At 44.5% G+C, this 61,763-nt stretch overlaps 1 protein-coding gene across 1 annotated transcript; it reads right to left on the reverse strand.

Annotated features, from left to right (window-relative positions):
* Positions 1 to 8,410: 8,410 nt before the first annotated feature.
* On the reverse strand, positions 8,411 to 52,563 carry BMP7 (bone morphogenetic protein 7). Its single transcript, XM_032198621.1, has 7 exons — positions 52,047 to 52,563; positions 27,901 to 28,093; positions 17,095 to 17,243; positions 12,461 to 12,658; positions 11,138 to 11,214; positions 10,525 to 10,635; positions 8,411 to 9,267 (listed from the first exon to the last, which is right to left on the reverse strand). The coding sequence occupies exons 1-7, from the start codon at positions 52,561 to 52,563 to the stop codon at positions 9,118 to 9,120; spliced, it is 1,395 nt and encodes a 464-aa protein (XP_032054512.1). The 3' UTR covers positions 8,411 to 9,117.
* Between the last annotated feature and the right edge of the window lie 9,200 nt (positions 52,564 to 61,763).

A 61,763-nucleotide genomic window follows, 5' to 3' on the forward strand; every position in this document is an offset into this window, starting at 1 on the left:
GTCAGCCTGTATGCTTTTGAGTAGGGGCTGACAAAACTGGGGGATCCTGAGCCTAGAAATAACTCTTGAGGTAACAACTGTCATACCAACAATACATCTTCCCAAATCACTTTTTTTAAAGTTTTAAGCAGTAAGTGCAGTCTTTGATACTCTGTGACTGGATAATGTATTGAAATTGCAGGAAAGAACTGCTCAATACTCAGCACTTCATGTCCAGGATGTTTGAGTCTCTAGTGTACATGGGAAATAGCATATTTCTGGTAATGCAATAACTTCTTACTGAAATCTAGCTGAATTCAGAATTGGTGTGTGAACAGGTACTAACATGTTTTGGTGACAGCCTTATCTGTAGGTTTTCTGCTACTTCACAGAGATTTGAAAGCCAAAGCTGAATCAAACTAAATATTGTTGTCACCTGGCTTCAGAAGCAGGAAGCATCAAACAGGATTGTCAAAGCCCAGGTGGCAGCAGGACGGGTGAGGGCCAAATTGCTTGTGTCTGTGACACCTGTAGATAATGTATGCATGGAAGCATTGTGGAAGGTATTTTGGAGGCACAGCAGAGATGTTGTTATGTTCCACCTTTGCATGTACTTGTAATACAGGGCAGTTGCATCTCCAGTTTGATTCACAGAAATATGTTATCTGGCAATAGGAGAGTATGCTTTTTTCTTTTTTTCCCTCCAATTTTCTGGTTTTGGGCTTTGCTTTATGCTATTGTAGGTGGTGAAGCCCTTTCCCAAACCTAGTGTGGAGTTCAACTCTCCAGTTCTTCGGATAAGATTCTTAGCTTGACTACTAAGTCAAGCTACCCTACTTTTCTTAATTATATGTATGCACTTATTAAAAACAAACAAAACAAGTAAACATGTATATGACTGCAAAGGTATTCAAAGCACAGCAGCGGTGAGGTCTTGGCAAAGCAGGCCAAGAGCTGGAAAATTTGTCAGTTCAGGAAGATGACTCGATGTTAGTGCTGGAGAAACAAACATCAGAAGGGTTGAAGCTTGCTTATTTGCAAGTGCTGGAAAGTGGCTGCCTCCCCAGAGTCTGGTCCTCTGCTCTGCAGCCACACAGTACAATACACTTCCCAATATTCACAGAAGAGGGGTGTCTTGGGGGATTAGTTGTGGCTTGCAAGGAGCCACAGAATATCAGTCCTGTGCTTGGCAGATCAGCCAGGGACTGACCTCAATGGCAACAATTCTCCTGGCCTGCTCAGCTCTCCATCTACTCTGAGGGTATTTCAAGAGGAGGTAGGTAAACCACCATGTTGATATTTCCCTGGTCTTCTACTCCTTTTCAGAAAGGGAAGGAGGATGCATGTGAGAAGACACCAGAGTATGTCTGGCACATGGTCTGGAAATGAAGCGAAAGCAGCTCCAGTATCCTGCAGTGTTGGTGGGGATGTTTTCCGTTTCCTTACAGCCTGAGAGGTGCTGCAGCAGAAAAGCAGATCTGCTTCCTCAAAGACTGTCACTCCCATCTGGAGAACAGAAGCATTGACCTATGTGTTTAACTTGCTGTTAGCCTCCTGCATCTCCCAGGAAGAAGTCTCCATCTCTTCTAACTTGAGGCTCTTTGCCCAAACAACAGGTTTCTCAAGGCTTGTTCTTGAGCCATGTGAGAAACATGGAATAGGTTAATGCAAAACACAGTCGTCCTCCTTTTTAACTATACCGATGAAACGGCTTTGAAGATGGTGTTTTGCAAGTGCTAATTAATAGGACTGTCACTGTGACTCCACACTGCTACTGCAGAGGAACCAGGCTGTCGAGTGCCGTGTGTCTCTGAAGATGCACAGCTTGCCCTGGTTGCAATGTTTTTTTTATTGAGCATCTTGCTCTCAGCTGCTACTAGAAGCAGGAAACATCACAAAGCTGGGAAGAGCTGATACAGTTTGTGCCTTGGATTGGTTCTGCTTTCCACCTATTCCTGCGGTGCTGCAGGTATTGCAGCAGCTCTTGGAGGGGAGCTGGCTGCCGTACCTGACTAAGGACTGAAATGATTGTGACTCAGCAACAAGAACCACCAAGCAAAGCAGAGGAGGTTTGGGCCGGGGTACTTCAGTCTAGAGCCTAGTCTTCATCCCCAAGCACACTGACCTCAGGAAAGTCCATTACTGCTTCTCTCACCTGTGGACCCAGTAGGAATTGTTGGATGTTGGGACCACACTGTACTGGCTCTATTGAGTGTGGTCTGAGCACATCCCCACTGGTATGGGCTATGAAGAGCTTTGTTTTTCTGCAACCCCAAAATGCAAAGTTTTAAAAAAATATCTGGAAATAAACAGTTATATGATCCACTGAAATTCATAACAAAGGACAAATTGAATCCTTCATGCTGTGTAGCAGCCATAAATAAAGGTTTTATGGCTGAGAAGTTGTAGGCAATGTTCCAGCAAAATTGGATTTATTCCCTCCCCACCCCCTGCAATATAAATCTCTGGAAATGGGGGTTCCAGGGGCTGTTCTGACACAACGTTAACTGCAGCTTCTTAAACCAGACTCCCTGCCAGTATTTATAGTCCACGTTCTGCGCATGGTATGTGTGTATATTGCTGCACCAGCTTTTTACAGTTGATTTCTCAGTAGTCATGTGAAACCAAAACAACTGATGGGCTGAACTTGAAATTGCTTGTGTATTACTTCAATTTAAAAAAAAAAAAAAAAAAAAAAAAGAAAAAGGGGAGGGGGATTTCTGTCCTTCTGTTAGGAAGAAGATTGCTTGATTCAAATTCCTCCAAGTCAACAGTGGCCCAACCTCCATGAGTGTTGTGGCTTTTTCTCCCCAAGACCACTGGCCAGGTTTGCAGTAGGACCCTGTGAGACTTTACTGGCTGTTTGTACACTCACAACGTGAGCAGCTGTGCGCTTCTCACAAAAGTCTGGTCCCACCTCTGCTTGCTGTCTGCTCAGAGATCTAGCCCTGAGGTTTCATAAAACAAGATCTTGGAGTAACAAAGTCCTGAAACTGAAGTCCAGCCAGGTGGTTCCCTGCTAAGGAAGAACAAACTGTGCAATTCACTGCATTTAAGAGCTAGATTTTTAGCTTCAGGATCTAAGTACTGGTCAGTGATGCCAGCAGATCACTGAGAAATGAATAAAGAAATGGGGAAGAGAACTCTTCATTTGTCTGTTTTGGGGTAGTGGAGTATGTTCATTTGTGCTGCCTTCTTGTATGCACAGTATAATCAAAAATGGAAGCTGTGATGAGGAATTTGTTCTCATTAAGCAATTGTCCAAATATCTTCTTTGAGAGGCTGACTAGTGCTTCTGCACAAGTGAGACAGATGTAGAGCCAGCGACCTCTCTGCTCTTGTCTACAGCTTGTTACAAACACTGAACAAAATGGCTTAAATTGTTGGGACTTGAGAAAAGATATCTTTGAGCTCTGACCCTTCATAACAGAATCCAGACACTGAACCTTGCTTCCATGTATTTCATATGAGGCACCTGACACAGCAGCGACAAATAACGCTGGAGTAAATCCAGCAGCCCGGAGCAGTTTGCCTTCATTAGCCAAGGCAAAGGTCACACTGCTGGTGTCACTGCTGGTGTCTGGCCACTACCGGGGCTGTCGCCTGCCCCAGGCCTTCATGGAGAGCTTGTGCAATGGAGGTGAGGGGCAGGAACAGGGACAAAAGGCTCTTGATGCTTCTAATGGGGCTTTTTGTACCCTGCAACTGCAGTAACTTCCCAAACCTCAATGTGCTGACTTGGGAATTTAGCATCAGCCTCAAGTTCTGGGCGTGAGCTACAGGTGCTGACACACTGAAGCATGACAGGTCTGAGGTCCAGGCACCCCTTCCTTTTTCTCTTAAGAGCCACCTAAAATAAGACCATTAGGCCCAAGTTATCAGTAGCCCAGAGCTGTTAACTCTGGAGTCCCTTCAGCTCCCAGTTCAGAAAGGCTAAGTGCATGTTTCTAATTATGTGGATGTTGCTGCGAATACAACCACTCACCCCCCAGCCCCAGACACAAATGCTCCATTCCCCAAATTACTGCTGACTGCCTGGGATTGGGTTTTATTGCAGACAAGCAAAGCCAATTTTGGGGGGGTGAGGTTAATTCAAGCAGCCCTCTGTAGGGCTTTATCCTGCAAATGGTTAAATGCTTAACTAGGCAAAATGCTCTAAAGTTAAAGTGTAAAGCTATGTTTCTAAGGGTTTGTGGGACTGAGACTGAAGTTCCTTTTTCTCCCCTAATTTCCACTGTACTTTTCTCTGGAAGAGAAGCTGATAAATGTAAGCCCAAACTTCAGCTGTCTAAAGACTACACTTTCTTCATTGATGGAATGAATCCAGCCATCAGGTGGCAAACATCACAGTGTCACAATAAATCTCAAAATGTTAAAATTCAGTCCTCTCCTACTGCCTGGTCAGCGAACAGACCCTGGGGAAACAATAGTGTGCATGTTGGGAAACAAACCAGCACATTAAATGTGTTATCATGAACTTCTGCTCTTACTGCTGACTTAGGAATATGAATTCTGCATTAATCAGAAGGGAATAGATATTTTTATTTAAAACAGAGTAACTCAAAGAGGCCGTAATAACCCATGTTGCTTTTGTGCTGGGGTAATGAATGACTGTAGTATAAAGTGGTCCTAGTTTTTGCCTCAAGCTCTTGTCAATCATTACCTGATAAATAAAAACTTCAAACAGGCTCCTTTTACTTTAATTGGGTAGAATTTCTCTGCAAAGGAAGGCTGAATACAGTGAGTAATGTGTTTGCGGCAGCAGTGGAAGTCAGCAAGCAGGGTATTTGGACAGAAACCTACAGAGGATGCGAATTCTGAACTCAAAAGATGAGTCCCTTTGGTTTTACTTCATGCAGAAGTTTCTGTTCCCATCGTTGGCAGGGCTGAATGGATTGAACGGAGCTGTAGAGGAAATCCCGTGGTCCTTGGCACCACCACTGAGCTCTGCTTGTGCTAGCCCTGCTCTCTCTGTATTTAGGCTTTACAGCTGACACTTCCATAAAAAATCAGGAATCTTAAGATTACACTAAAGCTCACTTAAATCATTATCTTTTATTATATGAACCTTGGCAGCAGCAGAGGCAGTTTCCCGTGTAAGGACCAAGGGTCCTATTGTCAGCACTGGAACAGAATTAAAACAGCTCAATTAAGCAAACATAACATCCTCAAAGTTTGGCCCGAAAGAAGTTAAAATAACTGATCTATGAAATGTTATAAATGTGCTTTAAAATGTCATTACTCAGATAAATCTAGCAGTTCTGAAGCTGGCTCACTCCAGTTTTATGGCCCTGCCCGTTTATGGCTGCGTACGTATTCATGTCAAGAATTCCTCTTCCAAAACAGTAGATGAAGACAAAGCCACAGTAGCGCTGCGGACTGACGGGAGGCTGCGAGGAACTTGGGAACAGAGTCTTGGCTCCCGGACTGGGAAAGCTGCTACGGAGCCTATCCAGCAAATTGTGTGTGTTTGTGGCAGAGCTGGAAACCAACTGGTATTTCACGATGTAAGGCTGGATGTGTTGAAGTCGGTGGTAAAGCTGCTCTTGGCTGCTCTATAGTAACTAAGACCGGTGCTGTAAGGCGCAATTTCTTATTTTTTCTTCCCCTTGCTGGAACCACCTCTGACTTAAAATGGGCTTAAATGTGGAGGATTTGGTCCATACTGAGAAATACCAGAAGGCCCTCCTCCTAAAACTAGTCTAGACATAGAGTCTGGACAGACTTCAGTTAGGTCAATAAGGCCTTTCCACTGACACTTTGCTGGACTTTGGATCAGCGCATCAAACATTTCCTTACGATCTGTAATCACTTGTGAAAGATGGCAGTGCAGCTTCAGAAAGCTGATGATTTAAGTCGCTGGATCAGCAAATACATCTATGTAAATTGGCACTACTCTGCTCACAGTTCAAAGTAAACAAGAACCCAAAAATTGCTGTTATGCCCCGAAGATGTAATGTTTAGTTAATACAGGGATTTAGACCATTATTTTTTTCAGCTGCCTCCATAGCAATGCAGTGTGGTATCCACAGTAGGAAACCTCATGCCAGCAGCATCTCTAAAATATGCTAAAACAATCTAAATTAGAAAATGTCAGCTTCTTGGCTGATGTTCCTTTGGAGTTTCTTCTTTCCTTTCTTGTGCCTCTAAATTTTATTGGGATGACTAAATCTCTGAACTATGTTAGCAGTAAACAGAACTAATTTACCCCCTGCTTCTTTGAAACAGCTGCTGACAGCTGCACTATAATTCAATCACGGATCTTTGCAGTGCAGGCTGCAAAACATATTCATATTTTCTCATATTCTTTCCTCTGTTGTGTTTGGACTGGAGGCGCCGCACCAAACAGCGACGGGCTGATTTTGCCAGTACGGAGGGGTTGATCCACGTGAAAACAGAGGATCCAGGTGAAATGTTGCCCGGCCAAAAAGGTTCTTTGAGTAAAGGGAGAATAACCACACAGATACACAGTGTTGTTGGGATATCTTTTGTAAAATTGCAATGATTTATTTTACTAGTTTGTACAAAAGGCTTCTGACAACTGCTCTATGAAAAGAACCAGAAATGTGTATGCATTTTTGCCAACTGTTAATAAATATCTTCTTAAATAAGGAAACAAATGTTCTTAGGAACTGAGAATCATTTTTCCTGGATGTGATTGAAAAGGAATTCAGAGATGGAAATAAATAATTCTTCTTCCGCTTTTGTGACAACTATTTACATAAAAATGTACAAACAGTGAAGCTGATGTTGAGCCTAGCATCAGAAATCCTATTATGTAAAAAAAAAAAAAAAAAAAAAAAAAGGCAAAACCAAAACAAACAATCCCCACATAATATTTAATATATGAATCCTATACAGCAAGATACCGTGGTCCAAGTTAAAAATGCAATACACCGACGCAGTGACCACCAACACTGAAACACCCGCAAGAAAAACTAACCCTTGTCTACTAAATAGTGGAAGTTGAGGCCCGATTAGCTTCGCACTTCGCAGGCAGCACCTTGACTTCCTTTAGGAGCCTTACAGAAGCACTGCTGTGTATGCGTATGGCAAAAGGCACTTCTGATCTGTGCGATGCCAATGCCTCGCTCTACATAAGAGATGCCCTGGGGGCGGTTTTGATGTGGCAGTTTGCTGGAGAGGTCTTGTCTGCAGGCTGCTGGGAGAGATGCTCTTTGGCATCAGCTCTTGTCCTGCGTTTGCTGTAACTATTTGGCCAAATCTCACCTTGTGCCAGGTAGGGAGCTTGCTGGAGTTGGGCTTGCAGAGTGTGTGCTGCGGGTCCTGCAGGTGTTTGAGTTGCCTGGTTTGGAAGCAGGGCACGCCTGGCAGTCCAAAAGCTACCAATACCATGGGGAGACGTCCACTTTCCCATAAGCCTAATCCTGCTGCCAGGAAAACTGCTGGGAAAACACCAATTGACTTGAATGCGATTAGAATTAGACAACCAGAAACAAGTTTCCAATTTATTTCATAGCGAATAATCTTTTTGCTCTACAGAGCGATCCGGGGCCAAGTTCACACTGTGGCTGCATCGCCCTGTCCCCTTGGTGTGCAGAGAAACCCAAATCCAAGCATTTATTATGTTCTGGACCCAACTGTTGGAGGTTCAGCTTTGCATTTATTATGTTCTGGACCCAACTGTTGGAGGTTCAGCTTTGCATTTATTATGTTCTGGACCTATCTGTTGGAGGTTCAGCTTTTTGAAGTTTGGGATTTAGAGCTGAGTATGCTGAGGACCTGGCCTTTAGTAGGACGGAATTTTCTTTTTTTTTTTTTTTTTTTTATCTCCCTGGTGAAGTTTGTGCCAGTCCTGCTTTTGTTATCTCAATGTATGATAAAGCTTTGGATCGGTTTGCGACTGGTTACTGCTCCTCTCTGGTCTTATCGCAACAACTTTAATGGAGTTGTAATTACATAGGTGTGATGTTTGTGTAACCCATGACTTTAAAGAAAGAAAAAGAAGAGCCTTGAGGGGATGTTTTCTTACCCCTGGTTTCATCTTGTAGATGTGGCTAGTGAAAGTGATTTTTAATTTTTATTTTTTTAGAGTTGAAACCAATAATAGAGCAGTGTCTCAGTATCATAATCAGTGGCCTTGGGAAGTAAGGTGTCCTGTCAGGTTTCTATCTGGGTTGGCGTGGTGCTGGGTGTATGTCCCAGCTTACAGCACCTTCTGTACGCCAGCCTCCGCATTTTTGTAAAAGTGTTGGAAATTGTTCTGTCGTTGAAGTCAATGGATATTTTCCAAACAGGAGCAGGATCTTTATCTCTCTTTCACAACTCTGTAACTGCTTAGGATACCCCAGCTAGCACTAGGTTTAATCCCAAAATGTTTCTTAACATTGTGCTGCTTTCCTGTTTCAAGTTCATAGCAAATTCAAATTCTTTCTGGTTGCTAGAGGAAATTTTCCCGTGTTGACAAAAAAAAAAAAAAAAGTATACCCCAAAAGTCTTGCTCTTGGGAGTTATTTTCTTCATTTCTTTTGCTTGCCAGTTAGAAAATTCTTTATTTTCTCTTAGACTGATTTGGCCTTTGAACTTGAATCAATCCAGATATAGCTTTTGCTACTGCAGTTTAAAACTGGAACTTGCATCTAATTAATCTTTGCTTCTGCTGATGAAATTGAAGCAGAGGAATGGAAGTAACAATTCTCTAACAAAATACCTGTTCCATCCAGGTATCTTTTGCTCACTTATTTTATTGCAAACTGTGTGTTACAGGAACTACAGATGTTTAATAGTCACAGCACGTTCTCACCTTGGATAGATTATTAGCTTTTAATTCATAATCAACACTCGTGTGTTTGCAATTTCTGAAAGAGTCGTTTGCAGAAGTATGTACTGTAGGAGCCAATTTTGTAGGCAGATTTGGTTTTAAATGGTTTGTCTGGCTTGTTTCAGTTTACAAGCTCATTGTCTGTAATAAACTAAAACAAAATGTGTTCAAATGCCACTTAGATGCAGAAACTGTTCCATTGTCTGAACTTTCAGAAGCCCAGTCCTAAAAACTGTTTGGGATTTTTTTAAGCCCGCTGCTGCAGTGCTAACCTTTTCCCCTCCCCCAGCGATCCGTACAAAACCCACTCTTTACAAATCACTTTTTTCTTCCATTTTTTTCTTTCTTTTACAAACCTAATGACAGCCACATGCTCGTACCACCATGTTCCTGTACTTTTTTAAGATAACGTTGGAGCTGTCATCAAAGTAGAGCACTGAGATGGCATTGAGTTGGGTAGGAGCACAGCAGGGTTTCGGCACAGTCTCTGGGTTTATAAAGTGAACCTGGGGAATTAAAGCAGAAGCACGTTAAGATGTATTTTCCTTTCTCCTCCCCCAAAGTTTCTCTTTCCCAGGCAGCCCGCTCACTCAGACATGTTTTGAACACCTGGCTTTGTGTACAAATGTCTTGAGATGTCCCCTGCATGTATGGAGGCTGACGCACGCACCCAAGTCAGATCTAGTTGGAAATCTTTCAGTGAAGCAGGTTTTCATTAGAAGATTCCCATTTGTCAGAGCAGTCAGAGTTCTGCAGAAGCATACCAGTTACGATAAACTCTGCGGGACATGTGGACGAGATTTTGTGAGCAACCCCATGGGTGCTGGGCATGGGGCCCAGTCCCTGGAGCTGGCAGCACCGAGACCCGGTCCGCACCAAGGGCTCTTGGGTCCCCGGCTGCAGGACCTCTGAGGAGAGGGGGGAAAGTGACTAAAAACCAATCCTCCAGGAGAAAATACTATGAATTTTCTTCCCTTGGATATGTAGATGCTTCTAGCTTCCCTAATGCTTTCTGCAGTGCTATCCTTAGATGTGTATAGGGCACGGGATGTGGGTGAAAAAGCAGAGTGAGCCTCCTTGTGCCCTACGGACCTGGGCAGGGGACCGGGGCTGTGCCAGGAGGGTGCCCGAGCAGGACAGCTGCAGCTGCTGCCCCGCCAGGGTGCTGGGGACTGGCGTGTCCCCTGGCCCTGCCAGCTACTGCAGTGCCTTGGCTTCGCCAAGGCAGCTGGGGCCACCAAGGGTCTCCCAAAGCGCCGGCGCTGTCATGTGGACGCGCTGGCTCGGGGCTCCCATCTGGACGTCTTTGCACAACTTCATAAAACAAATACACCCACAGAGCAGCTGGGCTGTGGAATTTCGGGATTCACTGACCCCTTCCTCAGCCTGCCCCCAAATCCACTTCTGGCGGCAGCACATGGTGCGGGTCCTTACGGAGTTTTTCCAGGAGATGTTGATAATGGGTCTCACATCCTGCGCTTCCCTCCCGTGCAGTGGGACTGTACCACCATTAAGATGCCTATCACAGGGCCCCTTTAAACTAGAGAGAGCATGTCAATGCTTGCAGCAAAGAGAGGGTAATTCCTAGCCAACTATTAATTCAGGCCACTTGGCTAGACATGTTTAGCCAGATGCTGCAGGCATCTTAAAGAGCTAATGCAGACCTTCCTTCTCGTGTTAGCTCAGGGATCCTTTTTGGTATAAACTTATTGCTGAGTAGCACCTAGCAGAAATAACTGTACCACAAGCTCCGTGACACCTACCAGTGTCTGCACAATGGCATGATTTGTAGCATTCATGTACGAATTCAAGGGGAAAGCACATTCTCCTTCACAGTAATACGCAGCATAGCCCTCTGGAGCGATGATCCAGTCCTTGATTAATTGAAGACATTAGATTGTGGAGAAAGACAGAAATATTGTGCAGTGAAACACAGAGTAGAATGACACATAAATCTATCAGTTCATATGTCTGCATACAATTACAGGAGCTTGCAAAATAAAAATCTGGCACACTGGCCTCTCTAGCGCTGTCCTACACACCTCTAAAGGAGCTGCTCTTCATCGGGTGGCATCGCCTCCCTGGGGTTGTTCAGGGAAAGGTTGGACACGGTGCTTAGGGACAGGGTTCAGTGGGTGACACTGGTGGTAGGGGGATGGTTGGACCAGATAATCTTGGAGGTCTTTTCCAACCTTAATGATTCTGTGATTCTAAAGTACTCGTACACCCCGACTTTGCAGAAGCACTTCTTAAGCATGCTAAAGGCAATACGCATTTTTTTCCTGCAGGGGAGGGAAATCCACTTACTGGCTTGATCTCTAGCAGCCTGCCAAGGGACTTGCAGCCCAGCTGGCACCAGTGACGCAGAGCCCTTACCTGCCACCCCAGGTCCCTGAAGCTGACGTAGAGCTCGTGCTTCTTGCAGGCCTGCCGCTGGTCACTGCTGCTGTTCTCTGCGGGGAGCGGGGCTGTCAGCACGGGCTGCCCCCAGCCCTCAGCAGCACCCAACAGGGAGCAGGCGGCACTGCTCAGCTGTTGTGCTTGCTGCTTTCTTTTAGTCATTTTCAGTTTCTCATGCTTTAGTCATAAAATATAAAGTGCAAAAATCCAAAGACACCCTGGGAACACCCCCTCCCTCCCTGCTTCCTTTGACCTCATGTTGGCAAAACCCAGGTATCTCAGAGGATTGCCTGCTGTATTAAGGAGAACTTGTGCGAGGAGCAATGGGGAACAGCAACCTTTAACTCTTTTCTGCATTCTGAACTGTGCATGACAATTGCACCTTCAGGCCTACAAAGGCAATGTGGTGACACGAAACTAATACTAAACCTCTTTGTGCAGCTGTAACCGGAGTACAGCCGGTGACAGCGCTTTGTGGTGAGGCCAAAGAACAAAGCACGGGTCTGAATTGTGGATCTGAGCACCCACAGCTGTCAGTGTAGTTCTAACGTTGTGTTCATCCTGGCCATATAGCCTGATGTCACACCTTGTGCCTGGGGTCCATCTCCTTTCCTCTCTTGCAAGCTCTTTCCATCCAGCAAAATGCTGGAGGAGCGGAGCTGGAATTTGCCACTGCCCTCAAAGGAGCTCGTCCCATGCTGCGGCTCCTTTTGGGGAGGTCACTGAGGGCCTGCTACTCTGAGGTGTCTCATAATTAAGCCACGTTTCTATTTTAAATGCCTGGAGCTTTTCTTCCATACTAGGACATGCAGCTTCCCCCAGAATGGCTGCAGCTATCCTGAGCAAGGAATGGGCTTTTCCTCTTCCAGGCAAAACTTCTGGAATTACTAAACTTTTGGGGCTCAATTTAAAATTACATCCTCTTGAAAATGTACAGCATTTTGATTCAGATCCGCTGAAATACCTTATTGTAATGATCGCTTATTTGTTTTAAAGTAATTATCTTAAATTTCATGATAAGAATTTATATGGGAGATTGTTTAGATGGCTTTTTTTTTTTTTTAATTGGATTAGGATATCCTTCAGTTGAACGCTGTTTCAAAGAAAAAATATTTTTCTAATTTTTTTTGGAATAATCCCTAATATCAAGTAGTTTCAGACCAGCAACAGAAAACAAGTGGTAGACCAAAGAGACAACAAACAGCGTTGAGAATGGGCAAAACTGTTCCCATCTAGTGTCAAGTCCAGCGGAGCGTTATCCCACACCTACAAACACCGACCCAACGAACCTCCCTGTACCTGCGATGTTGGACACCCGGAAAGCTTCCTGGTTCTTTGGTGTTTTGGATCGATTCTGGCTCCTTTGCTTCCCTCCCGTGGAGCGAATGCTGCGGAGATGAACCTCGGTGGCTTTGAAGAAGGCTACTGTGAATGGCTGCTTGTTCTGCGGGCCGTGCCTCCCAATGAGACCTGCCAGTTTGGGGTTGATGCTTTGCCCTTAAAAATAAAACAGAGTTAAGCAGGATTGTGGTAAGTTCCCATTTTCAGCAGGCCCGGTGAATAGTCCAAGGAGAAGAGCTGCTGTCTGGTCCATAACGATGATTCCTAGGCACGTCCGTAGCCACCAAGGGCCTGGACTTAATCGGTAAAGCTGCTTCTGACAAGAGCAGCTTAGCACAGCTAACTTCATTTTATATCTGCATGTAAAAGTTAAATAAAATGCTCCTACATATAATTATTTTACCCTAAATCCGCTTAGCATTAACTTTTCCTGCATTCTTTAGAGGGGTTTCCTTAAGTTCACCAGCCTATAATTTGAAGTGAGCCTGTAAAAGGAACCATAAAACTGAGCCCATAGGAACACTAAATTCCCACTGGAAGGTTATTAACTTAAAATAAAAATGCCTTATATGAAATGTTGTCAGAGTTCCAGATACACTGCAGCTGAGAGGAACAAAATAGTTCAGATATCAGAAGATGTCACACTTATTGCTGTGTCTCACCACTACTGTATCCCATAACCTCATTTCAAAGCCATTGATGGCCATGTGTGCTTCCTTCATCCCGGACTTCTAAATTAATTTTATTTTTGCTGAAAGTTCATTAGGTGGTTTTGCTGTAGAATGAAATCGTTGTTCACAAAAGACGCGAGGAGCAGGTGGCAACACAATATTGAACATTTCTCCCTGTTCTCTCCAAGAGTGTCTGGGTGCTGCTGTGAAATGGAAGGGGGATATCCAGATCTCCAGTTCTACTGAGGACTGAAGTTAAGTTACGTCAGTAGTTCTTGTGATCCTTTTTGCTAAGGACAGAGCTGGGCCTTGTCAGTCACGAATCAAATAAGCCAAAGGATGGCCGGCAGTTTCTGAGAGAAGCCCTGAAAGGCACCTGACCATGAAGAGCAGCTGAGGGACTTGAGAGTTCCTAAAAAAATCTCCTTACCTTGCTGGCTTCGGACTACTGTGTAAAAAGAACCTGGTAACCTGAAATATTTAATGTAATAAATAATGTAGGTAATTTTCTACAACTCCTGTTTTTAAAATGAACAAAGTAAATGCCAAGGGAGTGGCCTGTGACAGATTTAAAAAATACTGTATTTAGGGAAATGTTTGCATCTTAGCTCTTGAATATGGCCAAAGGTTGGTAAATGTGACGGGCCCCAGAAAAAGGGGCTGTGGTCAAAGGTCTAGGCCAAGAAGTGGAGCAGCCTCAGCTGCAGTCCATTCCCCAGTTTTCTAAAAGCCCGCAGCCCCATGAGCAAGTGCCAAGCTGCAATATTTGGGATTTGTGGAAAGAACAGCCTCAGGAGAGGGTTTTATGGGACTGCCTGGTGTGACCAGGTCCCACAGCGTGCCATGGGCAGGGGAGCGGGGCCAGGCCGTGCAAACCAGATAAAGCAAAACAAATATTGGGAAGGGGCACCAGGAAAGCTCAAGCTAAATGAGCAAGTGCAGAAATTTGTGTATGTAGGTTTCTATGTGGACATACAGCAACTTCTTCAGCTGAAGCTCCTTGCTGGAAACTTGTCCAAACAGTTTTCATTTGAAACATTTGAGGCTGAGCCCACAAAGTGCTTAAGCAAGTAGCTAATGCTGAATATGTAAGTAGTTCCACTTGTGCTCGGGCTTTGCCAGATCGAAGCCTTATTTCCTGAAAACAAGCTCAGCTGAAGGAGCTCACTGAGTACGGTTCCTATGGCTTTTCTTGCCCCCTCAAAGAAGCCTTTTGCTTCTCTGAGTTGTTTACCCTTCCAAGTACATCTCTGGCTGTGGTTTTTCCAGAGAAAGTTATTTCACCTTTGCTGTGTCTCTGGAGATTTGGTCAGCGGTATGCAGCAAGGGGACCCAACTTCACACGGGTTTGTTTAGTGGATTTTCATTAGCATGGCAGTAAGTTCATCTGACCGATGAATTCCTCATTTAACACCACTGTGTTCAGGATCAGTATGATGCTTCCTTAGGGGAAAATAGGCATGCAGTACTCTGTATAAAGGTGGGAAAAATGCACTCCTTGGTTCTAACCTTCCTACACATCCAGAAAGTGAGGCTTAACACAAGGACATGTATATAATCCCCATTAGACAATAATAAGCTTGTCCCAAAAGAACTACAGCTGTGCTCTTGAACCAGAGGGCGCAGCCTTATCTGCTTTTATGAAGCTGCTTTTTTGAAACTGTCATATATGGGATCTCAGGCAATAAACTAAGTAAACCCAAGAGGGTGCTTGCTGTTCCCATGTGCGGCTGCTGAGCAAGGCGTACTGGGTTGAGAGCTCGCTGCAGGCTACTGACTCACCCAGATGTTTTTTTGCTTGCAGCTTGAGCTGATCCCCATTTTCTATGAGCAAAAACCTCCCCTGTGATTCCACCCTAGTTATACATGTTGATAGACTTATTTGGCAAGACTGTAAAGGAAGACCAGTTAATTTCTTTTGTATAATTTCATCTGGACAGTACCCGTGATGGCTTTTTTTTTTTTTTTTTTTTTAAGACTGTACTGGCTTCATGGTTGGAGATCTTTGTATGTAGGACAGCTACAAAGGAAAGATCTTTTTTACAATTCACTTAAAGCACTGGGGGTTGTCCAAGCATATAGTGTTGCATCAAAGTCCTGCTGTGTTTGCAGCATATGATTTTCATATGAAGTCCAGGTGTAAAAGCAGTTTTCTCGTTAGCATGCAGTTGGTCTAAATCCAAAAAGAAACTTGGGGAGCAAGGAAGGACATGTCCTTGCCATTCAAAATAGAAAGAAATATTCACGTGTATGGTAGAGAAATGCGAGAGCAAAGGTGTGCTGCCAGGGGACTCAGTCACAGAAGCCAGGCAGACAATCAGGCCCTGTATGTCTGTATTTACTTTTTAAATGCTGGAGTTGGCTTTCCTAACTTCAGCGACAGGCTGATTTAAGCATTTTGTTAATCTCTTTTGAGAAAGCAGCAAGTTACTTTTTACGTTGTTTTGAACGTGTTTACAAATACAGCTGGATTTTTCAGGAACATAAACTACAGTCCCAATTTTCACCGAGTCCTATACAAATGAGAATGCCATTATTACTGAAACCGAGAATTTCCAGCTTTGAAGGCTCTCCCCATGATAGATCGGGCTGTATGCTTTTAAAAGAGCCCACTTGTGGTTGCTCCGGCAGAGCAGCTCCTGGGGCTGTGTGGTTGCAGCATTTCCCCGTGTGCAGGACCCTGACAAGCCTTGGCTGAAATCCGTAGCATATAAATGAATAGCTGGCTTCCTCAATGCTGAAAAAAGGGATTGACCTTTGCTGTAAAATCACTAGCTGAGGACTGGGGAGGAGGGAGTGATAAGGTTTTATGAGTAGAAGAGTGTGAGAGTGATGCTGTATTATCTGTAGTGTTTAAGAGATATTAAGCCTACTTCCAGCTAGTGCTTTCCTGTGGACTCCAGCCTGGGTCTTGGTTTTCCTCTGTGTGAACCAGAATTGGATGTGCCATGACTACGGACACAGTGTCTGTAATCCCAACTATTTCCTTTAGGAGGCAAAGTGAAAGCTAAAAGCAAGGACAAGTGTTTGAAAACAGGTTAAGCTTGTCCTGGCTGTTCGTTTTCCTTACTACTTTAGCTTGAAGAGTTAAGATTATCTCGTAAACCAGCCTGAATCTGAATCTTTGTGCAAAGATGGCAAAAGGCATCTGTCATTAGGGTGGGGACTGGTAACTTCCATGAAGAAGCTCCTGCTTTGTGTCTCTGAATGATCTGTGAATGCAGCAGCCCTGAGAGGGCAGGTTAAAACAAACCCTGGGCACCTTGCAGTGCACAGGTCTCACAAGAGTAAAATCGCCCTTCGGTGTGATGGCTGTTAGTTTGCCTGTTTCAAAATTGCTTCACAAAGTACTACCCACTGGAAATGTTCATAAAAAGCAATAGTAAATGTTATCATAGATGTGTATCTGGAGAATGAATTTCTACTGCTAGGGAGGAAACGAAAATGGTTCCTAAATATTTTCTGAAAGTACTTCTGTGCCAGTTGATGCCGGCCTTTTACATCACTCAGCTTTGTCTTTCTACACATATCAAAGTTTCCTCCTCTCTCCTAAACTGGAATTGTCTCACTCAGAAAAATCTGAAGCGGTAGGCACAGGGAGCATGGCTGGAGAAACACAGGAGTGGTCCTGTTGTGCTCTGCCGCCAGCAGCCTATACACCCTGTGATGGGGATGTGTACGCAGCTAATGCTGACATGACTGCATAACAGATCCCCAAATAAAGCATTTGAGTACATCCTTAACCTGAAATATGTCTACAGACTTTATTTTCTAATCGTTATTTGTGCCTTAAGCAAATTCAGGAAAAACATACTCACGAAATCCTATTCAAAGAAAAGAAAACTGAATGCTTAAGGCTTCCCCTGGTTGAGATCATCTACCCGAAACGGAGACTCCTTGACGTTGCTGTCTGAAACTCACCGTCTATGCTTTCCACGGATAGCTGCAGGCCAAGATTGTGCTGTGGATTCACCACCCAGTGATTACTGGTTGCAGTAATGTCAAATACCAGCCACCCTTCTTCTGCTGCCCAGATTGTTCGAGAGTCGAGCAGGAACAAATCTGAGTCCCTGAAAAAAAAAAAAAAAAAAAAAAAGTGCAATTTCTTGTTACCTGGGCTTTCCACTGGGGTCTCTCCAACGTTGACATGCCCGCATTAAGCAACGCGCTCGGTCGGCCGTTCAGGAACAGGCACGATGCTGAAGCTGGGCTGGCGTGCTTTCCTACCTAATCACCTTCATATGAAGTGCTTTTCTTCTCTCTTTAAAAAAGGGAGGATGGGTTGAAGCAGAGTTGAGGTGGTTTTGGATTACTTTGCTGCTGCAGTTAACCTTAGAGCTGCTGATGCAACTTCAGAAGAAATGCTTGCCAGGCACAGATTTGCAAAATTATTGTTTGCATATGCAAACTTAGTAATTGGGCAGACAATGCTGCTCATTATCCTTTCCACACATAATTTCCTGACTTTTACGCATAATTGTAGCACTGGTGCAAGCCAGCTGGAACACTGTTGTGCATATATTAACATATGTAATGGTTTTTTAAATTCGTTCGTCTGAGGTTACAGATAATTGATTGAGGCAATAACCCTCTGCACAGTCACAGGTCTGCATAATGTTGGGTGGCAATTTCCTTTCAATTTGTTGCTTACATCTTTAAAAGGCCACTGCTGGATTATTCTGGTTGGAGAAATGAAAACAGAAGCTGAGAAAGATCGGGAATAGAGAGGATTTCTTGCATTTAAAAAGGGTGAAATCATTCTGGATTTACAAAATATTTCCTGGCAAATTTCTGTAAAATGAAAATTTGAGAAAACATGGGTTCTGTAAGGGAAGGAGCCTTCTCTTATCAGAAGTTAAGAAAGAGGTAAAACTTGATGGAAATAGTAACAGAATTGGATGGTGGCACACTTCTTTTATTAAAAAAAAAAAAGGCAACAACTTCAGAAGAACAAAGAAACCCGGTGGAAGTGTCCAGACAAGCCCTGTAAGAGCTGCTTCTGTACTTGTAGTGCACAAACACGATAACTTGTTTAAGTGTAATTATATCATTTTGAGTGAAGAAATATCCTTGGAATAACCCTTTCCAAATATCCTTGGAAAACCCTTTAATCGTGTCCTCAAAGCTTCAAGAAGGCCTTGCTAATTTTGTCACTATTGATTTGTCAGTGCAAATAACTATATATAACTAATATAACTATATATAACTAATTATAACTATAAAAGTAACATTTTTAACTTTGTTTATGCAGTGCCTCTTCTTTGCACAGAATATCAAGCAATCAGAATTGAATCCCAGAAGAGCTGTCAGCATAGGGCTTTTGTCTCTCAGATTTTAGTGATCATTTTCCCTGTGAGATACCAAGAAATTAGAGGCTTTTGTCCCACAGAGCTGACTCAAAACAGAAGCAGAGTTTTATTGCGATGTTTTTTGCTATCTATACTTTCAACCTTTGTGGGCCAGGGCATGTAAGAAATGATGGCTTTCCTCTCTGAGCTAGTAAGTGTCACTGCCTCTAGCTCTGTGTGGGCTTACAAGAAATTAAACTTCTGAAATTAGTTCCTTCAGAGCACGTGAGCACATCATCGAGCATGTGTAAAAGGAGGATCTGTCGTTTCCCCAGCAATTCATTTTTAAATGAAAGCATTTTGCTTTCCTCTAAATAAAGTTTTGGTCTGTGGAAGAAGCCCTACATCAGAACTGACCTTGCTGTAACACCTCCTTGCCAGCTTGAGGGGTTCTATGAGGAGTATTTTGGTGGATGTTTGGGCAGCCATGGCTCAGGAAGGGGCCGTGGTGCAGGCGATGGAGAGGCTCAGCCCAGGTGCTGGGATTTACTCAGCTCCACTGGGTGCCCCCAGGACAGCTGAAGACAAACGGTGCAGATCACCCCTCCCTCCATGTGTGCGGTCCTTACAGGAAGGTATGATGCTTGAGCACAAGCCGGGGGGGCAGATTTCCTGGGGTTTCATCCCCACCCAGGAGCGATGGCCGTGTGCCCGCAGCACATGACGCAGCCGCACAGACACCTCCCGCCCTTCCCTGTTTACAGCACGCGGAACAAAACACGTCCCAGGGGAGCTGGGGACGAGGGAGTAGTACGGATTGGCCTGTTCCAATGGCTGAGTCCAAGTTTCCAGAAGTAAAGGGCTTTTATATTCACATACTGCATCATTTAAGCATGGCCCCTGACTGGAACTCATGATTCACACAACGTTCGGTTAACAGGGACTTGGCTTGCTTGGTTTTTCTCCCTTGTAGTTTGCAGGTTGAAGATAATAGCAATAATGATAACTTATTATTTTTTTTTTTAAGCTACTGCTCAACTGCAGCGTTATTACTCAGAAAAACCAGCCTTTAAGCTTCCCATGCTGACATGATGCAATCGGGGTAACCAGACAACATGAGGCATCAAGTACCAGGGTGAGTCAGGCTGGGAAATTGTATAATGCGTTTGTTTTCCTGTAGTTACAGCAATGTGCAAACAATAGGCCTGGAGGGGAAGCCCGAAGTGAGAGAGATCAAAAGGACCCACTAAAGGGAAATGTCCTTCCCACACACACTCGGAACATTTGGACCCAAAAAGGCCTCGTGTCAGATGCTCCCTGGAGAGGTTCAAGCACTCCTGGATGTGCAGTTTCCACTCCGGCCCACCAGCAGCGGCCAGGGTTGGGATGCAAAACCTGACTGGTGTTGCAGGCAGAGCATCTGAGGCTCCTGAGGTTGCGGTGCCTGTTCCAATGAAAAGAAACCTCCCGCTCTCTCAAAAAGAGCAACCTCCCATGAAGCGAAATGCCCTGCTCCCCAAAGACTTACGGCAAAACAACATTGAATCACTAGCTAACAGACAGCAAGCCCTACAGCCATCATTGCTGGATAAGTCATAATGAGCAGAGCTAAGAGATGTTATTCTGCTTAGCCTTACACAAAATTTGTTCTGAGGGCTCCTGTCTAATGAGTTGTTACGAGAGTTAGTGCTAGTCTAGCTGATATGGCTGGTTTGGGATTTAGATTTGAGACAGATATCTAAGCACAAAGGGAAGAGGTTCCCAGCGCACATCTCAACCACGAGTACCTTACCTAGTGACTGTGTGCATATTGAGAGTGTTCTTGGAACAATGTCAGCGGTGGTTTTACAATCAGGAGGCAGGGAACCACTTTGGTTCCTTGTTCTTTCAGTCCCTTCATTTAAGAACTTCAGAGCATGTGACAAACTGTACTGAGCCTTCTACCAAACCGAGGATACGGAAAGGAACACGATCCTCATTTTACAGAAAATTAAGCTGGGACATGGAAACGTTAATGTCTAGATTAGAGTTACATAAATGATGAAGTCTGGATCCAGACCACAAGTATGTTTTGTTGAGACCACATCAAAATGGCTCAGCATTCAAAGTACTTAGATCAGTGGGAGTGTCAGAGCTTTTAGTGATGATAAAACTCAGGGCTTTCAGATCAGTTTTCTCAAGCAACAGGCTGTTGCTGCAGCAGCCTGAGCTGAGGAGGGGAGGTTGGCACTTGTCTGCTGATGGCTTCAGTGGTGTCTGGTGCCGGACACCAGAAAGGAGATGCACCTCCTGGTAGAAAGCACTGCTGGAAGTTTGCTACAGGTCATATAGTTGCTGTGTGGTCTATAAAATTTCCTTTAATAACTCAGTATTTTCTGGACTGAAGGTTGTATAACAAGGATTGCAGCGTGAGGTTGGCCGGGGACAATGCACGTGAGATCGTGTCTGGAAAGCAGCTGGAGCTGTGGATGTGGAAGGGCTGAAGCTGCTAAAGGGCTCGGTGTGAGCAGGGACAGGGAGAGCTGGTGGCATGAGGGGGCTAAGGAAGGGTGATCAGTGGAAGAGAAAAGGACTGGAAAAAGTGAGGTTTGTGGCAATGAGCGGAGAAATAAGAGGAGGCAAAATAAAGAAAAGGCAAGTGAAAGCATTCTGAAAGGGAAGAGTGAGGAAGAGAGTTGCTGTGTCGTAACCCCCGAAGTTCTAAGAGAAATGATTAACAACCAGGCAGTTTCATGAAAATAGCAAGTATGGGCTCTTTGCTTTTTGCTGGGGTATTTTTTAGCCTCTTAGATATGCTCTGGTTTGTAGCCATAAATGCTAAATAAAAAGTGCAGCATCTCTGCTAGCCACCTGACCTGGTGGGAACCTTGAGAGAGAGAGACTGAAATTGAGAGTCATCAGTTCTGCGATAGCAAGGGAGAACAGTAGATGAAACTCTGCAATTAAAACCTATAATGCTCTAAGGTCTGTAGTTCTGCAGCGTAGCCCTCTTAGCAAGCAGCACCTGCTTTTGTGTTTGTTTTCTTCCCTCGCTTTCCCCAGCCCCCTTGTCAGCTCTGTTATTTCAAGCTGCTGGTTGACAAGTGGTAGTAAACACTAGCGAGCACTTCCAAATGGGATAAAAATAAATGGGAAGAAGCACAGGCAGCAGAAGACAAGGTGACTCTTGGCAGCTCTCCTTACATTGCAAAACGAGCTGATGGCTGCGATGTGCTGGCACTCGGGGCTGTGAGCACCTCAGAGCCTTGGTGGCTCTCCTGGCCGTGTCCTGGCAGCAGCCAGCCTAGGGCACTGCCAGCAGGTCCTGCCGTCCCCTGTCTGCCTTTCAGGCATCTGCTGGCCCAAAGAGCACACTGAGGCTGTCTGGCCGCTGCGCAGCTCTAATCCCTACCTGCTAGTTTGAGGAATTACAGATCTAGCAGTGTTTTAAACAATAACCATATTGTGACACCTTGCAGCAGTAGACTTGAATTGCTTTACAAATATGGGTCAATCCTCCCACGTCCGTTTTAAAGTGGGAAATACTGGAGGCACAGATATGTTAAATGTCTTACTGACTCAGCTTGTAAACCACAGGAGCATAATCCTATCCTCTTGACTGGTATTATAACCTTAGAGGAGCTGTTTGGGCCACAGGCACGATGCAAGCTGGCAAATTAACTGCAAGGTTGCCCAAAGATAGAGGTGGCAGGGGGGCTGTGGGCAATTCGCGTCCAGGTTTGAGCAGGTGGAGGGAGGAGAAGGCAGAAAGAGCATCCTGGGAAGGGGAGAGGAGGTCTCGGGTTGGAAGACATCTGTTTGGATTAAAAAACTGCAGCATCCAGATTCCACTTTGCTTGGTGTCATTACTTAAAGTTGGCTGCAGCTGTCCAAAGACAAGCTTAGGAAAATATTTTTCAGACTTTCCTACTCCGAGAGGGCCCCAGGATCTCCCTGGGCCTCTCCCTGGCACGTTTGCAACACCCTGTGTACGCGGCCCCGATGCAGCCCTCCTCCCACACCTCCCCTTCCCTGTGCCTCGGACCCCTCTCTCCCCCCCGAGCTGCCAGCGAGCCCAGCCCGGGGGTCCTCCAGGTGAAGGCACAGACTGCTGGAGGTGGCCTGAAAACTGTGATGATGGTGTAAATTACACAGATGATGATCTGTGTAAATTCGGTTGAAGCTTGGGAGAAATTAAATTCACTTTAAAATTTCCTCTTATTCTTATTTCTGTCTCATCTGTCCCCAGTAGCTGTGCTCCCCTTGCTGTGTAGTGTTTGAGGTCATCACCTAGGATTCAAAGACTGATTAAAAGTGGCAATGGGAGAGCTTGTTGCAGAGAGATGCAGCGTGTTTCCTAAGTAGGAAGCCTTTTGTAAAAGCTGTGCTGAGAGAAATGAGGCTATGTACGTATCCCTGACACTCTGTGCAGATGTTTCTGTATTGAGTTGCTGGTCGTTAGAGCATCCCTTAGCTGAGGAGGAGCCCGCTGGGGTATGTAAAATGCTTCCTTGCAGCTACCTGAGTGCCTGTGAAGAGTCATGCCAAGCTGAGTGACTTCAAGACTTGTCAGAGGTTTTTGCAGTGGCTTTGAGGAATGGTCTGAAAGAGGTAACTGAATGCAGCGCTGCTCCTGGGGGGCTGCAGGGCTTCCATGCTCTAGTTCCCTGCTGCTGTGCCCGAGAGCATATCAGGATGAGAACAGTTACCAACCTACGTGCAGACAAGTAATAAAAATTAATAAAAACTATTGTCAGTACGTTTCTAGATGCTGTTAGAGTGCTTGTGGATATGGTTATGGTGCTGGGGCACAACATTAAAACAAACTGTATCTTTCTGCACTGTACCACCCTGGGAACAATCACACGGGTTACTTTACAAAGCTCCAAAAAGAGGACACATCTGCTTTGCCTGTTGGGTGGGCCTAAGCCTTTCTTAGTTACTAGAATTACATGTTTCAATCCGCAACATGGAAACAGACCCCAATGAACAAGGGAAGAGGGTCTGGAGAGGGGCTCAGGTTTGGTCTGGGTGCAGAAGTGGCGTAGTTTGAAACACAAACTAAAGCATTCCAGCTGCAAGTCAAACCCAGGAATGCATGGTGCAAGATCTTATTTTTCTGTAGGGCTGGTAACATGAGCATCCACATCAGTCACTGCCTTTGAAGCCTGTGAAATCCATAATGGGCACAAAGTGAACATGTAGCAACTCCATTACAATTACCAAAGGCTGGTCAAGTACCTGGCTTTATTCTGACCAGTAACAAAACTCCCATGGACTTCAAAGGGGTTGGGATTTACTCCACAGTGAGAGTGCTGGGTCCACTGAAACTGGAGCTGAAATTCTGGGATGAGGTATTTCAGCTGCAGAAGGTGCAGACATATGGGCGGGACCAAGCTCTGGTGTTGAGGAGAACGACACAGTCTGCATTTTTTCTCTAGCTTCGTGTTAATAAATTGAGGATGATGCCCCAGCTGACAGCCTGCCCAGAACTGCATGGGTACTTTGTGAAAATACACAGGTTCATATCAACTGCAATGAGTTAGGTATCCAACCTGCTGCTAGAAACCCCATTAAGCACCCATGTGTCTGTTAGGGCACCGAGGTCCCTTTGGCCATCGCTTGGAACACTGGTAGAAAAAGGTAACGGATATTTCCTTTCCAAAGTGCCTCACAAACTATTTTAATGACTTCTCTGAGGTCATGAAAATAAAAAATGACAAAGGTCATTTTTCTTAGACTCCTCTCCACAAGCCTTTTTTAAACATGTTTCCCACTTCGGTGCCTGAGACAAATGACCTTCACACCTTGCAGCAAGCCCCATGCCCCGTGGTGTGCGCTCCCTCGCTCTGGAGAGGAAGGGTGCAGCCTGGAGCAGCTTTGTGCTCCAGCAGCACCCAGGCAGGAGGAGATGGGGGCTTGGCCAGCACACAGCTCCGTGGTGGCAACCTGTACTCCCCACTGCAGGGCTCCTTACTGCAAGCAGGGACTCAATGTCCCACTGCTCAGCTCCCTTCTCAACCCAGCTGGTGGCCTTACAAAGCTTTTTCCCAAGCTTTTGGGTGAGGGAACCACAGTGACCAAAGAGAAGGTGGACATGAGTCACTGGACCTTAGGTTGTGTGTGTGAAGGCTTCGAGACGTGTTATTTTAGTCAAAACTTCAGCTGTTTTCACAGTGTTTATGATATTAGGAACATTTTTGTTCATGAATGTACTTGTTTGCTTAAAGTGAATAACTGGTGCTTTGTGCCTAAAGAATGCTGTGCATGCTTTTTTGTAACCGAGAAGTTGTCAGTTTGAAAAGCTTGCCTTGCAATGCGTTCGGAGATTTGGAAATTGCAGAAAGAGTATTTGATTGTTTAGTCTGCTTTCTTAAAAACACCTGTATTTACATCTTCAGATAATTTCTTAGTCAAAGTCCAGAGGGGTGTCCAGTGTGCTACAGAGGACGGAGCTGTGCTCTTGTTCTTGCTGCCACGGTGGTTAGACACGTGTCTGCCCACGGCTGTGCAGGCAGATGGGTGGCAGCGCCCATCCTGTGATCCAACAGCCCTGTTATTGAGGGGCACAGCTTCAGCAGTGTCTGTCTGGAAAGACTTATGCCTGTGTTTTTCACCCACGGTAAGCAGCAAGCAGAGATGTTGCTGGTTAGCTACCTGCCAGCCTGCCTGAACTCGTACCACAAGTACTGAATTGCTGAGCTGCTGCTGCTCCTGGCTTATCTGAATCGAGGGCACACCAGCACACCCTCAGAACTGGAGGGTTATCTGAGGCTTAGCTGGAAATGAAGCCTCCAGCACAGCCAGTGCTCCCTTCATCCTCAAGGAAAAGATCTCCAGTCAGCCACAGCTTTCTTTTCAGGTGGATGCTGTGCTGTTTGGGGGCCCCAGGAGCTATCCTGGCCCCTGCTGTGTGTCGCCGTGTGGTGCAGGAGGTGACCTGATCCCACTGTTGCTGTGGGGAGGCTGGTGGTGCACTTGTAGACGTTGGTGTGCTCAAGCACAAGGTGTGCTTTGTGGGCGACCACAGGGTTGGGGAATATCTGGTGTCTCAGGCCCTGGAAGGCAGTTCCAGTAACCTGCTGGGAGATGCCACTGCTGTTTTATCATCAGAGAGCAGGGGGAGAAGGAAACCCATCCGTTATTTCGTTGGCCATCGTACCTGCCGTGCTCTAGGGGAAGGCACCGACAAAGCAAAATGTGAGCAAAGGTTTCTCGCGGTGCAGGGGGAGGGCTTGGCTTTGTTTTGCTCTTGTTGCTAGCAACGTCGGATGGGTCTGACTTTCCAGCCTGCTCGGGACGAGACAAACAGCCAAGGAAGCATCAAAGTGAATGGGTGGTTTTTGATCAACACTGGAGAGAGTTTGTTTTCTTTCTCCACTTGCCCAATGACACACTAACTTGGATGACTGGTCTGTGACAGAGCTGGTTGGAAAATGTCAGTGGAAAAATGCAGAAAAAGAGCAAATATTTTTACAAATGCTAGTGACAATATTTTTACCTTTGGTCAATCCAAACCAACAGGAGTATTTTTTTTTTTCAGTACAAACTGTTCAAAACTCAACAGCGCCTGTGCCAAAATGTATGCAGAGGGTGAATATGCATGAACACTCATAAAAAAAGAAAAAAAAAAAAAGCTGTTCCTGTGGTGAATGTGATGCAGTAAAACTGCATCTAATCTTGTAGCTGGAACATCTGTATAATTAGCAGTATTCCTCACCTCTTCCACCCAGCAGTTCATGTATATGCCTGCCCTTTGCATGCATTTTTTCCTTTAGGAATAAGAGCTCATGAAGGAGACAGCTTACAGAAAGGCTGCTCCATGCAGTTGTAGACACAGGACCCACCCAGGAGGTACCTCGCAGCCCTCTCTATAGATCCTTGTAACAAATCTGTGGATGTATCACCTTAAAACTAAGGAGCTGAATCTCATCCTAACTCTGTCAGTAAATTTCCTTGCCGGCACCTCACTAATCAGACTCTGAAGGAGAACTTCCCTGGCATCCATTCGTGTGGTGAGGAAGGACATTTGCTCTAAGGATATGTTTCTCCCTACTGTCCTGGCACGCTGGGCATCTGCCAACACATATCCTTTTTCTGCTTTTCCCGTGAGTGAGAAGGTATCCCCGCAAGCTGTTATCTATATAACTTACTGATGAGATATAGCAAAAGGAGGCCTTTGTGTCCGTGAGAGCTGAAGATAGAAAGAACTTAAATGCTTGTAGAAGGCAGGATCGAACAGGTCCTATGCGTGCTTGTGGCTTGTTGCCTTCTCCTTTAAGAAACTCTAGTTAAAATGCTTGAGTTATCATTGTTTAATAAAAATAGATTAATAGTAGCGTAGTCCCTCAAACCTTGTAAATAATTGTCATTAGAAATGTTGAGAGAAACACGAGTTTTGACCCACATGCCAGTGTTTAAATACTTTTACCATACAACAAAGCTGGTAGAAAGTCTCACCATTTAGAACTGTTGATAAGGTTTCCTATCACATTTTAATGGACCAAAAATGCAAAACTATATATTTTTTTGCCTTTTTATTACCTCTTTTAAAACTATAAAGCCGGAATCCTGATTACACTATTGTTTCTTACCCTTTTGGACTTTCCCCCTTTTAAATCCCTAGTGTTTCTCTTTTCATAAACTTAAATTAGGTCTGCAGTATTATTGCCTCATATTTAGTAGTCCTAGAGAATAACTTCTGACTAGCATGTGATTGTAAATACTTTTCATGTAAATAAATGCAGTCTCGCTTTTGGTAGGCTTTGTATTTAGAAGAAATGTGCAAATGAAACTAAGTGCCTTTGATAAGCGGTTTGGGATTGCTGATTAATTGGAACCAAGAACAGATGAGAAAATTAAACATATGTTCTTATTCAAGTTCCCTGGAGGATTTGTCAGGGAGTTTGGCATACATTAATAATTCCCTGGAATGGATTTAATAGCTCATCTTGTAGTTGTGCACACACAAAACAATCAGTCAATATAAAGAGCATGGTGTCATCTGTCCTTGTTAATTAGGGAGCTCAAATGCCTTTGGTAATAAGGGCTAGTAATTAAGCTCCAACTAGAAAGGAAGCATTCAGATGTGGTTTTGCCACCTCAGGATCCATAAGCAGCAGGAGGAAGAGGCAATGTCTGCCAGAAATGTTCAAGTACTTGGAGCCTGTGGCCTCCTCCCGCACTAGCACCCAGCACAGCCCCTGCCCCTCGCTCGCTCCTCAGCTGCTGGGTGCTCTTGGTGCACCTCGAGGCTCCTGGGCACCTTCACACCTTCACCCCTTGCCATAGTGGATGAGCACATGCAGCAGCTGTGTTAGCATCGACTGAGATTTCACAGGACAGCCCCTGTGCCTAAAGCCCCTTCTGCCAGTGGCAGCGGTATTTGTGAAAACGTTGAGCATAAGCCCTTGAAGGCACCTGCTGTGCTCGCATCAGGATTTCCCTGAGGGTCACTCACCTTCCCGGGTGCTCCTGGAGGACCTGGTAGACACTAATCTGGAACGTTTCATTATCGAAGCGTTCGCGGATGTAATCCTTATATATCCTGAACTCGGCGGCTGTCACTGCTTCCCCCTCTGGGATTCTGGAGAGATCAAACCTGAACTCTCGGTAGTGGCAGCGCTGATGGTGAAACTCTCTGTCATGCTCCACTGAAACAGAAAAACAGCCCATTAGCCACCTGCTTTGTTCCCTTTCCCCTCACCATCAAACAAGCTTGCGAGTTGCCACAACAGCAAAGGGCAAGAATATCTGATTGCAGCATCTCGTGCTGCCGTTCGGTTCGTTAAAGCACACAGGACACAAAGCCTCTATCTAGGCCACTAGAAGTATAGAGGTGTTTACTAGGCTGTCTTCGAAACAGTTTTACAGCTGGCTGGCACAGGGTGTGAGTGACTGTTGCGTTTTAATGATTTTTGGCAGCTCCACGTTTGACAAGTGACTCTGGACATTTGCCACCGATAAGGCTGGGCTGCTGTTGGAAGGGGCCAAAAGGAACAGAGGGGGCTTTGCAGCAGTGCTGGCTCGTGACTTGACTCTGCTTCTGAGCACAACACACGCACCCATACCCGCACCCACGTATACACACATGCAAATTCCAGTCCTTGGGGCCTTTCACGCTGCTGACCCACATTTGGTGCCAGCTGAAGTCATTACAGATTCTCAGTACCACTCCAAGGGTTGGAGCTGCTGTTCTGAGGCATCTTTACCGATCCAGGCTGTGAAGCAAACGTTCAAAGTGCCTCCTTCCATGTACCAACAGTGAGTTTGAAATAGCAAGAAGTGCCAGATTCCTCCCGAGACAGCACTGGGATGGCGTGTTGTGCCCCTGATGGATCTGCCTGCTGCTGATGTATGGCTGATGGGCTCGTGCAGCACTGCTGGTGGTGGTGGAGCAGAGGGGCACTGTGGTGAGGAGACAAAGACCTTGAGCTTTTCCCCTAGCAAGCTGCAGCAAGGGGAGGAGAGGTGTCAGTGCCCCATCTGAACACACAAAGTGCAGTGCCCTTCTTCGAACAAATTCCAAATTAAACAGACAAGTCAGACAAAGGAAAATGGGGAAACAGAGGTACAAGGGGACGCACGGACTCGCCAGAGGTCACGCCGCATGGCGTTCAGAGGGCCGAGGTTTGAACCAGGGCCTTCCCGCGTGTCCTGGTCGTGTTGTCTGTCCACTTGACCTCCCTGCAGCTCGACTGCACAATTCAAGTAGTTAGCTCTGAGGTTTTCTTGGCAAAGAATGCGCGTCTTTCTACAGGCCTGATTCTCTTCTGGCAGCAGTAAATCCATTGTGTAAATCCATTGACTTAAATGGAATTACTCCTGAAAAAGAGGAGTTTCAGCCTGAGACTGGGAAGTGCTATTTAAATTTATGGCACTGCACAGCACAAATTTACCTCGGGGGGCTCTCTGGTGGCAGGGACAGAGCACGGGGAGTCCCCAGGAGCAGGACCGTGTCCGGCCGCTCACACGGAGTGAGCCCAGCCCGGCTTTGCTGGCCGGCGGTCGGCAGCTGGCTGCGGGCTCTTCCTTCTCTCGAGCAGCAGTTCTGCAAGCAGTCCAGGGCTCGCAGTTTGCCACTGTATGATTGCTGCTCAGGGAAATACCTCAGCGCTCTTACTAATAGCTGGGATTCGTCTTAGAGGAGTTTTTTAGGTATGAAACCCCTAAACTTTCCAAGACAGAGGCGATTAAGTTCAGCAAATGGTTTTATAGTTTGGGCAGTCTTTGCGTGCACTGAGTGAACGGAGTTATTGTTCCACCTCCAGCTATAACATCTAGTGCAGCCTCAGGAAGATTGCTCACTCTCTCATACCCTGAGGTGTGAGAATTGTGAGTAGTCACCAGCTTTTGTAACACACTTGGCAGGCTCAAACTGCCCTGTAAGCGCTAGCAACCCTATTAAATATGCCTCAATCCCTTCCCTTCAAAATACTCTCAGCAGAAAAAGATACAAAGAGTATGATTTCAGTCTCAAAGGAATTTGTTTGCACCTAAATTACAGAGGAATGGAAAAATATTTTAATATGTAATATCTCTTTTAACCACAACTATAGAAGAATGAATATAATGTTGTGTGTTTTTAATTATATTATGGATAACATCATCAGCAGGGTGGATTACAGATAGGTCAAACTGTAGGATGTACAGCAAGATTTGCTTCCAAAGACGTGGGAAGGCTGAATTTTTAAAGGAAGGTGGGTGCACCCTTTCAGTGCTACATACATACAAATAATCAGTCAGTGCTGGTGTATACACTTCGCACAAAGTCTGACAACAGACACGTGAAGATGAAACTTTTTTGGGTGCTGCTAAGAGTTCACAGCAATTCCCACTGCAGAGCACCAGAAAAATGTGTCATATTAGTGTGAGAAATTAATGGTCGGGGTCATAAAATAAAAAGCCCCAGAGTTTGAACTTTCCCATGCTTTGCAGATGTTTGGATATAGGGTTTTGGGCTGAGCCATCTTTAGTGTTAAAGCAAACATTCCTGTGGCTATAGTCATTAAGATCATGAAAATATGTGGATATGTAACTGAAGAAAGAATCCCAAGAAACCCTTCAACTCAGTGTTTATTGTTTTTCCCCTTTTTCTTTGCACTCTGGTCCTATCTGCTGACCCAGAAGTAACAAATCCTTTCAGAACTAATTTATGAGAAACACTGACCCTGAATCAACATCTGTTAGATGACTGCAGTAAATCTTATTACATAATTAAACACCAAAATCTATGTTAAAATAACGTTAAGGGTCTGACTTGAACTCATAAAAGCAAGACTCTTCATTATGAGGACTGAAATCCTATCCTTAATTCATGCTGCTGTGCTTTGGTATTTGTGAACATATGGTACAGTATATATGATCGTGCACTTTTTGTAGTCCCCAGTAATACCTTAAGCACAACAGCATGAGGTAAGCAGGGGAGTGCTCAAGGAGTCCGAGTTTCCTGGGTTTGATGGGTGTTAGTCAGACCTTTGACAATTCTGCAACAGGGTTGTTTCCAATTAATTACCTGAGGAGTTTGAATAGGGTTGGGGGGCGTTTAAAGAGGGGAATGGTATTTCAAGTGTTCTGTGAAACAATCAAGGGAATTGCTACAGCTCTCTGAATGTGGCTGCAGTTTCTCCGTTAGGTCTGTAAAATCGTGATCCTTATTGTCATAACCAACCATATCAAGAAGCTTTTGGTCATTTTTGATGAACTTAATCTCAGCTGTTTGTCAGCCATCGTGTGTTAAATGCTCACTTAGTCAAAACACAGTGTGATTGTTTGCTGAGTATACTTAATAGCTCAAAGAACGTGAACTTGTGTTTGTCCTAAGCTCACAGTTCTTACAAATCACTACAACCCCAAGGCTTTTGGTGAACAGTTTTAGCCCAGTTCCTAATTTGAAATGTTGGAAATTCCAGCTCAGAAACTGTCACAATTCAAATGCCTTGGCAAGGCAGCTGCTTGGAGAGGAAGCCAAGGCTCTGGATGTGCAATCAAAGGGCGTAAAATATGAAAAGGAAGAACACCCTTGAAAAATAATTCTGCTATGAAACAGACGGCGTGCCTTAGCTGTGGGAAAACAGTGGATCTCGCCCCCTAACGAAATAATCCATCCACAAGTGATGCATGTGTAAATGCAAACCTCTTCTCATTTCTAGACGTGGTCTCTATTTTGGAAGCACAACCTCTGTAGACAAATTATGAGCTCATTTCACACACATCTCAAAATCTGTTGGTGTAAAATAACTCTTGGGTCAAGAGCAGCATGGCAAGTGTGGCAGACAATTGTAGCTACTCCAGGTGGGGATCATCAGACACTCCCTTGGGCGTAGTCCTGTGGGAAAGGAAAGGCCAAGATGATGGAGCCTGAGAGCTCCATGGAGGTGGACAGCAGATTCTTGAGAAAATAAAACAAGAAAAGTGTGAAGGACAGTTAAGGTGATGTGAACAAAACAAGCACGTATCTTCAGTTAGTGGTTGTCAGTAAATTTGCCACACCTCTGTTGCAAATATGCAAGGAAGCTTGGCATCTTTGAAAGTCCAGCCTTGACTATCTGCCCATGATCTGAGTGCTGCACAGGCTGCAGCCATCTATCTGATACAGATAGGGCTCCGAGCTCTCTGAAGTCTTTTGTTTCTCCCAACCAACTCTGTTGTGGCATTGTAGTGATGCAAGAGGAGGCCGGGTGGCATGGTTGTGCAACAACTGGGATGATTAAAAGAAAACACGATGGATACATGCACGCAGGTGTAACGTACCCAAGTATCAGATCCAAACATATGGGAAAGCTGAAGATAAAATGTCAACAAATCCTTGGCATTTGTTTTGACATGTACTCTTTTCAGATACAAAACTTGAAAACATTGAGATACAGAGATGAAAAGTTGTAATGGTTGACATCTAGAACTTGTGGCAATTCAGTTGACACCAGTACCAAAAAAGTAATATTGGACAAAAAAGCTTGTGACCCTGATATAATACCCCAGGGTACCCAAACTTCTAAAGCAAATGATACATCAGCAGAGAGCTGGGAAACTTGAACTGATCCTATTTTTGGTCATTTTCACAGCAAAATATGTTGAGACTGGAAACAAGAGCCCCAGCTATTCTCAGCTTCTTTGTAAATCACTACTGGTAAGTGGAAAGCTGATCCGAGCTAATTCTGTAAACACTGGTTAGGCCACTGGTTTTGTAACAAGGATTGATGGTACTCAAGGCGTGATACATGACAGCCATGATTATGTTGAGATGTAGCCTGCAATAGCTGTTATTTCTGCCTACACATACCAAAGAAACAGTACAGTTTTTCAGTCTCTGTTCCAAGCACAGTAGCACAGTGTCAGTCATTAACTCCATGTATCAAGCAAAGAACCAGTGAATCACAGCAATAATTTTCCAGGAATGACTGTTAAAAATAATTATTACAGAAGCATTAAAAGAGCTAAGCCAACCCCCCAGGGAAGTCAACAGGAATATTTCCACTAATTTCAATAGGTTTCGCAGGAGGCCTTACTTCTGCCAGTCTACTTACCTAAGTATTTTTACATTCTTGTTTTCTGCAGATGTAAAAAATTTCTTTTTCACAAGCAAAGTAAACACCAGATGAACAGATCTTGTGCTCAGGCTGCCAAATTGTGAAAGCTTTGGTAATTCTATGCCTTCTTCCCCTTGGCACATATGGAGGATGTATTTAGAATATATTTTGAATATTTAAACAGGTAAAAATTTAAAATTTCCTGTTAACACTTTCACCTGATAATGTGTTAGGTTTTTTACAAGATGCTTTGAGTAGTTGTCTCATTTATTCTAGCGATCACAGAAGTTGGAACACTACTTGTTTCTAATTTACAATGAAAAAAAAAAAAGCACCAAAAGGAATGTGTAGTAGGGTGTCTTTAACTTCTTCACTCCCCAAAAAGGCCAGAAGGGATTTGTAAAGAACTTTAATCTCAAATAGATTAAAGGTCCTGAATTCCTGAGACCGAAAGATAAGTCAAAGGAAAATAGATTCCAAAAGACAACACCCCCTCACCTCAGCCTCTCAGCCACGCGGGAGACTCAACTGCAGAGGCATCAGTGGTTGCCTGTGAAACCCACCAGAAATTTGAATGCCAAAAAAAAATTTCTGCCACGCTCCAGGAGTGATGTCTAACATGTTTTAAGAGTCTACCTGTGCCTGTCTGACCCCAGGGACTGAAGGAGTCAAGTAGGTGAGGTTAGTGGATAGGGAAGTCTTTGTCTCCCTTTCCTCTGATAGCTGCGGAGCTACAGAAAATGAGCAGCTTCTGCAGAGATGGCTGAGGGCTGGCTGGTTGGTCCAGTCAACCTGTGGATTTTGGCCACTAGCTTTCATAAAATACTAATTTTCACAAAAAAAAAAAAAAAAAAAAAAAAGGCAGATTATGCTGATTTACACATCCAGCAGCGCAAAATCTTGTTTGAATTCCAGAAAAATTACCTTTAATTCCTCCCACAACCGGCCCTAGAGATCCTAAACCAAAACTTCATAAACTTTCTTGCCTCCTTTCTGCATAGAGCATGGGATTCCCAGACCAGCTGCCCGGGGACCACCAGCTCAGCCAGGGATCCACAAACATTTGCAGCCTACATACATTACTGCTTTCAAAGGGATGGCCAGCTCCCATCTGTGCATCGCCTGCAAAGTGGACTCAGCTGGAAAGTATTTTTCCCTTCCCCAGAGGGGCTTTGAGCTGGGTCCCGTCCTCACCTGGCCTGGAGAGGCGGCAGCAGGAGGCAGGGCAGGGCTCTCCCTTCGGCTCCGGGCCCGCCGCGGTTGTGAAACTGCGCTGTAAATTTTCAGGATGCCAAATGTGAGAGCTCTTGATGGGATCCTAATTAACAGGGATTAAATGTTCCCTCTATAAATTGCACTCCTTTGTCTCTAAATTGGTGGATAAAATCATGTCATTTATGAAATATAGGCCTTTTCTCCTTATGTTGGTGAGGTTCAAGAAGGAGGAAAGCAATTAGGGGAAGGATCCAGCGGTCTCTGCAGCTGAAAGGGCCTACTGGGCCCAGCGGGACTCCTGATTGAGCAAGAAGTGCAAGGTCAGTCCCTATATTTTTCTAAGGAGGAGAGGGAGTATAATAAAGACTGCAATAATGTCATGCCAAGCCACAGCCTGCTAAGGCCCATGTTTCCCTCCTCATTGTGCTTGACAGCAAGAGCTACAGGGGCAGTTGTAGTAAATTTATAATGGCAAGAATTTGGGAATGTGAAGCTCTGTGATTGGTTTTCATTTGCTTCATCCTCTCAGCTAAAAGATTTACATGCTGACATTAGGCAGCTGAAGCAGCAGTTAAAGAAATGCTTGGAGAAATAGCTGAAGATCATAAATTGGGAGCCCTATGGATGGAGTACAGCAAATGTCCTGGGCTGTATGTAATTGATGAGATTTTTTATTTTTTAAGAGTGTTAAAAACAGTATTTGGAGAGCTTATTTACACTTACTGGGAGCCCTCATCTGGCTGTGCAATAACGCTGCTGGGAGCCAGATCTTGCACGTTTTGATGGGTGGCTCAGGTGGGGGCAAAGGCCGTGTGAACAGCCCAAGGGGGAGGATGCAGAGCCAGGGGCACTCTGTCCTTCAGCCTCTGGCCCGAGACCCCCAGGCAGTTGCGTGGCTCTGGGCTCACCTGCCAAAGCCTTGTCCTGATGGTCTCATCCCCACCTGCCTGGCTCAGGAGGGGCTGCTCAGGACCAGGGCGATGCTCAGCAGAGGGAACTGGTTTGGGTAACTCGCCCCCAGATGCTTGGTGTTCATGCACCCGTTTTACACCTGGGCAAAGGGAGGTGAAGGTGATGAGCTTCCTTGGTGCAGGGGAAATTCAGTACGTGGCAGAGCAAAGTCCTGGCCTGTCCGCTGGTGTCAAGCAGAACTAGTGCATTAATTTCAAACGGGATGAAAACCAGGCTCCATAAATCCTGATCCCCAGTCCCAGAGGTTAGAAACAGGGGGATTCAAAATTCTTCTGGGCTCACGGCTGCAGAGCAATCCAGGGTCAACATTTTTGCCCTGAGAGGGGGAAAAAAGCCCTCTGGAGTTAATATTCTTCCTTTAACCATCACTTCATTTTTTTAGCTTTCAGCATGAAGGTGGTGTTGCCAGCAAGACCACCTAGCCACAAACCCAGCAGGGAGCTTCCAAAATTCTTCTAAACACTGACTCCTTGTTATAAATTCAGAAGTGGTAATAGCAGCAGTGCATATCACATCTGTGCCAGGCTTCGGGCCTGGGAAGGAGCAGTGTCCCTATTGCTGAACATAACTTGGAAAGATCCTTTCAGTCCACACATGTATCAGCATTAGCCATTTCTTTGTCAACAAATCCCTTAATACGTACCCTTTCTATCATGTACAGATGTCCAAAAAATAATGGAATACTGTACTACAAGATTAAACACTTTAATGTCAGCATATGTGTTGCATGGCTCCGAACAATGGTATCATTGTGCGTGTACAAACAGCGGGTTGAGGGAAGATGGGTTTAATTATCTCCGAAGCAGCAGCAAGTTCTTCCTGACTAAGCTGAACTTCAGCTAGCAAAGACGGCTCAGAGCAGAGATTGGGGTTTCTCTAACAAAATGCTGGGCCCTTTCTGAGGTTCTTCTGATGTTAGGTTTGGCATCGTAGTGGCTTCTGGCAGAGCTCGGGGAACGATGCTGAGCCACCTGCTCTCCGGGGAGCCCTGCTGCCAGGGAGCACGGTGGGGTGAAAGGATGCTGCTGTGACCCTGTGGGGCACCCAGGAGACTCTTCATTTAAAATTCCTTGGGATGGTAGATGGCAAAGGGGAAAGATAATAACTGGGAGGAGATGGACAGGGAAAAGTATGTGTGCTGCCCTCTGCGTTTGGAGATGTCTTAGGCACTGAGAGGCAATGCTGGGTGGTGAAGCTATTTCTGCTTGAAGAAGACCCATGAAATATCTGGGCAGGTTAGGCACAGGTAATCTCTTTTCTTTTCTGAGCATACCCTGATCAGAACCCGTTTACGCTGTGGTTTCTCTGCTGAAATCAGAGCCAGACTAGATGAAAGGTATTGTGAAAAATTTACACATGGGACTGTGCTGTGAACACAGAACTCTCCTAATAGTAAACAGACTGACCATGGTGTGAATCCTGATGCTGAGCGTGCAGCCTCTGAACTTGTATCTGGGGAAAGCAAAGTCAAATGAGCAGGGAAGAGTTGCATTTCTTTGGAATTCCTTATTTACATCCTTAGCAGGCAAACACAGCAGCATGCAGTGCTGCAATCAGTCAGCAGCTGCTGTAACAGTATTTGTACAGGACTGGGGGTACATGACAGAAGAGAGAAAAGGGGGGGGGCTGAGAGAAGAAAGGAAGAAATGGGAATGAAGATGTTTCTTTAGACAGACTACATCTACTTCTACCTTCATCTCCTGAGTATCTCAAACCTTCTTGTTTCTTTCCTCCCTACACTGGGAAGCGGAGATCCAGGACAGTGCTGAGCTGGGGCTTTGCATCCAGCATCTTGCCATTCTCAGCACCTTAGGGGTGGCATTTATCCAGAGAGCCAGGGGGTGAGCTGGGGACTGCAGTGATGCTGCAGAGCCTGGCTCCTCCTGTGTCCTCCCAGCTGAGCAGCGCTGTGGCCATCTCAAAACGTCTCAAGTTCTCATGTGATGAGTGGGAGCGTGGTTAACTGAGACTGGTATTTAGCCATGCCAGCCTGCAGCAGCCTGGGACCGTTGCTCCCCTGTGCACAGCTGGGGATGTGCCCGGCAGCAGCCTCGAGCCAGGGACTCCTGCAGCTCCCTGCAGGCACCCTGCACTGCCCAGGAGGGGCAGCTGCCAAGTTTGCTGCCTACCAAAGGCAATCTTAGCACTTCTCTGCACCCTCTAGAAATGTTCCTGCGGCCAAACTGAGCAGTGAGCAAAGGGAGAGGCAGAAGCTCATCATTACTCCTGCCTTCTTGTCTTTGGCTGCACTGTAATGCATGGCGTGCAGCAATGAATAAAGAGCAGACATGCACTGCTAATGCATCCCCTAAATCCTGAGTCCTCTGGATATGGCTATCAGAGGTTTGTGGAGATGTACAAATATATCTTTCTTTTCCTTCTTCGAATACAGCTGACTGCTACTTTATACCTCTTTCTTTCTCTTTGTAATTCGGGGGACAACACGGCTGCTTTCATGGTGCTGTGAAATCGATGAGGTGTATCTGGTGAGGCTAACCTCAGCAGGAAGCTGCGCCAGCGTTAGGTGTGAACTCCAAGTCACACATTTTGCCAGCACATCCAAGGGTCAAGGAGATAGTGGCAACCTGGGGAGGACGGGGAGGAACCGCAGACCAGGGGCAGGAAGGTGGCAGCCACAGCGTGGGACAGGGCAGCATTGGGCTGGAGAAGCGAGCAGGGCGACGGGTGTCTCAGCAGGGAGGGGGCTGCAGAGCACGAAGAGGGAGAAAAGTTAATGACAATATGGTTCGCTGAGGAAAATAATCCCCCAGTCCAGGCAGCAGACAAATGGGGCTCAAGGTGCTTCCTGTAATCTGCTTGGAGGCTGGGGGCCTCTCAAAAAGTCACTGATGCAAAAACCAGCAGTCGGCTCTGTCTGCTTGTACACACAGCACTGAGCAAATGGAAACAAATCCCCGGGCCCAAGGAAGGAGAGACAAGCGGCTGAACAGATCTGGGCAGAAATCGTCTGCATTCAGCCAGGGAAGATAAGAGGCAGCACAGGAGACTACTGCAGGGAAACCTAAAATGGGCTGTTGGGGTTGAAATGCAAATTGTGAAATAAAAAGGTCCTTCTTGATAGATTCCAAGTGTGAAGCAGTTCTTCAGCTGTGACTGAATTTCAGTTTAGGGGGAAGCAAAGAAACATGATGTGTTTCAACCAGCTTTAAGGTAAGCTCAGGTAAGGGAAGGCAGCTTGCTGGTGCCCGGCAGCCTGGCAGAGTGCTCAGCCTTGGAGCACGAGGGCAGCAGCGCTCAAAGTGTCCTGCTCTTCTGAGGGTGCGTGCCTCTCTCTCAGAGAGGTGTGAGCCTCTCTGCAGGAAGCTGGGAGCCTGCAGCATGGGCACCTTGGTCTGCAGGAAGGCACGTGCATAGAACATGCAAAGAAAAACAAAAATGATATAATGATTCTTTGATGCTGTGATTTGATCTTGCAGAGATGCGACAGCAGCACATTATGCTCTTGCATTCCAGTAATGACACTGGGGCAAACTAAGAACACTTCAGATGTATTTGATAAATTAGATACTGTTCATAATAAATAGCTTGAGTCAGTAATCTCGGGAAGATCAGTGCCCAAGCATCCCTGATGTGTTTGCACAAAGCAGACAGAAATGGCCGAGGTACCGCTAGCACATGGAGGAACATGTGCACTCATCGTTTGCCAGGACAGGCCAGAGAAAGAGGATATTGACTGCTAGCTTAGTTTCAATTCTTTTCCAAGTTTTGCTTCCAGAGCAAGAAGAACTTTATAAAAAGTTGTGCTTGTAAACCAATGCTTTTCAAGCTTCTATTGCTGCTAATTATCTTTCCACTACATGATTTTTTCGAGTTGCCTTCTGGTCCTTATTACTATTGGTGTGTTATTATGGAGCATAAGGTTACTTAATACAGCAAAAGATTCAACAACATTTGCAAAACTGATATAGAAAGAAGGACTGGATTCTAGACTGGTACAGCTGGTTTAAGGTATTTTAGAAGTAAATGAAATCAAATGAGAATTTATAATCCTTCCTGAGGTCTGGATTCCATCAGACTAAACTCATTAGGCATTAAGGTGCAGGTGCAGCTAAATAAAGGATTGTTCTGCTTTTCTTAATACCATAGATTCACATCTTGAGTTCAAAATAAAAGTCTTTTAAAAGCACATGTATACATTGTGCATCTACTGGCAGCACTTGAAAGAGAAAGTTCAGCTGATGGAATCTTCAAATGCCTTATTTTTGTCAAAGGAATGTGCCCGCTTCTTCGCTGGCTGTGATAAGGGACACAAGCAGAGAAACGACTGCAAATTGGCCTCTTAGTGCTTATTCATTTCATTTGCATCAGGCCTCCTTTTATCTACTGAACAGCTGCCCAAATAAATAACGTAAATCTAATTAATCTTTCTTTAGTAATGTATTGCCGCAACAATACCAGCAGCTCCCCAAATATTCCAAAGTTTGGGTCTACACCTGCGCGGGCTTCCCGGGAGGAACACGATGGGAGCTGCATGTGCTGGGAACCGAGCCTTTTTTGTGGCTTACTCTGGTAAAAGAAAATAATCCAGGAACCAGTCTTCCAGGTTTGAAAGCATATGGCTTGCTGGATTTCTTAGCTTAAATCCCAGATTCTGGTTTTGTTGAGAAAGGAGTTTGTAGGATATTACAAAATAACCAGCAGATATCAGGCGTTCGACCATCAGATAAGAATCTCAGCCTTCGATTGCAATCAGCACAATTTTGACGTGGAATGTACACAATCCGTGCCGTGCCGTAAGACCGCGATGGGCAGGACCTTTGGAGCTTGCCTGTGCAATAACAAACGTCTGTGCATTTCTTGGGCGGGCAAGCATTGGGAGAGGAGAGCTGCTGCCTGTGATGGGGGCAAAAACTATTCAGGAGAAAGGTCCACGTGCCCTGGAGGGGAAAACTCTGCCAGAGCACAGCTCTTCTCTTGCGCCCATGCTGTTGCCTCTGTTGTATATTTTTCAGGTGTTCTGCATATGGAAGGTCTGGGGATATGAGCAGAGTTTGTAAGCCAGGATTGTGCGATAGAAATACAGTGTTTATGGGCATGGGAGGAAACGTTTTGGAAAATAATGCTCAGAGATGTCAATTACTGCTTAAACAGATATTCCAGAGTGTGGGGCTTCATGACGCATTTCACGTTTTTCTTTAAGATCATCGTGTTTCCTATGTGCTGCCAAGGCAGGTGGGGCACTGCAGCATTTTCCTGCTTTTGAAACATGGGAACTGGGGACAAGGTCATTGCCCAACAGTGAACCGATCCTTCCTACCCGACACAGCACAGCAGCTCCCTGTCTTGTTGGCTGCAGTGGGACTCACAGCTTATGCACATGGCCTTCTGGCTTTCTAGGAAGGTTTCTGTGCAAGACAATTTTATTGAGAAACAGCCAGGGGATTGCTTAGTCTTTTAATAATGTGGTACATGGGCCTAAGAACCATGAATATTAAAGGTCTGTAAGTGGATGACATCCACGTATAGTTCTGCTGGTAGATGTAACGTGCTCCTGTCCTCGAGTGATGGCCAGTTTGTTATTTCAGAACTGTGCTCAGAAGACAGAAATGCACATGTAGAGAATGTGTGCGTGTCTCCTTTCTGCTACAAACGTTGGTGGCCAGCGCTCCAGGCATAAAATCATCTGGGGGTTAGGAGATTTATCTTCCGTTTAATTCCCACCCACCATCTGTATTATACAAGAGGAATTTTTTTACGAGATAACACCGTGAGTGCCATCAGCAGCACCTAGCCCTGCATACCACACTCGTGTAGCGCGGTGCTGGATTCCTGATGCTGAGCCTCCCGCTAGGGCTGGGCCATGCAGGCCTCCTGAGTCAGCCCCTAACAACAGCATTTGCTGTTTTGTTTTGTAGTGATCTTTTTTTTTTTTTTTGTCTTTGAACACAATTTTGCAATTGCAGTTCTGGGGTAAAAGATCAGCTGTCGTAACACACGTCTTCACATCGCTTTGGTATGAATGAGGAGAACACAGTTCCCGTCCTGTTGAGTGCAATTCTTAAAAATAGCACAGAGATGAGAGTGTGGCATTTAAGAAAGTGTCTCCCAAGAAGCAGGCACACAGATCACTCTTCTCCAGTTCAGTCTCCTGCCCACCAGTCACTGTTTTTGTGCTGGACTACGGCTGCCAATATGGGGAGGAAAAACTTTCAGACCATCAGACACGCTGATTTATGGTTTTCCCCCACTCTGCCATATTTTCAGTGAAACAACTCTCATGGTATGGCTGTGGACTAACGAGCACAGTGACAGTTACTGTTTTCTAAAGAAATATTTGGAGTTTACTTGAGCACGTTTCTGGATTCTCTCATGTACTTCTGTGTCCCCTGTGTTAGGTTTTAATGGGGCGTAATGGTCAGAGATCTGGGGCTACAGAGTCCAATATTCTTGTAATTTGATTATAATGTGTGCCACCGAGTTGCAGGAACTGTTGTAGGCAGAGGTCAAAGCTGTGTTCACACCAGCAAGAGAGGTTTTGCACCACATGTCCGATTACCTTCTCCTTTTCACCTGTCTTAGAAGACAAATGACTCATCGTGGAGTGCTGAAATATCTTAATCTTCTGATTCGGCCCAAGGTTTAAAGACTGGTTCCTAAAAGCTTCTTTCTGAGTTGAAGAGCAAGTCCTGTGCTGAGTGATTCTTTTTTAGCTCTTCTCTTCTGCAGTTTATTACAAGTATATTTGTGTAATTAGGGGGCCCAGTAGTAATGTTGTTAAAATACAAGTGGGCACATTTATTGTTTCCTCCAAAAGGAAACAACCAATCTCCAGCAGTTCTGGTTTTTCCCTGTCTCAACTGAACATTACTGCTTTATGTAGCTAGCAGATCATGAGGCTAAAGTTACTTCTTTTTTTTTTTCCCCTTATTTCTTTTTCTTAAATAGAAAAAAAAAAAAAAATCCCCTCCTTTCTCTTAATGAATGCTGGATTTTTTAAGGCTATGGTCAGAAAGGGGAACTTACACTCAGCATGTTGTTTATAGTGCCACACAACCTTCAGCAAAAGGGATGTGCAGAACTCTTTATAAAACTCTGAAAAGTCCCTGTGGGATTATAAATACTGCACAGTAATAAACAAATAAAAGTAGTGAGATAAAAACGCTCAGAATATTTTGAATGTTAGAAGCAATAAGTTTTAACCCTGAAAACCAGGGAAGGAGCAGATTGCCAGCATCTACCAGCAGACAGAACAGGTATTGTTGGGAATTGATCATGGGTCGTGGTGAACAATTGTTGTTCGTGCTATTGTAGGCACTTGGATGGTGTAAATAAATTGTTGTTCGCATGTTGGTACAAAAGCATTTGAACGCCGCTAACTGGTAAGCACCAGAATTCAAAATTTCTTAATTATCATATTTTTTTTTGGCTTCCATTTAACCGATAAACCTGAACTTGCTTTCCTTCGGGGTGCCAAAAGACTCCTTAAGCCAGTGGGGGTTTCAGGTAGATGAGTAGGGAAATGCTGCCAGCCCTGCTCCCAGCCCTCACCCGGTAAGAGGCTTGTCTCTCCGTCTGAATTACAGCCCCCAACTACCGATGCTGTATTATTTTATGAGTATTTTTTAGTAGATCTCCCAGGGTTCTTTTGGTCTCTTTTAAAAAGTTTTACTGCCACTCTACTGTGGAAAGAACAATTGGTAAAATCAGAGGACCGAGGCAGCTGCAGCAGTGCCAACAAAGCGAGGTGGCTGAAGGCAGAATCTGGCGCGGTGGCCCCAGTAAGAGTCAAAGCTCGACCAGATTTACAAAACCTGGTGAAGACATCGTGCCAGATCCTCAGATGGTGTCAATTGCGGTGACTTCACTGCTGCGGTGGCCTTGTGCCAGCCTGCTCCAGCTGATGCCATCAGGGGCTCCTCGTGGAGGTGTAATTCAGACCAGCATCGCACGCTGGGAGGCTGCAGCCTAATGAGAGGAAACTTTTTGCTCACTTGAAAGGCACTTGTGCACAACAGGCAAAACTTTAAAACATGGTGCACCACAACATTATCAGCCTGATCAACATGATTTTGTGCCCTCGTCATAAATAGCCTCACAAGGCACTGGCTCGTTTTAATTATTATTTAGAGGGAAGCAGTGCCCTCTCTCCCCTCCCATCCTTTTTTTTTTGTTGTTGTTGTTGTTTCTTTTTTAAAAGGAAGGTAGCTTTTAAGAGCTTGCCATGAAGATCTAAGTTAAAGGATTTTCTCTACTACAAAGCCTGCATAGTTTCCCAGGCCAGGTGGACCTGATAGTACTGACTGCATGCTGAAAAATCTCATCCCCACCCTTCAGGCACTTTAATTGTAAGCCTTTCCAGATACACTGGATAAACACTGTCAAAATGAACCTGAAAGGGTTGTTGTTGTTTTAGCCCTTAAATAATTATGAGTTTGTCTGTCTAATTACAACATAATCTTCTTTAAACTTGGGTTATTTGCAGTATCTTTTAAATAAGGCAGAATCAGAAACAGACAAAATTTGAAAGTTTACAGTTCTTCCACTTCAAGACATGGCAGAATTTTTACTCCTGTAAAATTTAATTCACCCTGATAACAGAAGAGTCTAGATTGGAAGCTATTGCAGAAAGATAAAGATGATAAAGAATAGCGTGTGACCTCCAAGATGCAACAGAAACTTAACACTCTACGGATAAAATTTTTCAAACAGTTTAGAAATAGTTTAAGGTAATTTACGGAAAGACTTGAGTGACAAAGCACATTACTTGAAGTGCCTTTCCTTCACTAGGCACTTTCTAAATTCTTTCTCTTTCATTTCTTTACTCTCAGGAGACTTTTAAATCCAGTGAACCAAAACAACACTTTGTTTGTTGGTATAGCACAGCGCTGGCACAGATGGCAGACACTGCACCTGTTCCAATAAAATGGGAAAATTGGGAGATAAACCATAGCGCTCATTAACAGGAGTCTACTGAAACATGAACAATTTGTATTTTGAATATCTTCCAGGAATGAAAGGAGAAGTACATAAACAGACCTTGTTTTCACCGTCAGTTTAAAATTAATTTGTTAAATGGAACTTTGCGTTTGTTTCATGTATGAAGACACTACATACCACTGAAGAAACTATGATTATGCTTGAATTTCTTTAAGAAATCAATTGATTTTATCTAGCTGTGCCTGTTCTTTTAGACAAAAATATTGGCAATTTAAATCAAAATCATTTAATCCTCCTGTACATAGTTGTGGGAGCTTTTTTTACTTCCCCGCTTTCTCATGCTGAGTAATAGCACATTCTTACAATCTAGTGCATAATGGTGAGAAGAACAACATAAACAAAAGCCCTTCTGCTAATCTATTAATAAATAACTAGCATTGTGGGAGGTGGGAGGAACCATAGAGCTATCTGGATAGTTAGCAACAAAATTCACTGCAAAATAGTTTTTTTCTAGGCACAGGGAAAATGCTATGTAATATCTGATAGACTATTAAAAAAAAAAAAAAAAAAAAAAAAAAAAACCCTTAAATGAGAAGAAGCATGAAGTAATAGCTAAGCAAAGGATAAATTACTGCAAGCATTTGCCTTGATCATCAGTGTTTGTGCAGTTGTTCAACATCCCATATATCTCTCTCTATTTCTCTCACATACACAAGAATTAAATACAAAATGTCATGAAAATTCCTAAGTATCATTTAATGTTGGCAGCCCTGCACTGTAAAGCCATTTATATAAAACTGTGGTTGGCAGCTCTCACTCTTCCATGGGAACAAATTAACATTGGCATTCCAAACACAGGAAAGTAAGGAAATTAGAAACACAGTTTATATTTGGCCAGTGCTTTGAAATACTGTACCATGCTACTGATGTCAATTAATGAAAAGCAGAATTTTGCGGAGAGGGTCTGGTTTTGAAACACATTAACACACGTTAAACATGTTTGCACAGGAACCGGATTGTAAGCATCTTGGTTCCAAAACAATAAAGCAATTACACTAAAACTTGTAGTCTCAAAGTTGCCATTAATTCAATCCACTCGATCTGGATCACTAAAGGATTTTCACTGACTCCAACATGCAGTCGACACGAATGTTTAAAAGAGCCTGCATGGCACATTACTGCGGGGCCAGATCCTGCAGGCTTGCACATATGAGCTCTTATATGTAACCTGCTGTAAATCGGGACCATGTATAAATAATGGGACTGTACAGTGTATACCCAAATAAGCAGGGCCACAGCAAATTGGTTTCATCAACAAAATGAGGATTTCAAAAAGAGATACTTGAATAAGAGTTGGCTTGAATTTTGCTACCTGCAGCTTTCTCTTAGCAAAGATGTTTACTGACAAAATCTTAAACACTTCTGGTTTTCACATGTACACCAAAAAAAATCTAGATGGCAGTTTATCTCCTGGCACAGCTCCACTGCCTTCAATGGAATTACTCCAGCATGGAATTCGGCCCCGCAGTCTTTACAACACACTGTTTATTTGTACTGTGATTCAGATATTTTGATACCAGGAATCTTTCATCGCTGAAGTTTCTCCACATGAAATATGTCTTGTATTAAGAAATATCAGTTTCACATTTTTGTCAAACATTATTTGCTAAATTCTGTTTGTTGCATAGATGGGAATTCAGCTGTAGTTCAACAACAAGGGTTCGGCTAGTAATGATAAGCAGTGACTAATAGGAGCTCGCTCGTGTTTTGATTGTTTGCAGTAAAGAAAACCTCCCTCAAAAACAATTTCAAGATTAGGAGAGAAAACTGTTTGAAGCTGTAGCAGAAACTACCGCGTGCTCATTATTTCAACACAGGGGTATTTCTTTGGCCCAATTCTGTTCTCAATTGTGCTAGTGTAAATCAAGAGGGAGTTTATTGGAATTACTTTGGACACACAGTTGTATAAATGAGACCGTAGGGCCAGCTTCAGTAGAAATTCGACAATTTACACCAAATGAAGACCTAGCCAAGAATTTTCTCTTGGGTTTCCATTTCCCAAACATGTGCATGTGCAAAGCTTTATCCATGTGATTAGTCCTAGTGAGTAGTCCCATTTATTTCAAACATTTGTAGAATGAGGATCTTAACCCTGAAACTAATTCCAAAAGCTCACTGCTTTCCTTAGAAGTTCCTTCCGTTTAGAGAAGAAATATATTTTTATATAAAAGCTTCTATATCTATGTAATTAATTCCAAGTGGATATTTTGATGCAGGCCTCAGAGAGGATGACTACTACTGGAAGGGGCTTAAAATACCATGGTCTCTTAATGCTTGATATTAACAGGTAGTCTCTTTATCCGGCCCGCTATCAAAATTTGCTTACTTGTGCTCTTGCTCAGATGACTTCATCCATCATTGCAACTTCTCACTGGTATTCATCAAGTTAGAACAATTTAGATGTGTAAAACTAAATTTGTTATCATTTTAACCACAAATTAACAGTTTCTGTGTAAATATTAGCATTTCCTCACTTGGTCCAAGGATTGAAGCCATAATGGCACTAACAGTATATTTGATTTAAACTAATTAAAAACAGAGGCTCTTGCAATTTAATATATTGATTTTACCAGTGGGACTTAAATCTTTTATAATAAGTATACACAGCTGCACCACTCACCCACCGCCACTTTTAAACCTAATCCCTGCATTCCTCCTGACAATAACATGACAGGATCCACACATCCCAGTATTAGCCTTAACCCCGGTGACACTGCCAGAATGTATTAAACTAAAACATAGCAGTGTCCTATTTAAAAGGAGCCTGTCAACAGCCCCGACGAGGCTTTAATAGTTATAATCTTGTTTTTAATTAATGTTTCCAACCACTTGTGTAACCTTCCCTCCCACATCTCTCCCCCCTACCCGAAAAAGCGTTTCAAGCTTATTTACAGAAGAAAACGTAACGCCTGGCTTCGTGCTGCCTGCCCAGGGGCCACTAAACCTCCTTTGCAAAAGGAGCGGTGGGGACGCACACGCGGGCACGCAACCAAGACCGACGGCAAACGGGGCCCGGTGCTCGGAGAGGAGCGGGTCCTGCACGCTTCACTTGTGCCCAGCTCCTGTTACAAGCATCACAAGACTTGGCCATCAAGGCCCGTCTCCTTCAAAGCACTTTACAAGCCGCCGTGCTTTGGCTTTCAGGCCACAGATGCTGGTGGGGGCCTCGCCTCCCCAGGAGAGCCTGTGCGGGAGCTGTGCGGAGCCCCTGCTCCTCTGGCAGACACCTACAAAGGCGAGCGAGCAGAGGGGGACAATTTCCACGCGTTATTTTTTTCCTTGCACGAGGACATCTGTCCTTGGCTACCTCTGTCCTTGGCTGACAGCTTCTTTGCTACCACCGCAGCCGTGGGATGCAGGTACATCGCTCGCTGCTGCTGTTTTATAATTTTGCACCCGGCGATTTGGAAAGGAAGGAATTTCTCTCTACAACTGGCCGGACACTGAGGGAATACCTGTTCTGTGCTGCAGTCAGGGCAGTCCCTAAGTGCTGCTTGCTGCAGGCTTTCTACCGTAGCCGTTCTTGTACCACCAAGCGCTGTATACATCCACACTGTCTAAAACAATTACAGGGTGTACCTGTTCGGGCTTGAGAGCCGGTAACAGCACTAGGTGGAGGAGAAAGAAAAAGCCGAGGGCTTGGCCTAATGTATGGACAGACCCATGTGATCATGACCAGGCATTCAGGGCTAGCATTTAATCTGCTTTGTTTCAAGTGGGAAATATGTGAAGATCAAATAAGTTCAAATCCAGGTCAAATATCCTTGAAAATCTTTGATTTATATAAGCAGGAAAATGAGGTTTAAAAGAAGTGATTATGAAAGGGTTACTAAAAACACAGCTGTACGCGTACTCTTATATCTGAGGCTCTCCAAAGAAAAACTGTGTGACATCTATATTAACCTTTGGCTGTACACCAATGAAGGCCTGTAGTGAGCTGGAATGCAAGGCAGCCCCTTCCAAATTTTAACACAAGCCAGGTTACAGCTGCAAATGCCTGCAGCCCGTGCTCACTTTATAAAGTATTCCCCGAAGGAAATTTTTTAACTGTTATAGAATCTTTTTCTAATACCCTACAGTGTTAAAGCCTGTTATTAAAGGGCAAAGAGATGGTTCTCTATGCCAAACACTTGTCAACAAAAAGGATAGCCAGATGGTATGAAATAAAAGGAAACTTGGGGGCTCTTCAGCTTCTTGATTTACATTAACAAAAGCCACTTTCATGTGCTCCTTCCAAGAATGACTAATTCCCCTCCCTCCCCCCCCCCCCCCCCCCCCCATTTTTTGCCAGGATTAAACAATGTTGTTCATTTTATAATCAACCATGAGACAAATTAACAAATTGCATATCACTTGTGCCGACTCTTTTAAAAAAATATTCTCAGCAAGTCTGTTTACCAAGTCAAGATTACCCACATAAGGACAACTCAATTATTTTTAGACGAGAGGGTCTAAGTAATGTGGAGGATGTTTACTCCTTAGCTGCTGTTTATAAACTTGAAATTTAAACTCGTGCAAAAAATGTTTTGTGTCTTTTCAGTGCTTAAAATGGATCAGTTTGTAAACTTTATTTGGACAGGGTCTGAAGTGGAATTCCAGCTAATGAAATTAGAGTAATAAATTTTATAAAATTAGACGGTAATTAACTGACTAGCTTCGTCAGACCACTGTGGCTAAATTCTCTTTTAATTTACATGTAACTTCATTCTTGACACAAATCCATTCCTCATCCATCTTAGCACAGGTGTAAGTTAAGACGAAACGTAGCCTGTGAATTAACTGGTTATAAATCTAAATCTAATTAATTGTCAGGATTTTACAGTGATATTACAAGCTTAGTACAAAGCTCCCTGCAACATAACCCTGAAATGGAGCACCTGTATTTGGGTTCCTCCCTACCAATACTCACTATAAATTCTTTGGAATAAATATACACAGAATCTCCATAGAAATCACTGTGTACTTTTTTGTTGTTGGGTTGGAGTTTTTTGTGGGTATTTTTTGTGTTTTTTTTTTTCTTTTTTTTTTTTTTTTTTTTTTTTGTACTATGTAGTGCATTAAATCTTTCAATGTAAATATTTATTTTTGTATTTTTTTCCTCTAAAGCTGTACAAGTAGGTAGGGATTATGAATAAAGAAAAAAAAAATATGCATATAGATTAGCATTTGGAAGCCTGGAATAACATGTTTAGTTTATTGAAATTTCTATATTATTTCTTTACTCGTTTTTACTTCCTCCATTACTGAGATGAAAGTTTATTATGCTGTGCCACTTCCTCATTGTGATGGCTCTCCTATGGTAATAAAAGCCTACCTGTGAAACGTCGTGCTCACAGAGTATCTCTTACAAAACTAGGACACAGCTTACAACAGTCTCATTTAGCAACTCAGTTCTGGTGTAAAAGGGATCATTGCAGAAAGTCCCCAGAAAAATATCGATCCTATAATAGATCTTCTTATTTTCCCTGAATGGCACAGAAAGCTGCACATATAGAAGCAGGTGTTGCATTTTACTATGTATGGGAGCGAGTGGCTGGTCTAACTCATTAAAATGTCCATAAACAAGCCTGTCTTTGTCCTATAAAGATGAAAGACCGATGACTATAATGGGATGAAAGGTGTGCACGGTGATGAAGAAAGCTGTTATAGATCTCTGTCCTTTTTAAACTCGTCCTGGCATGCACTGTTGACAAGGGAACAAAACAGTACAGATAAACCTCTGAAATGCGCCTTGCTGGTAATAATTCCACCTGTCTTTTGTAAAACTATTGGGTTTTGCCTGTGCTTTCTACTCTCTGACCATGCTGAGAATGAGTAAGTAAAATGGTAATTAAGTATCTGAAATAACGCTTTCAGATTTCTAAGCTAACTACAAAGCCCAACAGGTCGAAATTCATCTATCCACTACCATCATCACATCACATCGGGACTTTGAGTGTGAACAGTTTGTACAGGTACAACCTGCTCCATAAAACGTTCTCACTTAGACACATCCAATAATGTAATTTTTACTTCACAGCTTATGGATCGATTCCACTCTAATCACAAACCCTTTGTATTCAAAGTAATTTGGGACCTGAACATTAACTCCTTGTATGTAAAACTCCCACAGGCTGCAGGAAGGCTTCTCCTTGCGTAGGAGGTGTGGGACTGGAGCGCTGCAATTTTACCAATGAAAGGTCTGCAGTGAAATAGTTCCACACAGGAGGGGCACAGCTGCTTCCCCAGAGCTAAGCTTCCTCCCACCAGGTATGTTTCACAAACGCTCCACTCTACTGAAATTCACAGAAGCGTGAATTTCACCGTAGTTCCTTCCAGTCCTTTGTCTTGTGTCAGGAACTCTCCCTGCACTCCGGGTGTACATCGTGTAGGACCCAAGGACCACAGGCAACAATGTCTGCAAGATCACTCTAATCTCCAAAGTCAAATATTTGACTGCCATTTGTACTTTTGGCTGCTCAAATATTTGATAATTTAAATGTATCATTGCCGATCAGCTTAAGTATCTAGCAGTGATTAGGCAAACACGATAATTGTAAATGGAAAGTATCAGCACTCTCCAAGACCGCAGTCCCTGGGCCAAATGTAAATCGGGTTCCTGCTGTGAAGCTTATGGCATGTAATAAGGAGGTGCAGCTTGCGCAAAATAGAGCTCTCGCACGGTGCCGTCTCCGTATCACGCAAGAACCGTGCTGGGATGGCTACCGTGGCCAGTAATTACTGACGCGTGTCACAGAGCCTTTGCAGCTACTGACAGTTTTCAGTTAGTCAACGCACGGGGATTAGAGGGATGGTGGTTTAATGTGTGCTGCCTCGGAAGCTCCAGACAGCCAAGGTGTCGGAACAGTGACATCCACAAAGGCGGTAATGGATTTATCGATGAGGGGGGTGCCTGTGGTGCCTGGCGGGTTACATGCTAGAGGTGCGCTCCTCTTGCTCTCCTCTTGGTTTGGGGCAAAGTTTGAGCTGATCTTGTTTTGCAAATACTATTCGCGTTCTGTCTTGAACTTGCAGGCACCCAATCTGTACGCGTGGTGGTTTCAGAGCTGCGCATGATGAGGTCTAAAAATGGATAGAGTGAACCAGGGTCTATAATTATATATTTAAAATAGAACACTCGTCCTGACAGTGTTTTACTCAAATCCGGCCAAGTCAGTCCAAACGGGTGTGCAATCTACAGCAAGCAAATAGAAATCAGATTGGGCCATGGCATCCAATTAGAGAGGCCTAGCGAGCCGCATACAAAGCATGCCAACTTTTGTATCATTTGCATAAACCCATCCACATGTGCTTGTGAAAAGAGGCAAGTTAGCTGCATAAACCGGGGTCAACAGAAAAAAGCTGCAAGAGTAAATAAGGATTTACTGTGGAATCCCTCTTGAGCCGTTAGGAGAACACGTGCAAGCAGCTCGGCCCCTTCAGCTCGGGGAAGGCTACACCGGGACGCCACGGGGTGCCAAGCACCTGGGCAGCCCCGGTGGCTCCGTGTCCCCAGGGCCACGAGCGGTGCCGTGCCCTGCTCTCCTGCCTGGCTTTGGCATCTTCCTTGGCAGTGCGGGATGCGGAACGGCCCCGCTAATTGTCCCGTTCAGCTCATACCTGCAAATCCCATTTCTGAGGTGCGGCACGTAACTCTCGAAGGGAGAGGACAACAAAGGAACGTGGCGTGTCAGTGCGCGGGGTGGAGCGCGGTGAGCCCGGTGGCTGTCCGAGCACCAAGGTGGAAGGACGGGGCGCTCTGCGCACCGCTGCTCAGCCTCACCAAGACGTCGCCTGTATGAGGGCTGCTACCTGCCTGTCCTCGCCCTGTGCCAGCGGCTCCCTCCGGCCTCAGCGGGCCACCTGTGCCTCCCACCCGTGTCTGGGGCTCTGCACTGGCCTCCCCTCGCCCGGTCCCCCCCCGCGTTCAGCCTCGCCGAGGGCAGGCACTCACCCAAGTTGACGAAGCTCATGACCATGTCAGCCTCGGTGAGGAAGTTGCTGTCCTGCAGGCTGGCCAGGGGCGGCCCCTGGGTGCTGAAGATGGGCTTGTAGGGGTAGGAGAAGCCCTCTCCCTCCTCGGCCGCGGCCCCCGCCGCCCCCTCCTCGCCGGCCATGGCATTGTAGAGGTCCAGCATGAACATGGGGGCCGAGTTGTGCTTGCCGTGGAGGTGGGGCCGCGGGCGGTGCGGCAGGCCGAGGATGGAGAGGATCTCCCGCTGCATCTCGCGGCGCTCGGGGCCGCGCAGCCGGCGGTGGATGAAGCTGGAGTGCACCTCGTTGTCCACCGTGAAGTCGGCCAGGACGCAGCGCAGCCAGAGCGCGGGGGCGGCGGCGCCCAGCACCAGGAGCCAGGAGGCGGGCTGCCCGCGCCCCGCCGCCCGCATCGCTGCTGGCCGGCGGCCCCGGGGAGCCGCGGGGGGCTCGGGGGGCTCGGGGCTGCCCCGCCGAGGGGCGCTGCCCTCCACCATGCGCGCCGCCGGTGGCCGGAGCACGGTGCCGGGCGGATGCTCACTGCGGCGGCCGGCGGCCCCCCGGGAGGCTCCGCAGCCGGCTCATGGCCCGCAGGGGGCTGCCCGGTGGTCCCGGCCCATGGGACGGAGCGGAGAGGAGAGGGAAAGAGAGGAGAGGAGGGGAGGGAGGGCGGCAGCGGCGAGCTGTGGCCGTGCGCGCAGTGGTGCTCGGCGGAGAGGCAGCGGGAGGGTGGCTCTGGTGGGAGGAGCAGGCTGGGGCAGCCAGGCGCTCTCTAGCCCGCTGCAAAGCGCCGGGGAGAGGAAAATCCCCGGCGCTGCCTAGAGGAGGAACAGCCCATCAGGTTGCTTTGTCGGGAGGGTCGCCGAGGCTGGCGGCTCGGGGGGGAAAAAGGGAGCCGGCCCCCGGCGGGTGCGTTGTGGGGAATGGCACTAAGAGGAGGACACACCGGGAGGGCGCAGGGAAGGGGCGAGCACATCGCCACCGTGCCCACACCGCACGCACACACCCCTCTTTTTTTTTTTTTTTTTTTTTTTTTTCTTTCTGGAGTACGGTCGCAGAGAGTCTGGCCAGGACAAACCCAAGAGCAAAGTGTTTCAGACGCGGTGATGGAGATGTTCCCGTGCACACAGACGCGTGTGGCTGCGCGCACAAAGCCCCGGCCACTTTTTCCAACTGGCAGCGAGGAGAGTTGCTGGGGAAGGGTTAGAAACCCAGGGCTGAGGGGGATCATCATTTAAGCATCATGAAACCAGCAGCATTTACGTGGTTTGGACCCATCAACCTGCACAGGGGTACCGTACACATCTGCATTACCCTGCTGTTGCCATCCCCTGTTCTGCTGCTGCCTGGCACACAGCTTTGTGGCAAACTGCTTTGAAACTTGTCAACTTTCTAAAGCAGTGATTTCACCGTGTGTATTTTTGTCTTATTTTAACTCGGTGCATAAAACATCTACAATAATGGAGTCCCCACCCTGTTTAGTCTGGGTAGATGTCTACTGCAGCAGTAAATAACAATCTCAGATAAGAAATGTAGGCTGCTGCTTCCCAAATCTTACTTGGAAAGCAAGGGGAAAGCAGGATGGAAGGGTTTATCTGTGACACCAAATCCAGCCCAAGGTAATTTCAGGAACCATGCATATGCAGTAAGTTTATGCCAACATTAAGATTCATTCCTTAGGCAAAGGAGGAAGAAGAGGGTCAAAGGAAAAAGGAGGTCAGCATTGTTGTTTATTTGATAGATTGTTCATCTGGTGTTTTCAGGTGAGAAATATCCAGTAATATCCAGCACCAGATCCTGCATCTATTCTGAAAAAATAAAATTCAGCCCTTCTCTTAGCTCATTATGATTAGATTCCTTGCATAAACGTCGGGTAACTAGTCCAGAGGTGCATGGGAAACACACTGAATGATTTAGAGTGTTTGTGTGCGTCCATGTGCACCTCTTAATGACAGGGAAACTGAGGGATGACATTGAAATGACTCATAGAGCTATTGAAATAGTGGTGGAACCAGCATTAAACTCCCAGCTCGGTCCTAAGACATGTTTAGGAACCAACCAAGCAAGGGGGATGGTGGGAGGAGAGAGGCTGTGCAGCCACAGCCACATTCGATAACACGAGAGCACTTGGAAGTGCTAACAGGGGGGCTCACAACACCCCTGTGGCTGCCTTCCCTTTGCTCCCCGTTAATGGCAACCCCAAACCCAAGCAGCAGTGTTTTGGATGCTCAGCTAACATCAAACTCTAACATCTTCTGTACTTCCTGAGGAGCAGCACTAACCTGCTCTTAGCCAGGCAGGTATTTGCCTAAATTTCTCTCTTGCCTAGGGTGTGGTTTTTGACCAATTTAGCCTGATCTAAATCCAAGCTCCAGCTGAGAATGATGCCTTTTCCTCCTTCCATCCCAGCCTGGACCTGATACTGACACTTGCATCTGCACGCAGGTTAGGAAGCTGGTTCTGTTTTTTAAAATAATCTTTCCTAAACCATTTCTTATTTTTTTTTTCTCTGAGTTAATTTTCTGCTGGATCAGCTGCTTGATCTGACTGACTGCATATGGGATTGCACTGGAACCCGGGAGGCCACAGGAATGCACAGCTGGGGGCAAGGAGAGGGTGTCTGGGCTGGGCTGCCTTAGATTGGCTTAAACCGGTTGTGGAAGGGCAGGGAGATGATTCAGCATCCCTCTGCCTTTCAGCTGCAGATAACTTGATTTCACTTTCTTTTTGTTCCTTGTAGGCAGTTGGTTCTTCTGGGTTTTGAGTGTTGGTCCTTGGTCACGCAGCGGGGCAAGGAGACTTGCCTTTGGCATGGACAAGGAGATCAAAAAATCTCCTTGGAGATTGGAGCAGTGGACACGAGAGCAGGTGTCCCTGCTTGCAGAATTACTTACACCCAAGGTGCTGGTAACACACATTTTTTAAATTGATAAAGTTTCAGGTCAGTGTTGTGCTTTGAAATGCCATTGCTCTTTGAGAGGGGTAAAAAAAGAAAAATACAGTTCTAGAGGTTCACATACTGGCTCAACACCTTAGAGTGATAACACAATATGTGGCATTGAAGAAACAGTAGAGGGAGAAATGTAAGCCTTGAAACCTCTTGATTTGACATATTTATTGAAAAAAATATGTTTGAATCTATTTCCTTCTTGCTGAAGTGAGCTGGTTTTGTCCAAGATTAGATGGTTCCTGATTTAATGCAGGATATGTTCTTTAAAGATGGGGAAATGCTAAAACTGTATCCTCTGCTTTCATAGGGATAGCTGATAATCCCTTCTAGCTGTATTTTCTATGATCCTATCGCACCAAGCGCAGCACTAAACAAACACACGGTAGTGTGCAATGGGGGTACTCCTTGGATATATGCTTAAAAGGGTGCAACATAAACACTGTCTGTGAGTGTGAGATGAGAAAGGGAATTTGTTAAAGAATCATTTTTTGTGAATGTGAGGTTCACGGCTATTGACTTCAGCTTGCTTTGGGGCACAACAAAGCAGCATTTATTCTGCTGCATACAATAAAGATGGTGTAGCTCAAACTGCAGTGCTTCACTCCTCAGATCTGGGCTTGAATTTCAAATACCTTTCAAACAAGAAAGGTACAAACTGGATTGTCTTTCTCGTGGACAACGTCCTCTTCCCTCCTTTATTCCCGCTGTGTGAGCTCCGTCCTGCTTCCCTCAGGGTCGGTTCCATGTGGGCTGCTGAAATATTGGCACCCCCGTGCCATCGCCTTCTTCCTCCTCCTTCCTGGATCAATTAAGAAACCAGTTTTTCCTCTTGCTCTTCTCTGCTCATCTTCTTCCTGCTCTTCTTGAGAAGGAAAAGTAAATGCTTCTGATGAAGTAATCCCTGGTCGTTGGCACTTGCTGCTTCAGATAATTTCTGTAAAAACAAACTCCCTCTGTTTCTTGAGGTTCTGTGCGAGCCGCATTACGAATTGAGTAACTTTTTGATCTCTTTGAGCGTTGCATGTGCGCTCTTATCTGATTTTTGTACCAACTGCTGCCATTGTTTTTGTTTGTGTAGAAGCCAGTATACTTGGAAGTATCCCTTTAGGAGATAAAGAGGCTGGTTTTAAGACATGAAATGTGCAGGTATGTGCTTGATGAATTTGTATGCGCTGATATCATCGTGTGCTCATATTAGGCAATGTGCCAGCGGCAGAATTGGGCCATTTGCATTCAGGTTTAACATATGGGCTCTAAAAAGTATAGGTTCTGCTCACCAGCTCATTTCATGACTGTTTTCAGAAATCGGACACAAAGCATTTTTTCCTCATTTTTGCTGAATCAGTTTCAAGCTCCTTGCCTTCCTACTTTGATGTCCTCTTTTTAACTTTTACCATGTTTCTTTCCCATTCTGTTTTGCATCTTCTCTCATTTGTCTTGAACAAAGTGCGAGCCCTAAATTATAGCAAACTTTTTTCTTCTTCCAAATGTTCCCACTAAAATAGCATGTGTTTGGGGAATTTTGAATTGTTCCTCTGGGCCCTGCACATGCAAAACACTTATATAATAAAAATAATAGCATTATTATTTGTATAAGAATGCATAATTAGCTTGCATCTTTAATTGCGCCATATTGGATTATCCTTATCAAAAGTTTCTATTCATCTCCTCAGTGTTATAGCTGAGAGCATATTCACCAAGATGAAAGTAATCGCATTATGGGTAAGCCATTGTATTACCTCTAATCCAGGAATTTAAACAGATTGGGGTTGCACTGTGCTGGGTCGGACTGTAGTGATTATGGTGTAAAAATCAGGTATGGATCCTCACTGCTACTGAACAGAGGAGAGTTGGAAATGAAACCTGTGTTTCTGGGTGTGACGGGACATTACTACCTCTGGAGACAGTAGTGATAACTAAAATAGCTTTGTATTTATGAAATGGGACTGATGCTGAATTCAACAGCTGCGTAAGGTGGACAAAGTTCAGTACTTCAGAGTTCTTTGCCTCACAAAACTACATCTCCATGGAGGTTCTTCTATTATTATTTACTTCAGAGAATATTAGAATTGAGTTTGTAACATCGAAACATTTGTAGTATAATATTTGTCACACATCTATGTAGAGTTCATATGCGTTTAATAGGCCTAAATTATATTTTATATATGTTTGTATGCAGCTGTTTGTATATTGGTCTGAACATGTATATGTGTGCATCCAACAGTATACTTCAATAATGTTTTTATATATATGTAAGTACTATATTTCTGTAGCATAGAGATACATGTGAATATTGTTTGACATAGGACCGCTTTCAGGTCTGCATATTGCCAAAGTCATGCAAACAAAATTGAATTTAATTTTGCACTATTAAAATATTCTGCGTGCACTTGATTTGGTCAAAGCTTTGGGCATAAACCCAGGTATTTCCTTCACTGGTAGCAATGTAATAGGACCATCTGAAACCCTAGGCTTGGATTTGTGGAAGCCTTTGCTGAGGATATCCTCGTGTGTCATAGGGTTAGGAGCAGGCTTAAGCCGTGCTGCAGCACCTTGGAAATGGGGCTCTGAAAGTCTGCCTAGTTGTAATGTTTTCTTAGGAGAAAGGGTGGTCTTTGCTTCAACAGCCCATCGTCAGATTATCAGGATTCTTCTTATTAACATATATTTATTTCTTCAAGAGTATTTTTAGTTCTCTGCTGTTTGTTCTCACTATGGACATTTATTTATTTTTCAATCAGCTATGAACTAAAAGCATGTAAAATCTACTCATTGTTTCCAAAGTGAACGATAAGAGCTGATTCTGACCTGTAAAATGCAATGAGACAAATTTGGATGGCTTTACTTTTTCTCTCCAGGCAGGTGCAGAGTAATACCTCAAAAGAACCATTATTTTTTGCCTTTATTCCAATGTGTACATAAATGCTTGCATAACCCTTGCACAGCTGCTGTACAAACTACTCATGCCACAAGTATTAGTAATCCTAGCAGGGGAGGTTGCATGGAAAATTGGGGTGTGTATGCTAAACCATATGTACCATGCCCCTGAATCATAAAACTTCTGTTGCTGGAGCAGAGAGGTTTTTGGAGGCTGGATTTTACGGGTCAGGAGGAAACCAAGATTACACACAACAGCTGCACCCCACAATTTTTCTTCTGTTGAGCCTTATCTCACTCCTGCATTTAAATAAGCAGGAAACAGAATCTGGTCCAACGTTATCTTAATTTGGTCTTGGTTTCTACTTTTATTTATTTCATTTCCATAGGAACAATTATTTTAGTAGTTTATTTTGAATACGTCTTAGAGCCACTCAGATTGGAAATCTGTGCTGCCAATTCAGAGCCGCATTGGGCTGCAGAGGTACAATGTGCATTTTTTTTGTCTCTGATTCTGCCCCTAAAATAACTTCCTTTGTATCTGTGATGCTTTGTAGGGGTGTCCCTGCACTGCTGTGAGCACCAAACTCCGTTCACTGTTCTGCCCCAGCTCTGCGCGGTGTGAGGAGCAGGAAGCAATCTCCCAGGGCTTTAGCGGCAGAAAATCATCCATCAGAAGTTTATGCTGGAGGATTTTAAAATAATATGAAGGGACTGTTTCCTCTGCTGGTGTAAATTGGCATAGCACCATTTGAGAAAACAGAAGTGTGCTTATTTACACCAGCAGAGGATCTAACTGGGTTGTTCCAGTACACCGAGTAGTTGGTATTACTGCTGATCTTTTTGTGGCAGAGACTTCAGTTGTACGTCTATCGCTATAACAGTTTACTTTTCTGAGATTGGGACTTCTAGGTTTTCAATTAGAAATCTTTTTGCTTACTAGGTGGTGCTTAGCATGCCCCCAGTTTGCTTTGTAAAGTGCATCCTTTCAGCATTCATCCGAAGCCTTTTCTACAGTTGCATGAGCTCCATAGGCACGTATATACTGTTAGACTATTAAGATAATTTTTCAGTTAAGACATCGTCAAACTGCAAGCAGGACAATAGAAACAAAACCCCTTTTGTTCCGACTAAACTGTTCCTAATGACCCCCTCTATAAACAGTGGCACCAGCGGAGGTCTCAACAAGGCTCTTCATTGAGACCCCTTTCAAAAGGACAAGCAGAGCAGAACATGGGGCAGAAACTCTCAGAGAGTTACTGCACTTTGCTCCGCTTTGGTGGTCTGACCACAAGAGAGAATCTGTTGTTTTTGTTGTCCGAGACACCCAAAAATAATAATTTAAAAGCATGAATTTCCACAATTAGCATCCTATAAAGACTATTAAATATTTGGATTGTCTGGAAAAGAGCAGAAGGAAACAGTTTGTTTGCTTGTTTGTTTACTTAAATCAAGGGGCTATAAAGTATTCTCATGAACTCCATACAAAAGATTTATTATTATTATTATTGTTATTATCATCATCATTATTTTGGAGGAGGAGGCTAGTTAATTTCCCTGCTAATCTCATATGAAAATAAAAACATAAAGTCCAAAGAAATTAAGGTTTGTATGCTCCAGTAAGATCCTTTCATTTTTCTGGGGGTAAAAATTATCTTTGGGAATGATGTGTGCTTGTCATGAGCTCTGAGCAGGGGAGAGGTTTCTGTTGCTTAATGTCTAGAGCAATTGGAGCTACGGTGAAAGACTGAAACCACTAAAAAACAAAACTTCTGTTCTTTTATGTAGGTAACTGTCAGATGTTCCATATAGATGACTGTAGCACAGAGTGCATCTTCATGTAGTTGAAGGCTATGGAGATTATGAATCATTTCCTGATTAGTTCTGTCCCTATTTCTGTGTCCTGAATGCATCAGAACAATAGCATGGAAGACCTTCCATTTAAACAAAAACCTATTTACAGAGCATCTTCATTGTATGTAATTGGGAAGTGTTGATAGGTCAGACAGCAAGAGCCCATGATTTGGGAATTATATTGATTACATTTTCAAATAGAAATGTCAGTTTCTTCTGGAAGAAGCTGGAATTTGTGTTCTGGCATCTGATTTACTAGGGATATTTCTAACAATGCATGGGCTACTGCATCAGTTGGATAGGAAGAGACCACGGAAGGAGAAGGGAGAACATACATTAAGACAAGAACAGCATATTCTGAGTAAAGGCTAAATCATAGAGAAGTTCATCCTACAAGTTCCAGAACACCCTCAAGTGTCCAAAGTGCTGTGGAGGGCTGGGAGTGCCCTGTGATTTTTGTTTTGGAAGTGCTCGGATGGTTGCAGCTTTGGGCTTCTCCTCTCTGTGGGTGGGCACAGTGACCCCACTCTTCCTTCACAGGAGGTTGGGATGGAAGGTTTCAGCGTGCCTGGGAAAGAGGAAGGATCTGGGTAGGAGCAGGATGAAGGTCCAGTGCCCTGTGACAGGATACTGAAAGAAAGAGAAATGTCAAAGAAATCTTTAAGAAATTTCCAGTAGAAACAAAAGGATCTTTGTGAAAGATGCTGCTAGCAAGCCTAATAGGAGAAATGGGGATGTAAAATGAATTGAGAGGGTTTACAAGTTGTACAGAATTGTTCTCAGCCTTGAGGCAAGAACAAAACGCGGAGCGCTTACTGCTTACTATATTTGGTATGTATGGAAGAGCAGTTTGGACATCGAGGGAGCTAATAAAATGCAGAGTCTAATTCATCCCTCCCCTGCATGCGGTGTCAGTGCACTAGGGACAGAGATAATATTTCTGTTAAAGGACAATTCTGAGGAAGAACAACTGAGGCTTGACCTGACTTTTTGTGAAAAGGATTGGTTTTCACTGCAGCATAGCACAGGTCCACAAGTATGTGCAGATCTATTCTGTGAATACAATTTTATTCTTCTGTCTATGCACGTAGACATTGTACCGAGTGATGGAGATTGCATTTTCAGCACTAAATATGCTAATTAATTTGATAGCACGGCTGCACAGTATTAATTTCATCACATCTTTCCACAAAAATGCATTTAAGGATTGCTTTTACTGAAAAAATCTGGAAAAGGGCTAACTGTATCCAACTAAAATTTGCTGCCTTTAGCTCGCAGACTTTCTAGTTGAAAATGCCAGGTGGAGGGGCTGAAAAAAAAAAAAAAACACCTTGTTTTCTGAATTCATCAGCAGAAGCTTGTAGGAATTAATTTATTGGAATAAATGAACATAAGGATTTCTGTTTTCAATGTCATGTAAAACAGATTTTATTTAATGATTTTATTAGAAACGGTAATGTTTAAGGGTCATATTAGATATGTCATAATTGTTAATTATGGAGAACAACAGCCTCAAAGTAGATTTTTTTCCTAGTTTTCATGTGATTGCATTAGGATAATGATGAGGATAAAAGTAACAACACAGGCTTCGTATTAACTTTGATGCAAAATTGCTTTCTCTTGAATGTGATGACTATGGTTATACATAAATCTTCTGAGCCAAAGTATTCTTAAACAGTGATACTGCCTTTTGTGCTACCTTGTGATTCTCTTAGATTTTAATATTGTTAGTTGCTGTTTATTTCACTGCATATAAATGCTTATTGCAAGCTTTCTACCTTATAATAACAACAATAAGACACAGATATATCAGTATAAAACAGTGATCTTTAAAATTTTCTGATCTGCGGACTTTGGAGGCAGCCAATTCTTTGTCATATCAAAGCCATCTGTCTTCTTTACCTTTTTGGATCCCTGTAAAAGCAGTTCATGGGCCCCAAAACCTAGTAAAACACACATTTTAAAACATTGATATGGGAGAATATAGAAAGAACAAATCAAATTATTTTTGCCTAT

Source organism: Aythya fuligula, chromosome 16 (assembly GCF_009819795.1).
Source record: "Aythya fuligula isolate bAytFul2 chromosome 16, bAytFul2.pri, whole genome shotgun sequence".
NCBI lineage: Eukaryota > Metazoa > Chordata > Aves > Anseriformes > Anatidae > Aythya > Aythya fuligula.

Coding starts and splice junctions, on each gene's coding strand:
- BMP7 (XM_032198621.1), bottom strand. CDS start 52,563: ATGGTGGAGGGCAGCGCCCCTCGGCGGGGCAGCCCCGAGCCCCCCGAG. Junction 12,659..17,094: donor ATCCGTGGAAAGCATAGACG/GTGAGTTTCAGA, acceptor TTTATTTTTAAG/GGCAAAGCATCAACCCCAAA. Junction 9,268..10,524: donor ATGCCATTGTGCAGACACTG/GTAGGTGTCACG, acceptor TTAATTCCCCAG/GTTCACTTTATAAACCCAGA.